Raw genomic sequence first — 71,183 nt, forward strand, 5'->3', positions numbered from 1 at the left:
AGTATTAAATGAAGGCCTAATCTCATATATTTTCTCAGACTATAATTGAGTCTAATGTCGCGTTTTAACAAAACTGTTTTCATAAACTGAAAAAATAACATAAGGAATCTTTGGAAAAATACTAACAATATTGGTAGAACAAAAGACAAACAATCTGTTTGAAGTAATAATAGTACATCAAACAAAACGAGAAGTGGAAAGCTACTTGCTTAAGTTGGAAAACAACGAAGAACTAATTTGTTGGTAGGTTAATTAGACAGGAAAAACCCGAAAATGCTACGTCTTTATAGTAATTCATTTACTATCAGTGAAACATGTTTATTTAATGTTCTAAACTTCCTAGGAGGGTTGTCTAGGAGTTTTGACAACCACTTTGAAATCTCAGTAAACAAAGATCACAAAACTAAAACCGTGATTGCAGCGACTGTACATCGAAAACTTTGTACCTGGCGTTGAAAACACGTCGGTGCTTATCGCCGCCACCGCCTAATCACCGCTCGTAATCTTTGTTTTATTTAGCATTTCGCCTGTCACCGACTCAAGTAATCTAAATCAGGCCTGTTAAACGATTATATACATTTTACTGGTGAAACGAACAGACTTTTCAACGACGTAGAGAAAACAGGCGTCTAAGCTACAGCAGTATGCATTATAAACAAAATTAATTTATTCTTCTCGTTTTTTTATAAACCAAACAAGACACCCTTTTTCAGTTTAACATATTACCGTAAAGAAACAGCTAATTACTTTGTGCTTATTTTGTTTTAACTGCTTTTGTCATTATTGCTATAAGCTGTATGTGAGTGAGGATATGATGTTCAGTGGCCAGATATGTGGTTGTGGTGTCGGTTCGCATAAAAGCATACTTACAAAACAATCAATTGCATCTGCGTAAACGGCGGATGTATACACTGTGTTGAGTTGGTTAATATTGTCACACGGTCGAGTGAAATGGACGTTGTATGACACTTTGAATCTTATAGTTGTTAGTTGGAAGCTATTTTACACTTCAGTGTTTTAGTGCGCCAGTAAAATAGAAAGCAGTTCGAATACAGCTGCTTATCGAGTTTCGACGATAAGCGCTTTTTAAATTTTAACGTTCAGAAGCAGTTTGGTTAGAATATTCACTATGTGTCCCAGTAAAAGAAACTTTTAATTTAAAATCTTAACCTAAGGGCAAGTTATCAGCTCAACTGTGCTAAATATTGTTTATACAAACGTTTCGAACTATAAGCTGTATGTGAGTGCGGATAACATGTTTAATGGCTAAAATTGTTGTGTGGTGTCCGTTCGCAGTAATGCATGCCAAACGCAATAAGTGACCAGACTAAGTGATTACTACACAGCAAGCAGTTTTTAACAATTTGGCCTGATCAAGTTTACTCTAGTCTTGGTTAAGTTTCGTGTAAATTACTTTTTCTCTTTTTATCTCGTTTTGTGCGGTTAATTTATTTGACTGAACAACGGACAAATTTTTGTTTTTTATGCTGTGCGTTGAACGGAAAATGCGAGAAAGCTTTCCAGATGATAACACCACATGGAAGCTTAATGGTTACCTCTTCGACATGCATCCGTCCTAATAGACATATATAAACAAAAACATCTGCTCTGTTTTTATATAATGGCATGCAATCGCTGATATGCCATAAAAATATAGTGCTACTTTCAATAATTGCTTTTCTAGGATAATTAATTAATAATAAAATAATTATTGTTTAACAAACACAAACAAAATGGTGAAATCACAAGTTTACTACAAAACTAAGGAGTTTGAAGGAATGCCCAAGTTGAGCGACTTTAAGATCGTGGAAGAAGAAGTCAGCGAAGATTTGGAGAAAGGAGGTAGGGCCATTTTTTTCAATTTGAAATTAAGTTTTATTACAATTCACCGAAAATACAAACATTATACCCTACTTGTGAATAGTTAGGTTTGTTTATAAATTTTTTTTCATGATGCACCATCTTTATTCAAGGAAAATTGTATTAAACGCATTTTTTTATTGAAACCATATTTATCTTTTTGATTTTACGAATAAATTATATACGTGAATCTTCTGCAGAAATTCTTACCGAGGCAGTTGCTATCAGCGTGGATCCTTTCATTAGGTTTGTTCATCCAAAGTTTTCTGTTGTTGTGCATATATTTTCACTTTAAGAGTATCATTTTCTGGTATTGATTTTAAGCTTTTAAAATCTAATTTTCTTTATATTGATTTTTGATTGCCAACACATAGAAATGACCTAACTTTACTACACAGACTTTTCAAATTTCCGTTAAGCGACCCCGTGATCGGATTTCAAACAGCCAAGTAAGTAAAGTTTGCAATTTGCAGTCAAATTAAAAATAAAACCATTATGTGGAGCGCAGGAGCGGATCTAGGATTTTCTTCGGGGGTTTGCTTTTTTAGGTTACGTCATAACAGGGCCTTTTTGTGATGTAATCCTATGAAGCGTGTTGTTGTTTAACGAACTGCTGTGAAATTAGTTAACGCTAGACTTAGGGTTAAACGAATTGCGTTTATTTCGTTTTAGTTGACAAAACTTTTACTTAGTAGGAATCTTTGACGAAGCTATATTGACAAATTGCGTTTTGTAAAGAAATAGCATTTTTAAGTGTAATAAGTGTTGTAAAGACTTCAGGCAAATACATAATTTTAGTCATTGTTTCCAAATACCTTGACTTGACTAAAATCTTTCGGACAAATGACTTGGGTTGAAATGAATTTTTTCATTAAGCATTTTGTTTGGTAAAATTACGTTATTTATTGTAATTTCTGAACATAAAACAATTTTATTGCTACGTGTACGTTTTCGTTATTTTTTAGTTAAGTTATTGCCTATAATCGGGCGAGTTTACCAGTTTTAACACAGTAATTTAACGTTTAATTTTTTGACAAGAGCTTGATTTGGATTTGACTCGGCCTAATTATGACTTTGACTGGAACTTGGTATTTATTTAGTTAAAAAAGGCTTAAATAGGTCTTCAGTTATTTTACAAATGACTTGATTAGGACTTAAGTCCAAAATGACATGTTTATAACAATAAATAACATGTTTATAACGTAAAAATATCGCACTATGCGCCTAATAGAATGACGAGACTAAATATTGTCAAAAAAACAAAAGAAATGTTCTTCATATAGATTTAGTAAAAGTTAGCATAGAATATAGTCTGAAGATTCCGTAGCCTCGTGCCACAAAACTTTAATCGTTTTGTATGTTAGGCGTATAGATGGATGGAGACCGGCAGGGGTTTTGACATTTCATTTCAATTTTACAGGTCGGATTTATTTACAAGCTTGTTATATTTTGCAGAGTTATAAAAAGCGCAAACGAGAAATATCCGGTGGGCTGTCACGTCTTACAAAGCGCAGGGTGGCGAAGCATTAGCAAGACGAAGGGCGACACCATTTGGTACATTGTAGACACTTTACTGAAACCTGATCACCCTAAAAGCTACAGCCTTGGAGCCCTTGGAATGCCTGGGTAGGTTCCACGTTTCTGAAAATAAAGGACTATTCGTTATTGGTGTCTTTGAAACTGCTATACAACCATAACGCGATATAATTACCTATATACTCGTGGTAATGGATTTATGATGAGGATCTGTGACTAAGAAGCGTGTTGCAAAAAGTAGTTATACCTGTTCCAAAGAGTGGCTATAAATACTATATAAATTTGTGATAGTTACAGAAAAACTCATGGTTTATTGATCTTCTTTATAAAATAATATGTCTTGCGTGAAGAATTACTGCCTATGTTGGATTGCTTTGGATCTGCAAACCAAAAGCTGGTGAAACGGTGATGGTGAATGGCTGCGCTGGAGCGGTGGGCAGCTTGGTTGGACAAATCGCAAAGTTGAAGGTAATTAGATGCCAATTATATGTCGGTTTAAAATATTACAAATTAGGCAGTTTGGATAAATAAACCAGTGTTGTAATGACTTAAGTGACTTGACGTATGTTCACTTCAGTGATTGTCATCAATTGACTTGATTGACTTAAGTAATTTGGATAAACTGGTTTAAAATTAATCTTGGTTTAAAATTACTTTTGTCGTCATTTTTTCTAATAAAAAGTTTTCTTTAAATATATATTTTTTAACTGTGTCGTTTGTCACAATTTTGCACTTTTTACTTGCTGTATATTGCGTTTTTCTTATTTACGGTTCAGTTTTTGCTCAAATATTCCAACGAGTTTACCAATTTCAATAGTTTAACATGGTATTTTTTATTACATGACTTGATTTGTTATGTTGTCCTCAAATTGAATTAACTGAGACTTGACTTAGACAACGGTTAACTTGGACTGGAACTTGATATGTTCTTTTTTCAAAAGACTTGACATAGATAAAAATTAATATTTTTCAAACGACTGAACTTGGACTTCAATTCAATTCAAAATGACTTGTTTACAAAACAAATAGAATCATAGAATGGTGGTTGCCATCTTTTGGCCACTGTATTAACTTTTGGTAAACTTTTTCTTCCATTTAAAGTTATAATAAAAAGAATAACGTAAATTATTTACAATTGCTTGTTTTATGCTTACACGCTATTGTTTCGTTTTAAAATAACAATTAAAATTTAACCCCTTTTTTTCGATAGTCAATACAAGCGTATGTTGACTTTACAGAACACATACATGGCATATAGATAAAGAGTAACTTTTTATGGATAAACTAACATAACTTAAACGTAACGGTAAGGCTGTAAAATCCATGTATTTACAGGGCTGCACTGTGATCGGATGCTGCGGATCAGAGGCCAAATGCAAGTGGGCAAAGTCAATTGGTTTCGACGCCGTTTTCAATTACAAGACCGACAACTGTAAAGAAGCAATCGCCAAACTTGCCCCACAAGGGATCGACTGTTTCTTTGATAACGTAAGGAGTTTTAAAAACTTGACCTTGTCTTAATTGCATTATTACATGGTATTATATACCATAGTGCAGAGAGGGCGAACCACTGACCCGCTTCGTGACCCGCCACATATTTTTAATGACCCATTTGTCTCTCTGGTTAGATATACCGAAATGTTATCCATCTTTTTCAGGAATATATGAATCTAAAAAAACAATTTTTCGTTAGATAAATCAGAGCGCTATCCAATCTGTGGGTCGTGCAAAGTGTTTGAAGACCATGTTAAACCATGCTAAAAAGCTTTCTGCTAACTCCTGTAATCCCATAAAAATGCTGTTTAGGTTCTTAATATTTGGCTTTTCATCAAAGTTTCGCATAAAATTAGCATACCATAATTAAATATATGACCCATACTTAAGCTTTTTGTAAGGAATAAGGTCTCGTTTGTGACCCTCGCTGTAAAAAAGTTCGCCATCCCTGCTATAGTGTGTCCAACCCTCTTTGCCTAGGTTTACTTCAAATATATTAATCTCGGTGTAACTCGAAATCCATGTGGTGCGTTACATTTCAGGTTGGAGGACAAATGGCCAGCGACATTATTAATTCGATGAATCTTAAAGGACGAGTAGCCGTTTGTGGCTTCATCAGCTCTTACAACGACTCGACCACTCCTAAAGGTATACAATGCACTGAACAAAGCATGTGCTGCCCTTTTCAGTATATGTGGCCGAGAGGGTTTGTAAATCAATATGTCCTGTTGTACTATGGCAGTGGTTCCCAAACTGTGGGCCACGGCCCGGTAGTTAGCCACGAGGCCATTTTCAGTGAGCCATATATAGAGCTATTTAAAAGATTGCAATTATGCATGTTTTGTTTTACTGAACTAATTGCTAGCATTATTTCTAAGAATCTTGTGACTTTGAAACATTAATTCTACGCCTTTACCCTTCATTTATCCCTGTCTGACCAAACAAAAGTCACTGTTTAAAAAGTGTGGGACTACGTTTTGTTAGATTTTAACAGTTATGAGTGACCCATGAAACACCATTGTTTCTACAGAGCGTTTTAGTATCATTGTAGTGCAAGAGTCCCGGTGTGGTTGAAGTTTGACACATAAGTCGGAAACTTACTGAAGCTTCTTTTTTGTTTGTCAAATGATATTTCAAGGTAGAAAAATACGAAAAACTGTTGTTAATCAATGTTCACTAGCTATCGCTAGAGGAGAAAAACATAGCAAAAACCTGAAAAGGATTTCTTCATAAATACAGATTAAATAGAATAAATTCATTAATGCCTTAATGAGTCTGTTTATAGTCTCCAGATGAATGGTTTTATTCAAAACGGCAGTTCAAGTGCAGATTGGCAATTTTGCCATAGGCCTATGTATAATATCGGCCAGGCTGCTATCTAATTTGGACGATGCGCTAAAGACCGTACACAAAATGTTTTACGCACACAGTGGGCCACGAACTGTTTTATAAAAATATTGGGCCACGGAATAAAAAAGTTTTCGAACTACTGTACTATGATATAAAGCGCAGTAGTTTGAATCGACTTCGGCGTACCTTATCTTGGTGTTTGTTAAATATTAGCTTCTCTCTGTAATTTTTTATTCTTGTCTAATGGCATGTTTGAAGATAAATAAGGTCTTAAGTGGAAGGCAGATAACTATATTTATAATGTACCAACAAATCCTTATTTTGCAATGGTGCATTATGCATAAATCAAAATTCACAGCTCTTCTCGCCAAAATTTGTCTAAATTTTTTTTATTTGTTCTAAGAAAGTCATAAGGGATGCAAAGCTTATACATGCCCCAGCAAACCATGTGTGTTCGGTAGCAAATACAAAAATTATGGAAACTAAAACCGTCAGCTTAAAGTATTAAAAAGAATCATTTTAACCTAGCTTGTAGCCATTGGAATTTGTCACATCATATAACTTGTGTAAAGTAATTCAAAACCTCACAGGTGTGGTCAATTTTCCATACAATTTAGTCATCCACCTAAATAAGCCTGATAACATATTTACGTTTAATTGCAGCGGATATTCTCCAGCCAGCTCTCATTAGCCGTCAATTGAAGATAGAAGGATTCCACAATGAACAATTCAGGGACAGATTTGATGAGGCTCTAAAGGACCTCGCACCATGGGTCGCTGAGGTATGCAGATATACACACACAATATTACGGAAACGAAAATTGTTGGCAAATGACTTGACTTTAATTTAACTGGTTCCACTATATATATTTTTTATGAGGTTTGGCTAGTTATCTTAATATTTGCATAAAAACAGTTTTCTTAATATTTCCCAAAATGAAATACTTCTCGGCATGGGAAGTGCACATTGTACAGCCACTTGACTTGAAGATGACTTGCTACAGCAAGGCATGGGGTTTGACCTTATGTAGAGAAGGTATTTGCCGAATAACCTGATGTACTAAGTTATAGTTAAACATTACTGGGTTACAACACTTGAATATTGTGTATTCAGCAAAGTCAATTCACGGCGGTGAACGCTCAAAGATAACATATTGTTGCAGGGTAAGCTTAAAATTCAGGAAAGGGTGACCGAAGGTTTCAAGAACATTCCCAAGGCCTTCATTGATTTGCTGAGCGGGGGAAGTACCGGAAAAGCAGTTGTTCGTATATAGCACCGTCGACATAATCGCTGAACAAGGATTGGGAGTTTTTGTCTTTCACCCTGCATGTTTTGTAACCTTGCATAAAAGTCTGTCAAGCGATTTAAACTTTCTTTAAGCATATTCGACTTACTTTTGTTGAAATAAGGATGGTCTATATTTAGTAACGCAATCTTTATTGTTTTGCAAAACAAAAATGTAATCTTTCTGTAAAAATACGATATTATAGTAGCGATTCTGTAGGAAGTTACTTTTAAAATGAATAAGACATTGAAAATATCAGGGCAAAATCTGTTTCACAATTGCTGTCAGGTAGATGTTTAGAACTGTGGTTCAATTGTACTGGTGGACTGTTAAATGCCTTCGCCTAAACAAGCTGTAAATAAAATGATATGTATATATATATATACTGTTATCAGAAAGCCAACGAAGCTTACTATATCTTCTAAAAACGATACTCCAAGTCAAAAACAAAGAACAATATCCAGAAGCGTAATATCTCTAACAGACCAGATGCAGTTTAATGGCACCAATACTGTAATAACCCTCAGGCACCGGTTTGTGCTTGCAGTCAGTCTAAAAAAGTATTGCTCAGCAACTTTAAACATGTAGGCCTACAAAATTCGTTGATCATCCATACGATCTACATTTTTTAAAGTATTATTTTGGGTTAACCTTTCACTATTTAATGTAAAAAATGCCGCCTGTTTTTTTTTTATAAAATGCGCTGCATATATTCGGAAAGCCGGTGCCGGTAATTTCGATTAAAATGTAAGTTGGCCCTATAGTGTTGTGTCGGTTTCCTGCTATATTTCTACAGCAAAATGTGTAGGATAGGCAGCGACCTATATTTTAGTTGTTCAGCGTTGTCAAGCCTCAACTTTATAGGATAACTTGAATTCGAAGCTTAATTTAATTTTCAAGTTGCAATAAAAATAAGTTTTTTTGACGTAAACATCACTAAATGTATAAAAAGCCGCTTAGTATAACTTTAATTTAAGCAATAGTAGCTTTTACCAGCCTTGTACAACATGAGACCTAAATAGAGTTAATCTAAACTACAAAATTTTAGCAAAAATATTATAAATATCCAACAAGAACAAATCTATCAAGCACACAAAATCTCAACAATAGCCAGTCGGTAGGTAAATGTTTAACTTGCTAAGTGATGGGGTTTGCACGATGTTTGAATAGCGCTTTACTATGTATTGTCAAAAATATTGCCGACCAAGAATATTTGGAGAGCCTGAATACTGGAGACCAGGGTTTTCTTACAATGACTGTTCTGTTTTCTCAATTTCAAATGTGACCGTATAAAGAGAGGTTGTTCATCAATGCTGGTTATGACGTTAAGTTAATATTACTCGAACGATTATATCAATTAATATATATCACAATGCTTTGCTGACAAAATATATAAATATATATTTATATTGTTTTCTCATATCGGCATAAAATGTCTGACTTTTATATCAAGCATTAATAAAAATGTCTGACTTTTATATCAAGCATTAAAGACTACTGCTGTCAGTTATCAGTAGGGCGAATATTTTTTCACTTTGTCAATTTTGTCAAAATTTACACGTTAGGTCAAAATTTGTCAATATTTTTGTAAGTTAAAATAGAATAAAATTAGACATAAATCGCTTACAAAATTAAAAAAAAATAAAGTCAGCTTATTTTGAAATTTATCTTTCATTTTATCCAAAAAAAATTAGATATAAGTTCAAAGTCATTTTAACCGTATTATATCTTTATTAGAGCAATATACAGTATAAAAAGTGCGTAATTAACGACGCCTAGGTAATTTAAATCAATGCATTTCTAACAGGTTAAAATTTTGTCAAAATAAATTATTTTCAGGTCAAAATTTGTCAACATTTTAATTTTTCAGGTCAAAATTTCCTATTTTTTTGGTCAAAAAATACTCGCCCTAGTTATCAGGTGTTGAACATTTGTTGGGAAGAATCAAGGCAGTTTTAAATATCTCACATTATACGTGCAACGTAATTAAACTGATAAGAATTAAGAATACATATAGTTGTGTGTATTTTGTTTAACTGCTTTTGTCATTAATCAGAATGCGAGTTACAGTTAATGATGAATAATGTGTTCAGTTGCGCGCACGGCGTGTTGGTCGTGTTGGTTCAATAAACCATGTTATCACGACTATTAAACTATTTAAACGGCGGATGTAGCACTATACTTTGTATTTAATTGATTGTTGTATTTGCTACTTAAAAATTGGCGTTTCTGACAATGTAAATTAAATATAGCCGTAAAATCTACACAAAATGCGATGTTAAAATGCTCATGACTTTCCAAAACAAAGTTGAATGACCGGCGGTAGTGCATACACCGTATAGCACTATAAGACGCTTGAGCTTTAGGTATCCTTCTCAAGTTTGATTAACCTAACACAGGGGACGGGGGAAATCTTTTTAGCTAAGGGAGCCATAAAAGCCAAATTTTCTTGGTTGTATTTCCATGGGAGCCATATAATACTTTTTTATTATTTCGATACAGGTTGACAAAAAATAGTAAATATAGAAGGGCTGTTTTATTTTCCAAAAAAAATTAATTATAGCTAAGTTCGCACAACTTTGATTACGGAGTTCCACTAAGAAGAACATGGCCATTTGGAAATTAAGAGATTACTTCAATAAGTTTAAACCGATAACAGACTAAAAAACAATAGGATTCGATAGCTTAGATTTTTCTGCAAGATTTACCATTTCAAAAACATATGGCGTCACAAAAGAGCCATATGTGGCACGCGAGGTTCCCGACCCCTGACCTAACACAACTGTATCAGCAAAGGTCCTGATTGAGGCTCGTGTAAATAAATATTTCCGTTTTGGTTTCTCTCTGTTAATTTTGTTGGACAGCGAAAATAACATTACATATGAAACCGAAATTATGTTATGTAGCTATTTACAAGCTTTGCATAACCGCTCCATACTATATTTTGTTTACATGATGAATGTTCTACGTAAAATGGTTTAGAAGTGTACCAATTTCAAAAATACCATCTTTTTTTTCAGGGGTACAACAGTTAGGAATGTTATATATCGGATTTCGGTAGAACCCTGTCACTTTCTTGCAAAGTTTTTTAACAGGAAGGATGAGAAATATCCGGTTGGCTGCAACGTCTTGCAAAAACGCTATGTCAGTAAAACAAAAGGCGACATGATTTAGTAAATGTAGACACTTTACTAAGAATAATCACCCTAAAAGTTACAGCCTTGGAGCAGTTGGAATGCCAGGGTAACGATCACAAATACACGACGGTATTAGTTTAAACCAGTTGTCCCCAAGGCGGTCTCTTGTAAAAATTGTCTTTTAAAATGACTGAAAGTCCAAGTCAAGTCCATGACAAAAAAGTTCCTGTCCAAGATATTTTGATGCAGGTAAATTGCAAGTCAAGTCATTCAAATAAACATAAAAATAAAAGTTAAACTTTTTAAATATTCCAATTATGAGCAATAACTCAACTAAAAAATAATAAAAACGCATCACATAGCGAGCAATATTTTTGGATTGCAAACATTTAGACAAATTCTTTGATTTTGAAAAAAATGTTTAATGGAAACAAACCAAGTCATTGGACTCAATGAATAAGTCCCAGTCAAGTCATTAGTTAAAATTAATTAGGCCAAATTAGCAAGATTTAGGTCATGCCAAGTAATTCAAATACGGTAACTCATATACGCTTAAGTCGAGTCATTCACTCATAACAACACTATCGTGAGATTTGTATGCACAAGATTAATGCAAAATATTAAAATAATCTACATACCGGTAGATGGCTTTTCGCAAAATACATCCATTTAGAGCAGGGGCGGGCAACATACGGCCCGCGGGCCGGACGAGATTTTGAGCGGCCCGCAGACAGTTTCTGGTGTTACATGATAATGTGGCAAGCGGCCACATTCTGCCACAATCCCCCACTACTTGCTTACTACGTCAATTTATAGAGATTGTTTTGTTTTCTTTGTATTTTTAGATTCTTTGTTTTGGGTTGAAATTATATTTAGAATTTACAAGAAATATTTTTCTATGGATTTGCCCAGAAACGTAGATTTGAGAAGGAGTGTCTCGAATTTAACAAGGATTGAATGCCCAAGTACTTTTTCACTAAAATCGGCAAGAATAAGTTATTTTTTCGGTTTTATGCAAAATTATTGAAATCCTTATTGATATTTTTTTCATTTCAGAAAGTCAAATAACTATAAATTGCCGAAGAAAACAAAGACGCTGGTTATTTTAGAAAATGTTGTCAAGAGAAAAAAGACAGAAAATACTGTTCAATACATTTGTCCGAATCAGAAATAAACAACTGTATATAATGCAAAAACGAAGCTGAGCCTAATATGATAAACTTGGACAGGGTGCAAACTTCTGGAAGCTCGCGTATATATAACACAGTTAAAATATCGTTGAATATAACTCAAAAAAAAGGATTGTCATGTTATAATTCAACTTGTCGCCGATCAGTGCCACTACATTGTTATATCTTTCTAGTTACTCCACAAATACGATCAAAATTGAAACTTATATCAATGTCAGAATAAACACCTTTAAACCGTATAGTAGTTGCGCTTTAATCAGGTAGGCATCACATCTTTACGGTTTACAACTTCCTGCAACACTTCACCCTTGTGCACATCAATCATTGCAACATTTACTTACGAAGCTTAGGGAAATGCCAACATGTTTCAACACACTAGTTAACATCATGGGGCGCCGATTAAAAGCTGGACAAACAAACAGTCGGGTTGGCTAGATTTAGATAGGTTAAAAACTTTCAACTTTAATGAAAGAATCCACCTCGTCCGTTTAAACTTAAAGTCACGGTAGGTTTAACCAGTATGTATTTGACCAACTACAATTCATCACGCTTCACCCTCGAGCGCTTGTTTGTTTCTTTTCAACAGGAAACGGTTTGAAAAACGAGACGCGGTAGTGAACAATGCAAGGCAATTGTACAGGGCAAGTCTGTTCATTTTGAGTTGGCAGAGCCTTGGTTGAGCGCATTGTTCGCGTCGGGCTGACTTTGCGTTTTTTTACTTGAAGCTGCAACCCGTGTCGGCGGCCTTGGCTGACACAAGTGACCTGCTATGTTGTAGAAATGTAGACTGTTTGTGTTATTGAGTGTTGAACTCTGTTTTGAGTTAGTGAATAGTTGAAATCTGTTTTACCCTTTGGTGCTTTAGTGCGCCATTAAAACAGAAAGCAGTTTGATTATAGCTGCTTTTCGAGTTCGGATGGCGAGCGTGCGTTCGAACGTTAAGAAGCATTAATACTACTCACAATGTGTCCAAATAAAAGCAGCTTTTTATTTAAAATCATATAACCTAATTGGAATCACTTAAGGTCAGCCAACTAACAATTGTTTAGTATCTTTTTAACAAACGTATCGATCTAGTTTTTACACAAGTCGTATCTTGTAACTTGAGGTTTTAAACGTTTAGCTTGAGGAATCGCTTAGTTGCCTTCTAGGAAATGTTCAAGTCCTGTGCTTAACCAGGTTGTGCTTATAATTCAACTGGGTTTAGCCCCACTTTAATTTGTTGTCTTCTGAAGAAGGTAAATTTTAAAATGGGATGAGTCATTAAAAAGTTTAGGGCAAAGTCTGCTTCGCAGTTGCTGTCAGACAGTCTGCCTTTTTTCAAAAACGTGATTTCCCATCGGGTCGTGGTGATTGTGCATTTTTTGAAAGACTTCGCCCGCTTAAACAAACTGAAAGTAAAAAGATAAAAGCAACTAAGTTAAGTAAATGTTCGTGCAAAAGAAATTTTAAGGTAATGACGTTTAATATATTGACAGCAGCGTAATACATTTAACCGACAGAATGCTGTGTAGTGGCACCAATACTGTGATAGCTTTTCACGCAACGGTTTGAGTGCGCGCTTGATCAACAGTATTACTCAGCAATTGTAAATACGTGCAGGTGTTAGTATGTTGTATTAGGAAGTAGACTTGCATTATGTTAGTAATGCTTCTTTGCTGTATTTTTGTTACGAACATAAGGCATATTATGCGTTCAGACATATTTAGGTCTACACCAGGGTTTCTCAACCGTGGCCCATCCCCCCCCCCCCCCCCTGTCGCTGTGGCGAAGCAATTACTGTTCTGCTTCATAGGTAGACGTGCAGTGAGTGCGGCTTCAGCGTTTTTTCGGGCGGCTTTTTTTTATTACTTGCCAATACCCTTGCGTAATCATTAAGTGTCCGACAAATGCTGTTAAGCGAGCAACTAGTGTACAATGCTAGGTAAAACAGTTTTCATTGTAAAAAAATTGTCAAGTAGGCTAATAGTAATGCATTAATAAAGCGAAAATCGAGAAAGCATCTCGACGAATGTAGTGATATCGCTTGGCTCAGTACAGAACAGAGCCGAATATAAAAAATACCCTGGCGGCGTCAAAAAACACGCTTTGCAATGACTAACTAAGTTAATTTAAATTAAAATGACTTATTTTTTAATTTTCAAAAGTAAGTGCATTTGTTCTTTGATTATTACCTGTATTTGTTATTAACGTGAAGAAGTAAAACAAGTAAAATACGTTAAACACAATGCTTGGTATTTTTATAAGCAGGTGGGCACGAGGGTCGAGAACCTTTCAAAGGGGGCCACGAAGCATAAAAGGTTGAGAACCACTGGTCTACACGCTAATCTACCTTTTTAACAGTAGAGCAGACTTTCGGCTTTAATCTGTTTTTACTGAAATCGGAGAAAGCAAGCTACCGGTAAATTTGGTTTAAAATATTATGTTGAGTCAGTTTGTTGCTAATCCTGCAAACAAGATAACGATTTTTGATATGTATGCAGGGTAGGCAGCGACCTATGTTTTGTTGTTTAAAAATAGGCTTGTTGTTTTGACGGAAAAACTCCACGTCATACAATCTCAGTTTGCAGCAAAATTACTTTTTTACATCTCGGTTCTTGTGCAAGTTACTAAAGATAATGGAAATATCTACCTTTTGTCAAACCAAACAAATACCGACGAGACGGCACTGTTTACTTTAGTACAGATTTGACCGATTTTATAGTACAAGATTGACCGACTTAAACCAAACAAACGCTTTTTTCGCGCTTCGCGTGTTGCTAGTTTTTTAGTAAAACTGGACTTATTTTCAATTAAGTAAAACATTAAGGTCCAACCCTGATTAAGAGTGCTACGAACCACACATTTCTATAACAAAATTGTTTGTGGAAATTTATTACGGCCTTCCGAGAGCTTGCTATGTTTGGTTTAGCCCGCGACTAGCAAAGGTTGCCGCCCCCTGCTTTAGTACAGGGGTTATTAAACTTTTTTTACCGCGGACCCCTAAATTGTTTTTTTGCTTCGCGTGGACCACGCACTGTAAGCAAGAAATAAAAAAAATGACGTCATAAATTGACGTCGTTATACAAATAGACTGTAGAAATCTGCAGTTTTCAGTCCACAAAATGTAAAAAGGAGAATAGAAATAGTACCAATATTTCAATTTTGCCTTCACGGACCCCCTAAAACCAGTTCACGGACCCCAAAGGGGTCCATGGACCGCAGTTTAAGAACCCCTGCTTTAGTATGTCCATGTTTAACGTGCCAAATAATGGCATTTAGACAACCTTTGAACAGTGCTTTACTCTATTGAAACATTCTTGTTTTTAGGTTCAAGGACATTTCCATAAAGACTGTGTGCCTTTCATGTTCAAAATACTGCCGTAAAGAAATAGATAATTACTTTGTGCACCTTTTAACTGCTTTTGTCATTATTGCTATAGGCTATACGGAAGTTGCGGATAATGTGTTCGGTGGCCAGCACTGTTATGCTGTGTTGGTTCTCAGTAAAGCACTCTTGCAAGGCAATTAATTGCATCTGCCCAAACGGCGGATGTAGCAGTATACACCGTGATGAGTTGGTTAATATTGTCACATGGTCGAGTGAAATAGACGTTGTTTTAAACTTTGAATGTTAGTTAATAGTTGAAAGCTATTTCATACCTCAGAGCTTTAGTGCGCCATTAAAACAGAAAGCAGTTTGAATTCTCCTTAGCACCATGCAATAACCTATATCAGACATACCCAACGTTACGGGACACTTGAAACATTCACTATGTGTCCGTATGAAAGCAACGTTCAATTTAAAATCGTAACCTAAGTGCAATTATCAGCCCAACCGTACTAACAATTGTTTAACACCTTTTTCACAAACGTATTAAACTAATTTCTCACAGTGTAACTTAAAATTCTATAGCTTTATACTATAAAGAATCTGGGCCGCTATATGTTTAGCAGCCTACTGAGGGATGTGAAGTCCTGTGTCGCCTTAGGTTGCGTTATTGATTCAATTGGGTTTAACCCCTCTTCAATTTGCTGTCTTCTGAATTAAATTTTATAATGAGATGAATCATCAAAAAATTTAGGGCAATGTCGGTGACGTAATTGTTGTTTGTTATGAACATAAAGCTAATTATACGTTGAGTGATCAGATCATTTTAGGTCTGATATAATTTTTTAACAGGAAACTTTGCCTGTTCTAAAATAAATCGAAAAAAGGGAGCTACTAGTAAACTTGGTTTAGATTTTAGAAGAACAAATTGTGTCAGTTTGTGGTTAGTCCTTCAAACAAGATGCGCTTTTCAAGTTAACCATATTTCGGTTGTTTAATGCGCCAAATAATAGTATTTAGACAACGTTTGAACAGTCCTTTACTCTATTAAAACAGTCTTGTTTTTTAGGTACAAGGACTTCATAATGACTATGTGTCTTTTCAGTTTAAAATACTAGGCCTACCGTAAAGAAACGTATACTTACTTTGTGCACATTTTGTTTTAACTGCTTTTGTCATTATTGCTATAAGGCAGCTCTATGTGACTTGCTGATAATGTGTTCAGTCGCCAGCACTGTTGTGTGTCGGTTCTCAATAACGCATATTATCAAGACAACTAATTGCATCTGCTTAAACGGCGCATGTAGCAGTATACCGTATTTCAGTACTCCGCAACCTTTTTTGATCGCGACACACCAACAGGGCTAAAACAATTCGACTTCACAGCTACGAAATAATTGTCGAGGGACAACACAAGTAAATATTCTAGACAACCCGGAGAAAACGAAAAGATCTGATACGCCGAAGGCGTCGAAAATTGAACGAATTACATTCTTTTACCTTATGATTTTGCGATTTAACGGTCTTCCTAAAATATCTTAAGCCGGCCACTCAAGTCCTAAAAATTGGACCCTTTTGCAATAGCGGCAAACATTAGGTTTTTTTAATAGCATATTCAAAAATTAATTCTGACAATTTTGGCTTTGTATTGGTTTCTTCGTAAAAAGCAGCCTTTTTTTAATTGTACAATCAAATTTACAAGATATTTTATGGGTTTCGAGCATATGAATCATATGCCTTTTAACTTTGGTGTAATGTTCCAAATCAATTGTTAACGTTTATTTGCCTACTCCGAGTATAGTTCATTAAGGTAAAACACGCGTTTAGAATTTGACTTCCGGCGATAAAAGGTAACATAGGTTTTAAAAAGGTTGTAAATATTAAGGAAATTCTTAAAGTTGCACTTGGAATATTGCATGAGGTCAAGATGTCTGCCTTAATATACCATTTTCGTGAATATACTGTTGGCATTGTCTTAATAATAAAGGTGGTTCTTCTGAAAAATATGTATTCAGTGCCGACGTTTTCGATTAAAAGTTTTCTGTAAAGCTACAAGTTTATTGCCCTGAAGAAGATTACCCGTATAGGTAATCGAAACGTCGGCACTGATCACATACTTTGTCAGAAAAACCACCTTTATAATTGGTACCATTTTCGTGTTAATTTTTATTCTTAAAACCTAACCTTAATTAACTCAAGTAACACACCCCCGGGTATGTCGCGGCACACCGGTTGCGGAGCACTGACCTATGTCACTTTGAATCAAATATCGACGTTAATTTGATACAAAACGCGATGAAAATTCAGTGTGGCCAGACTTAGTGCTCACTTCGTTGCTGTAAGACGTTTTAACAATTTGCCCTGATCAAAGTTTAATCTGGTCTTGGTTGAAGTTTATGTAATTCACTTTTTCTCTTTTTATTTCTCTCAGTTTAGTATGCGGTTAATTTGACTGGTCAACGAACGAATCTTTTTTGTCTGTGCGTTGAACGGAAAATTTCAGAAAGCTTTGCAGATAGCAACAACATATGGAACCTTAATGGTTACCTTTTTGACATGCATCAGCCCTAGTGACATATAAACAACAACATCTGCATTCTGTTTTTATATAATGGCATGCAATCGCTGATATGCCACAAAAATATAGTCCTCCTTTTATTAATTGCATTTCTAGGATTAGCTGTTAATAATAATTTGTTTTCGGACACAAGCAAAATGGTGAAGTCACAAGTTTACTACAAAGCTAAGGAGTTTGAAGGAATGCCCAAGTTGAGCGACTTTAAGATTGTGGAAGAAGAAATTTGCGAAGATTTGGAGAAAGGAGGTATGTACAGTACAGTGTTGTAATGACTTAAGTCATTGACTTGACTTAAGTGCACTTAAGTCACTGTTTTCAAATGACTTGACTTGACTTAAGTCCTTTGTCCAAAATGACTTGACTTGACTTAAGTCTTTTGGACAAATGACTTGACTTGGACTTAAGTCATTTTGTCAAATAACTTGGGAGTAAATTAAGTGTTTTTCATTTAAATCTATCTCAAGTTTTGCACATTAAACACTCTTATTGCTGTATATTGCGTTTGTGTGTTTTTTAGTTAAATTGTTGCTTGTAATCGGACCAATTTTAATAGTTTAACAATTTACTTTTATGTCAATGACATGACTTGAAATTGACTTGCTCTCATTATGACCTGACTGGGACTTGACTTGGGCAACCGATGACTTAGACTGGGACTTGACTTGTTATTTTTTGCAAAAGACTTGACTTGGACTTAAGTTATTTCAAAAAGACTTGTTCACAACACTGGTACAGTACTTACTCTACTGTACTTGTGAATAGTTAGGTTTGTTTAACCAACTCTTTTTTCAAAAAGATGCACTATCTATTTTCAAGCAAGGTCGTTTCAATTTAATATTTTATTCAAACTATTTACTTTTTTATATTGCCCAGACGATTACATTATTCCCGTTTGTTTTTTGCAGAAATTCTTACCGAGGCAGTTGCTATCAGCGTGGATCCTTTTATCAGGTTTGTTCATCCATAGTTTTTTGTTGTTGTGCATATATTTACACTTCGAGTATTATTTTCTGGTATTGATCTTTAAGCTTTTAATTTCGATCTAATTTTCTTCATATTGCTTCTTGATTGCCAACACATCTAAATGATCTAACTCTACTTTACTTTGCAGAGCGTACAACGTTTCGATAACCGACCCTGTGATAGGATTTCAAGCAGCCAAGTAAGTTTAGTTTGCAATATGCAGTTCAATTTGAAACAAAACCATCATGTGGAGCATAGGCGTAGCCAGGGGGGGCTGAGGGGCCATGCCCCCCAAATTTATAAATAATTTACTCTTAATAATTTGTTTTGTAGCATTTATGAGCAGTACCACAACAGTCGATCACAGGCATGCCACACCTTTAATTGCCATGTACTGTTACGTCACAAACGATGTAGTCAATATTACGTTTGCTATACAATTACGTAGTTTTACTACTTTTAGACAGTTTTTGCTCTTCGACTGTTTTTTTAGTATTGCGTTAACACTCAGTCAGTTGCTGCTCGAAACGGTTTACTAGCTTTGATATTTCTGTTCGCTACGGCAGTTAATACAATGAGAAATACTAAACAAAAAATTCCAAATTTTGGTTCCCCAAAAATTCTCGGCTGGCTACGCCACTGATGTGGAAGGCAGGGGGGGATCTAGGATTTTCGTCGATGGTAAGCGTTCAAGTTACGTCATTACGGGGCCTTTTGTTATGTAATCTTATGATACGTATTGTTTGTTAACGAACTGGTGTGAAATTAGTTAATGTTAGAAAAAATGTATAAAAAATTGCGTTTATTTGGTTTCAGTTGGCAAACTTTAACCTTGGTAGGATTCTTTGACGACGTTATAGATTTGCTTGAACAGCAAACATTTGCATTTACGCAGGATATTTAGACAAATTACGTTTTGTAAAGAAAATGCTTTATTGAGTGTGAGCTGCTACAGCGCTAGGTTGTGGACACATATGTAAGTAAAAATACTCCAGTGTACGCGTGATAGGCTGAAGAGACAAAATATTGTATAAAAACGAAGAAAATGTTTTTTTATTCAGGTTTAGCTAAACTTAGCATGGAATATAGTTTGGAGATTCCAGAGAGTGGTGCAAAGTGTTTGTGCATGTAGCGGACATTTCATTTGAATTTAACGTTTTATATTTGCAGAGTTATAAAAAGCGAAAACGAGAAATATCCGGTGGGCTGTCACGTCTTACAAACCGCAGGATGGCGAAGCATTAGCAAGACGAAGGGCGACACCATTTGGTACAACGTGGACACTTTACTGAGACCTGATCACCCTAAAAGCTACAGCGTTGGAGCGCTTGGAATGCCTGGGTAAGTGCAACACATTTCTGAACATTAAGGACTATTCTTTCAATTTGTGACATGGAAATTACAAAATGCTGTGACGAACTAAACACAGCTGACTTGCTGTAATATATAAATATATTTACTTCACAGAACATTGCTGTACCCAGTCAAACTGTTTTTGCGAAAACTATAGCTATAAATACTATGCACATCTGTGATAATTGTTTTCATTGAGTAAGCATTGCTTACAGCAAAACTCATGGTTTCTTAAAATTTTTTCATTAAATATTATGTTCTGCGTAAAGAATCACAGCCTATGCTGGATTGCTTTGGATCTGCGAGCCAAAAGCTGGTGAAACAGTAATGGTAAATGGCTGCGCTGGAGCGGTGGGCAGTTTGGTTGGACAAATCGCAAAGTTGAAGGTATATGCCAATTGTTTTTCGGTTTAAAGTATCACAAATTAAACAGTTGTTAAATAAACCAGTTTTTAATGAATTAAGTAAATGACTGGCCTTAACTTAAATAAATCGTATAAATTACTTGTTTTTAAGTCATTTTTTTCAAATAAACAAGTTTTCTTTAAATACATTCAATAAATCTTTTAAAAGGTTGTTAGTCACAATTTTTGCACGTAAAGCAATTTGTTGGCTGTATGTCAATTTGCTTACTGTCGACTTGAAATTGTCTTGTCCTCAAAATGACTTGGACTGGGTCTTGACATGTTAGTTTTCAACAAACTTGACTTAAAAAAATATTTTTTAAACGACTGGAGTAACTGGAGTAACTATCCTAAATATATTTTAAACGCTTTGAATTTCTTTTAAATTAATGTTTGTGCGAAAGGAAGTGCAAAATTATGTTTTTGTTCACGTGATGTATAAATAAGAGACTATAAATAAGTGTTTTTAAAACATACCTGCAAATAGGTAAGGGCCAAACTGTCACCACCTGCAATATAAAAAACAACGCAAAATGGTGTTTTGTTTTTCTTTCTATCTTATACTGAATAAGTGCTTAATGGCACGAAGTCCTCTTGAGGTAGCGCATCGTTGAAATTGTGCTTAAATTTTATTGTAATAGTGGTTGCCATCTAGTGGCCACTATTTTAACTTTTAATAAACTTTTCTTTCATTACGAGTAATAATTTAACATAATACCGTATTTTTTTTACAATTGCCTGTATCATGCTTACAGGCTATTGTTTCCTTATGAATTAGATATTTAAAGTTCTACCCCTTCTTTTTCGGGTAGTCAATTCAAAGCGAATACATTGATTTTACGGAACCACATTGAATATATGGGATAGACAGTAACGTTTTATGGATAAACTACAGGGCTGTACCGTGATCGGGTGCTGCGGAACAGAGGACAAATGCAATTGGGCAAAGTCAATCGGATTCGACGGCGTTTTCAATTACAAGACCGACAACTGTAAAGAAGCAATCGCCAAACTTGCCCCAAAAGGGATCGACTGCTTTTTTGATAACGTAAGAAAGTTTAAAACGATTTGTCCGAATTGCATTATTACACATAATATTACGTTGTCCGAATTGCATCGTCGTCAAGTGGTGAAGAGTTTCATTGTTTCCACAAAAACATTGTGTGCTTAACGCATTACGTGTTTGCGACCTTCGTTTGGTTGTTTTATTTAACTGTATAAAACAGTATAGTGTGTCAGAACCTCGTGGCCTTGGTAAACTTTAAATATTAATCTTGGTGTAACTCAAAATCAATGTGGTGTGTTGCATTTCAGGTTGGAGGACAAATGTCCAGCGACATTATCAATTCGATGAACATTAAAGGACGAGTAGCCGTTTGTGGCTCCATCAGCTCTTACAACGACCCAAACCCTCCTAAAGGTATACGATAACAAAAAAAATTAACAAAATTTTGAACATACGCTGCCCTTTTTAGTATATATGGTCGAGAGGGTTTCTGAAATCAATATGTCTGTTACGTCACACTCAATGCGATTTGTTACGTCACCATACGATTTACAACATTTTGCAGTGTGATTTTATCACTTACCAACATTGTGATTAAGCATGTTTCCCAGCGTTAATTATTTTACTAAAAGTATATTTAGAAGTTTTTGTGGACCCCCTGAAAACGTTTTGCGGACCCCGGTTGAGAACCACTGGTATAAAGCTTTACGGTAGTTTGAATCGACTTTGTCCGTGTCTTATCTTGGGAATTGTAAAATTTCAGCTTATCTCTGTTTAATGGGATGTTTGGAGTACAATTTCTTAACCCAGTAAATACCACCGTGCCAAAAAGCGGCTGGTAAAAAGAACTAAAGGCAGATAACTGTATCTGTTATATATTAACGGAACCTTATTCTGCAATAACGCATTATGCACAAATCAAAATTCACAGTTTTTCTCGCCCAATTTAGCTAAAAGTATTTTGTCGTTTAGTTTTTGAATTATTGTGAAAAGTCATGAGGGATGCAATGCATATACATGCCCCAAACAAACCATGTATGTTCGGTAGCAAATACAAACCATGTAAACTAAAACAGTTGGTTTAAAGTTCTAAAACGGAACATTTTAACCTAGCTTAATCGTAGCCATTTGTCACATCGGGCAATCCCCTTGTGTAATGTAAGTAAAACTCACAGGTGTGGTCATTTTCCCATACAATTTAGTCATGCACCTGAAATAAACCCGATAACATATTTCTGTTTAATTGCAGCGGATATTCTCCAGCCAGCTCTCGTTAGCCGTCAATTGAAAATAGAAGGATTCAACGTTGTACAATTCAGGGACAGATTTGCCGAGGCTCTGAAGGACCTCGCACCATGGGTCGCAGAGGTATGCAGATTTACTCACACAATTTACAGGAACGAAAATTTAAACTTACTAATTGAATTTAATCCAAACATTTTCACTAAATAATTATTTTTGATTAAGTTTGGTTAGTTATCATGATCTATGTATAAAAAACAATTCGCTTGATACGTTCCAAACTGAAATATTGCTCGTCGTCAGAAGTGCACAATGGAAAGCCGTTTAATTTGAAGATGACTTGCTATAGCAAAGAATGGTGTTTGACTTTTCTTAGACAAGTATTTACCGAATAACCTGCTCTAAGTTAGTTAACAATCTTCTGGTTAACGAAGCTTAAACATAGTTTATTCAGTAAAGTCAATTCACGGCGGTAAAAGCTCAAAGATAACATTTTATTTCAGGGTAAGCTAAAAATCCGAGAAACGGTGACCGAAGGTTTCGAGAACATTCCAAAGGCCTTCATTGATATGCTGAGCGGGGGAAACACCGGGAAGGCGGTTGTTCGTATATCGAACAGCACCAAGTTTTGACGTTTTTGCTTAGCGTAAAGGATATTCATGCAACATACACTATTTTCGTGGTCTCGCATTTACACAGCTTGTTCGTGCAGCACCCAATACCTAAAAGCAAAGGATTGGGAGTTTTTGTCTTTCACCCTTCTATTTTGTAATCTAGCATTAAATTCTGTCAACCGATTTGAACTCTCGCTAAGCATACTCGTTTAACTATTTTGTTTGCATACTACTCATCAATTTGAAATATTTACAGACGTTAGTATTATATGTAGTAAGCAATATACTTGCATTATGTTAGAAATGCTACGTTTTCTGACTTTTTGTATTTTTTGTGGCAAGCATATAGTATATTATTCGTTGAGTAACCATACGATTATTTTTAGGTTTAACCTTCAACTAGTGAATGTTACAAATGCCGCCTGTTTTTCGCTATAAACTGCGCCGTATATAATTGGAAAAAGCCGGTGCCGGTTATTATATGAGCCGGAAATTTTTTTTCGGGACATATTTTGTTTTTGCTCAACTTCTTTTAGGTTTTTTCTTATTAGTTTCAGACCGTTTTTTGTCCAGAGTTTTACAGTAAAACTATAGTTTATATGTAGATTACGTTTTAAGGGTTTAGAAGTCTATCTACCTAGGAGATTTAGCTGGTGGTAGAAATTACAAACAAAATATGACGTCATCGTAAAATCGATTTCAGCTTTCTACTCCTGTCTAGCGGTAGCAATATTTCCTAAAAAGGATATGGTTAAAACGACACCGGTTATACAGACAGTCTCGCGTTATACGCGACAAAGGGGCACTGTTAAAGCAGCGTAACAGATTCCGGCTCCGCCAAAGGAGTACATTCTACACACACACAAGGATCGATTAGGAAGAATTCAATTGTTAAAACTTTTCGCTTGCAGTGGTGGAATATATTGGGCAATTATAAAACAAATTCAGTCTTTGAATATAATGCCACAAATCTTTTGTGGTCTCGAAAATTTTTTTAGAGCACCAACAGGTTTAACGACGAAACCCATGTAATAAACAAGTCCTAACGAAACATAACTTATATAATGGGTTAAGCCTGTGTTCTTGTTTTAAAAGAACTAAACGAGTTTGCCGCAATCTTACAAGTGGAACATGCACTAAATTTTTATAAATGTATAGAGCAAAATATTTTCACTTTTAGCCAAATCATATACTTCAAAGAAACATTACAATTTCCATACATTTAAAACGCAAGGTTTGGCATAGGTTATGTCAAAAGTCGAACAATGGACAAGATCAAATTATAAGTGTATTGTACAACATTAACATTGTGTACAGCTTTTTGAACTATAACTTCGATAGCCATAATAGGTTAAAAGGAAAAAGTTTTGGGGACTGTCTCGCGCTAATAAGTGAGAAAGGGGCACTGTGATTTCAGCGAAACATATTACGTCAAAGCGTTGTATTTTGCTTTTAAACGCCAGAAAGGCGCGAAAATGCTTTTTAAATTGTTTTTACCATGTTCATTGTTCGTATATAAAAAACGGATTTTGTTAATTGCGCCTTAAATAGTTTTCAGGGTCTATAATCTGGTACTCATAAAGTTAAACTTTAAAACTTAACATATTCGGCTTTCATCTTTAAAATTTATGTTTATATGTTAATTGGGTTTAAAGGTTCAAAATTATGAGTGGGTCCTATTTTTGCTCTATAAAATAGTGTGACGTTAAGTTATTTAAAGCTCTCTACGCCTACCTAGCGACAGTAATATCTAGCAATATATCTCCCTTTTGTAGTGTTCGCCAATATGCTATTTATGTAAATCAAACCGCTTGTAAACCATAAAAATGATACTATGAATTCCTTGTTTGTTTTTCAGGGGTGAACGACCCAACAATCGGGTGGTTTTCTGGCAAAGTAATACAAAAAGATGATTTATAAGAAATCTGTTGGTTGTACTTTGAATTTAGAAAACAAAATAATTAATAAAGTTGTAGATTTTTGTGGTTTGAGCCCTAGTGTTTTGGGTGTATATTTTTGAAGTAGGTTGGAAAAAACATAAATTTTAAAAGTATTGTTAATGAAATATTTGAAGAATATTTCGGGTGGAGAATGTTTTTTTGTTTATCATTTATCTATGGTTTCAAAGGCATCAAACATATTTTTTTTAATTTATGCGTTTTTTTGTGAAAAAAATATTTGCATCCATGTCAGAAGTGAAGACAGAAACATTTTGGCCTATATCTGTTTGCTTGCTTGTAGAAACAAGTCAAGGAGACGTTTTGGGATGTGTATATGTCCAACAACAGTTCATTTGCATCGGTAACGTTATTGGTGAACAGGGCTGCGGAGTCGGAGTCGGACTCGGGACTCGGGACTCGACGGAGTCGGTTTGTTTTGCCGGAGTCGGACTCGGGACTCGGGTAAGACCACGTAAAACTACCCGAGTCCCGAGTCCGACGTGCGCATGCGCAGTATCAAATTTTTAAACTGTTAAGGCGGCAAAATGTAAGTTGTAAAAGTGTAATAGCAAATGGTGAAATATTTTTTAACCATGTAATGCGGGTGGATCAATTACGACATCAATAGAAGTGGATTGCAAAAAATCCACCTTAATTCAGTTGCGTAAATGGGTAAAATACAGGCTGTAGAGTAGGGCTACCATATTTTCAGCACCTTAAAAGAGGACATTTTCTTGCCTGCAAGTAAAACAACTGTAGAATTGTTACGTTTGAGAAAAACGTGCCATATCCAAGTATTGCATTCAGCTTCGAAATTAACACGTCCTTTTCTGAAACACGGATAGTAGCTCATCAGTAAACAGAGTTTTCCTTTTCAGCATTATAATGTATAGCTTATATTTTGCTTTATTGTTGTCTAAATTTAAAGAAAGCGTTTGCTGAGAACCACCTGATGCCATAGACAGGTGGTTCTTAATCTTTTTCAGCCGTGCCCCCCTTGGTAATTTTCCCATGCCTTGCGAGATGATTTTGACAAACGTGTCGTGAGGGCATTTACTCCACAGTTGTAAGGCTGCGATGTCAGCGCAAATAAAAATGTAAGCGCAAAAATTAAACTTTGCGTTATCGTGTTTCAAAAGATGTGATAACACATAACAACAGCAGCAATATTGCAATAACATTATCGATTCGCGCGAAAAGGTGTGAGTCCCCTGTTGCTAGCCTGTTATCCAATTAAATAAAACATGGATAAAAAATAGTTCGAACGGTGGATGAATTTTATCGGTTATCTATAAGTTAACAAAATTTTAAATAGTGCCGTTATACCTTCAATGATATGAAAACATGCAATGGCACTCAAAGAGACTTTGTGCTAAAAAAAAGTTGATATCTAAGTAGATCTATAGTTTTTGCCGTTTTATTGTTAAAGTTGGCAAAAACAGAGTTTGTACAGCGCTGTAGGAGTGGTGTATTACACAGCGAAACCATTGGAATCATTGCAAAAATTAAATATTAACTTAGAGCTAGCGCAAAAAATTTTTTAGCAACTACGGTAACTGAAAATGCGAAAAAAGCGGACTTTTGGACATTTTTGAGCGTCCTCAGAGGACCATTCAGTTTTCTTGAGAAAAAAGGACAAATCCTCCTAAAAGAGGACATATGGTAGGCCTACTGTAGAGTCAGAGCTGGACTCGGGACTCGACAAAATCTTACATTTGGCTGGAGTCGGACTCGGGACTCGGGAGTCGGACTCGGGTTTATTTTTTTGGCCGGAGTCGGACTCGTTTTTTTTTAACCGACTCCGCAGCCCTGTTGGTGAAGGCAAGAAAATTGTCGGCCCATATCTGTTTTTGCTTGCAGAAACAAGTAAAAAGAAAGTACAACTTAATATAAACAGTAAAACGAATAAACCAAAGTGTAATATATAGCCTAATATTACAAAAATTAACCTGGTAAATAACACTATTTATAATGGCCGAATTATTGAACCAGCCAAAAAAAGAAGACCCATATTGAAAATGTAAGTTACCCAAGTGTTGTGCCAGTTTCCTGCTATATTCCTACAACAAAATGTAGCTTGGATGTGCGTGTAGAATAGGCAGGGACCTATATTTTAGTAGTTTAGCGTTGTCAAGACTGATTTATATAGGATAACTTAAATTCGAAGCTTCATTTAAATTTCACGCTGCGATGAAAATAAGTTTTTTTTTTTGACGAAAGCATCACTGAATATTAAAAACGCCACTTAATATGATTTAGATTTGTAGCAAGGGTAAATGTTTTACCACGATTTTGTACAACATGAGACCTAAATAGAGTTAATCTAAACTGCAAAATGATAGCTAAAGATGTTACGAATGTCAAACAAAAAACAAATCTATCAAGCACACAAAATCCCAACTAGTCAGCCGGTAGGACAATGTTTAACTTGCTTAAGTGATGTGGTTTGGACAATATTTGAACAGCGCTTTACTATGTATTGTAACATTCCTGTATATGGGAGACTAGTGCTTTTTTGCAATGACTGTGCTGTTTTTTCAGTTTTAAATGTTTTTTCACAATGACTGAGCTGTTTTCTTTTTTTTTAAACCCTGAAGAATAAGCAGTTGTCCAGCAGTGCTGGTTATAAGGATCAGATATTGTATGAAGACGTTCAGTTGAAAGATATAGCTCAAATGATTTTTTGAATAAATATATACCATCATGCTTTGCAGACAAAATATATATATAGTTTTTTTTCATATCGGCATAAAATATCTCATCATTATATTTAGCATTGATGAACTACTGCTGTCATTTATCAGGTATTGAGTTCGATATTGTTTGCAAGGGTCAAGGCAGTTTCAAATATCTCACATTATGTGCAACGTCATTAAACAGATCCCTAGGCCTACATAGTTTGTGTATAACTGCGTTTGCCATTAATTATTATAATTAGCATTAGCTGCGTTGTGTATACCTTTGCTGTGGACAATGCGAGTTACGGTTAAGGATAAATAATGTGTTCAATGGCGAGCACTGAGTTGGTCGTGTTGATTTAGTAAAGAATATTATCACGACTATTATTTTTTAAATGGCAGATGTAGCACTATACTCTGTATTTGGTTGTTGTATTTGATACAAAATTGAATGATCGGAAGTACACACTTCGTAGCACTATAAGAAGTTTGAACTTTACTTATCCTTGTTCGCTTTGATCAACCTCAAATAACTATATCAGGAAATGTCCTGATTGAGGATTATATAACTTATTTGTTTTTATTTCTCTCTGTTAATTATGATGGACCGCCAAGGTAACATCACGTCGCTATATTTACAAGCTTTGCATAACCGCTCCGTACTATATTATGTTCACATGAGGATTGCTTTACGTAGAATGGCTTTAGAATCTAGTTTACCAAACATAACAATACCCATCTTATTTTCTCCCGTCGCCTTTTACAAGCATTGGTGGTAAATAACATACAACCTACATACAACCCAACATAAGGTTGCCGTTTTAAAATAAATCAAAATCAGTTTGTTGTGTGCAACAAATATATTACTCTATTTTATTAATGGTCGTTTCTAGGAGTATTAAGTAATATTGATTGTCATTAAAACACAAGCAAAATGGTGAAATCACAAGTTTACTACAAAACTAAAGAGTTCGAAGGAATGCCCACGTTAAGTGACTTTAAGATTGTGGAAGAAGAAGTCAGCGAAGATTTGGAAAAAGGAGGTATGGACTTATCTTATCAATCGGAAGTTAACCATTAGTAAACAAACAAAAAATTACACAAGACTAAGCCAATTGTCATATTACGTGAATTGGGGATAACGCTTCACTAAGGAGTTATGGGAACCCCCCAAAATCTGTTCAAGTAAACGGATATTGTAAATAAACGGATAAATAAGCTCCGGCATGAAAAAACTTTAGCTTTTACCTGGCTATCACTTATTGTGTTAACGACCAGCAATATTTTTTTATTGAAAAAACATGTGCATCAAAACATTATTTTAGGTTTGTTCGATTTGCACAACTTACGTTTTCTGTAAGTGTAGGATGAGCCGACGTTTTTGTCAAAAAAAACTCTTATTGGTTTATTTTTTAATTCTATTTTATTCTGGTCTGACGATGAAGTTATTTACACGTGTCTTTTGTAGAAATTCTGACCGAAGCAGTTGCTATAAGCGTGGATCCTTTTATCAGGTTTGTTCCATATGCTCTTTTTATTTTTGTTTATTCGCGTTTTATTTCTTTATTTTAGAGTGTTAGTGCACACATAAGTTTATGAAACATAAATGTGCAAATTATTGTTAATCTATTTGTGGTATGTTTATACTTGGAATATATATTTTTTTATTTCTTTTTGATCACAAACACATCCAAACGACCTAACTTTAATTCGCAGAGCGTACAAAGTTCCAGTAACTGACCCCGTGATCGGATTTCAAACAGCCAAGTAAGTAGATTGTTTGCAATGCTACATTCGAAACTTCTACAATAACCTAAAAAGTAAAGAGGTTAAGTGCTTCATTACACTTTTGTACTGTTTAATAAATTGCATAACCGCTCCGTATATATGATAGGTTTACATGAGGAATGTTTACTCTAGCTATAGGTAAAATGTCTTACGAAACTCTTTTAAAGTGTCGCATAAAAATACCTTTTCTCCCACAGCTGAACAGGGAAAAACTGAGGGTTAAATGCCATACAGACATATATTATCACAAGTTTATTATGTTGAGGTTGTGTAGGTTTAATTTTAACGCACTTCGTTGCTCATGCAACCTATATATGATTTCATTTTAAGGTGTTGTGTGCAAATCGAGTATAGGTTTGCCTTATATGGAATAGGTTGGAGGCCAAAGAGGGATTTTTTGCAACCCTTTCAATTTCTTGCAGAGTTATCAAAAGTAACAATGAGAAATACCCTGTTGGCTGCCACGTCTTGCAAAATTCCGGCTGGCGCTCTGTCTGTAAGACAAAAGGCGACACCATTTGGTACAACGTAGACACTTTACTGAGACCTGATCACCCTAAAAGCTACAGCATTGGAGTGCTCGGAATGCCTGGGTAAGTGCAACAAATTCCTAAAATAAAGAATGATACTTGGTTTCTGTTATTAGAACGGCTAAACCAGTGGTCGGCAAACTGTGGGCTGCGGCCCAAACGTGGGCTGCGAGCTATGTTTTAATAGTTTAGTTTTATCATGTAGTTGTGGGCCGCGTGAATGCTGTACATATTTTGTATTGTATTTTAAAAGTTATTGTAGCAAGAATTTTTAAATTGTTTTAGCGTGGTTAAATCCCCACTGTGAGTGCCTGTCAAAGCCAACTTTAGATACGTAAACGCAAACCTTTTAGCGCCTCGCGCGTATATTCTTCGTTTTATAGATGTTTTACATTATGAAATAGCAGTGTTTCGGCATCAAGACGTGTAATATTTCAGCCTAACGCTGTCTGGACTGCGACTCCCTACAAAATAAAATTTCTACGAACATATATATAGTTAATGTAATTTTTTATTCAACATGGTGATATTGCTATTGTATTGTGGGTAACCTATATCAAAATGTTACTTCAAGGTTAACGAAATATGTAACGTGCGGTCTTTTTACGTTATTGCGGGTGCCGATATTAAGCTGTGCAGATGATAGATTCATTTATGCATTAAGTGTACGTCTAAAAAAAGTTAAACGTTTCGCCAACTGGATTTTAGCTTAATATTTGCGCACGAGTTCGTTTGAGAACAACAGGTGTTTCTAAGAACAATTGTTTGAAGACGTAACTTCTGACGTCATTCTAATCTAATGCCTCCAACTCAAAACAAATATCCTGGATATCCATGCTTTCATGGTTTTACGCAGTGGGCCTTCAATAGCTCTAAAAAAATTTATTTGGGCCGCGACAAAAAAGTTTGTCTACCACTGGGCTAAACAATAGTAGCGCGAAATAATTTAACACAGTTGCAGTGATAGATTTATAATTAAGAACGCATTTTCTACTCGACGTCATCAATATTACGATATAACATAACGTCATACAAGAGCTGATGTACAGAAATCTCTAGAAAAAAAGGCACAGAACCGTCCAATGCCCACTCAAGCTGATTTGCAAAAAGGAAACCTTGTATACCAATTACATTCGTGAAAACTGTTTTAATTGAGCAAAGAATCGTTTAGCGAAATTCCAGTTTGTTGAATTGCTCCACTAATAACTTTGTTTTGCGTGAAGGTTGACCGCCTACGCCGGATTGCTTTGGATCTGCGAACCAAAGGCTGGTGAAACAGTGATGGTGAATGGCTGTGCTGGAGCGGTGGGCAGCTTGGTGGGACAAATCGCAAAGTTAAAGGTATATAGAGATCAAAAATAAAACAGTTTGTTAGAAAGGTAGTGCAAAATTGCAATATTTTTGTTCGCATAAGGTTGAAATGATGGCCGATCACGTGTTAGTTTTAAGTTATAGGTGCCAAAAAAACTATTTTGTTGTTTAAATGTCACAAAACGATTGAAAACGTACACATAACCCCATGACAACTTGTTAAATGTGTTGCATTTAGAATATATTAACATTTTGGTGATCTCTCAAGACGTAAACGAAAGGGTTTTGCTTTAAAACTTAATTAATCACAGGGCTGCATCGTGATCGGTTGTTGTGGAACGAACGCGAAATGCGATTGGGCAAAATCAATCGGTTTCGACGGCGTTTTCAACTACAAGACCTGCAACTGGAAGGACGAAATCGCCAAACTCGCTCCAAATGGAATCGACTGTTTCTTTGATAACGTGAGAAGATGTAAAAAGATTTAATGATTCTAGGCCTACATTGTGTGAATTTCGTTATGATATATATCATGTTAAAATGTCGATAATGTTGCATTGTCTATTAAAAACTTTCAATATTTAGCAGATCATGTTCTCGCCGACTTCGTTTTTTCGGGCGTTTTTAAAACAGCCATTTGTTAAAAACTGCTGACTAAGTTGAAAGACGGAATTCACGTTGTGTTGTTTCAGGTTGGAGGACAAATGTCCAGCGACATTATTAATTCGATGAACATTGGAGGGCGAATTGCCGTTTGTGGCTCCATAAGTTCTTACAATGCCCAAAACCCTCCGAAAGGTATACAAGGCACAACAAAAATGTTGGACATATTTTCTTTAATATTTATACCGATTTGGATTTCAGAGAGTTTTTTAATGTGCCTTGTTATGCTATCGATTTGATTAGTAGTTTGTTTATATTTTTTATGTTTACATATACAACAGCGAAGTTTTAAAGTAATTACAATTCTTTATACAAGTCAATAGGATTATACTGTCTAAGAATGGAATGGAATATATTGTATTACCAAAACTTCATTTTCGCATTTTGATTTTGCCCTTTTTAGCCAGTCTTAGCTGAAAATAGTTTAATAGTAATGAGTTATTCACAAATAGTCCTAAAGGGTGCAAATCCTAGACATGCTTTATAGCAAGCCATTTTTCTTTGCGGTAGTAAACTCGAACCACGTTAGGAATCACTTTGCCAAATCGACAAATTCGGATGGCTTCAAGTCGCGTTTAAATCTTTATTCTTCGGTCTGAAAACCGACCAGTAAAAATTGGTAGCCTACTGCTCTCATGACCTGTGATTATCAAATGCTTACGTCATATATAAACGCAAAATTGGAGTAAGATAGTTTAATAATATTAATTCTGACACCACGTGAATCGAAACGACAACCCCAACCATACCCATAAAATAAAAGATGTTTTAAGAATTCTATTAACGCTGGACTATAAAACAAAACTAATGCCAATCAAAAAAACAGAGCTTGATTGAACAGAGTTCTAAACATGTATGAAAAACATCACTGTAATACGTGCCTCACGGATTGGCAAAGTTTACTTGCCCTTTTCAGTATAGAATAACGTGATCGTAGTAAGCAATATAGGCCTCCTATCATCTAACATTAAATCAGCAACTATTTGTTATTCGGCTTTAAGGCCAAAGAAGCAACCCTCCGAGTAAAGCTGGTTATAGAATATTGTTTAATTGCAGCGGATATCATTCAGCCAGCCCTTGTAGGCCGTCGATTGAAGATGCAGGGATTCCTCGTTCACCAATTTAGTCACAGATTTCCTGAGGCCCTAAAGGACTTAGCAGCGTGGGTCGCTGAGGTAGGCAGCTTCAAATAGATTGAAGTATGGTCAAACTCTAAATTAGGTGGATCAAAACGGTACCGTGTTGCAGTCATATTTTATTAAACATTTATTTCAAAGCAAAATAACATAACTTTAATTTTAAGTGTTTTCATCAAATAACACTGTTTTGTAGTAAAAATGACTTAAGTTTGATACACTTAAGCAAACAGTTTTAAATGGAATTTGTTCCAAGGCAAGATGACTTAACCTAAACCTTTAGTGTTTTCATTAAATATATATTTTTTATTAGCCTAATTGGGTACCGTACCTTTATATTAGAATGGAAAACAATGTGCTTTCTATGTTTCCTAACTGGAATACTGCTCGGCACCGAATGTCTTTACCAATTTTATTTTATATTTTTCAATACCTTACTTGGACTTGACATGCTACAGCAGTGACATAAACTTGGGCTTGACATTGTCAACAGATGACATGGACAACTAATTTTTTGTCTTAAATAAGTTTAAAACCACCAAGATGTAACACTTGAACATTTTATAGCCAGCCAAATCAATTCACAGTGGTAACCGCTGAAAAATGCATTATTTTGCAGGGTAAGCTTCAAATTCAGGAAAGAGTGACCGAAGGTTTCGAGAACGTTCCAAAGGCCTTCATTGATATGCTGAGCGGGGGAAACACCGGGAAGGCAGTTGTTCGTATATCGCAGAGCACCGAGTTTTGATATTTTACCCAGTATAAAGGATATTCGTGCAACATACATTTAATTTTGCTGTATCTGTTTTTGACAATATGTTGGTGTAGCATCCAATTCATAATCGCCAAACAAATTTTGTAATATTTTATCTTTTAACCTACATGTTTTATCATCGGACGGTAAATGCTATCAACCGATTTTCACTCTCGACCTACAAATTTGTTCGCATTTGGTTGGTATTTATTTAGTAGTGTACCTTTTACTTTGTTGGCAAACAAATATTTAGAAAAAATACAAAGATGGAGAACACCGAAAAGCCATTGCAGACTCACCGAATCTGTCAATCAATGATGCAAGCAGAGCAGACTAGAAAAACAACTAGCCTGCAGTGAGGTTCGAACTCACGACCTCCGGTCAAGCCGGGACCGTCGCTCTACCAACTGAGCTATGCAGGCTCAGAAGGGAACGAGTCGAGAAACAACCATACGCCAATGCTTGCTCAATCTGTTAGTACAAGCAACTTCATAATGAAGGGGATCGCCAGTATCATATCATAATACAATGAAAGATAGAGAAATGCGAAATAATTGTAGGCATATAACGAGTACATACGAAAAGGCTATTACCGAAATATAATATATATAGTTTGACGAACCCAATGTTTTGTAGTGCATGTATGGTGGCTAGATTTTAGGGTTATGGCTAGATTTTAGGGTTGCTATGTTTTAAAACGCGAAAAAGCTAGGCCACCCTTAGGAATTACGAGTGACATTCTTTGTTTTTGACTGTTCAAAGCACCTGCACCATTTCTCAAGTCATGTTGGTGCAGTAAATCCTTATATAACATACGCAAGAAGATTCCAGAAATTGAAAATTGATCAAAAAACTTTGAATTGGCAACATTTGCTCCTTTACTAATAAAATATTATTACCAAATTTGAACCACATTCTTAAACAAGCAAACTCTTCTAATCTAAATAAAGGTTTCGTCCACTTGTTTAAATATTCCAAATATATTTCATAAAATTTGAAACTTCGGAGAGGAAGCTTTTTACTTTAAATTCTGCATTATTCTGTGCATTGTTGAGAAAGAAACCCCATAAAATTTTGATTCTTTTTTCTTTAAGTTTTCTTAGCACTTCTACAATAGAGTTGCTTGCTTCGAAACAGTTTGAATAGGTGTGTGAAAGACAGACATTATGGTCTGCAAATTTTAGGTGTATATTTCACTGATTTCGTATTTTCACTGAAAATGGTTCATTATTGTAGGTGATTGTTCTTGCGACAAAAAAGATTTAACATTTTTGCGAATCTTTTGATTCCGGAAGTTAAGAAAGCCTTTGAGTCTAGCTAAAAGAAATTTTTTTTTGGTTTATGGAACTACAAATCACAGTATCCTTTCAGTTGTTCAGTTATTTTGTAAATGGAAAAATATTGATATAGTTTGTTGATTGTTTCAATATGGTAGCCGTAGACACAAATGATGTTTACCTGCCATTCCATATATTTGGTAAGAAAGACTGTACAATAATCCTTCTTTAGGTTTTGCCATCATTTAACTTGTAATATAAAAATAAAAAAAAACATGCTGATTAAACGTCTCTAACCAAGCTTGCTCAACTTGTAAGAGTTGAGCAAAAATCAGATTCTTAAAGATTCTCAAATATTGAGCATTAGAAATGGCCCTCCAGAGTTCCGCGCGGTACCACGGTTGAGAACCACTGCTCTATAGTCGTTGTGACGTAACAATGATAAACATATTTGCACTCAAGAGTTACTGCCTGTGAATTCCAAACTATTTAAAAGTACTAAACAGTACAAAATTAAAAAAGTGTTGGAAATGTCGTTTAGAATCACTACTCAGCTCAAACACGCAAAGGTAATGCATGAATGTTTTTTATTTTAGGCGATTAGGAAAGTTTGCCCCAGAGTAGAGATTCTTAACCGTGTTGGAATCCCCACTATAGGGTAGAATTATGAAGTTCCAATTTGAAATTGTGTAAGAAATCTTATTTTTGTGTTTTTGTCTTTTATGATGCATAAACAGTTGGATCATTGAGGCCACTCTTTTTTGCCCAATAGAAAAATCAGTAAAGCGTAATTGCGACGAAACCGCACAATGTAACTAGGAAATACTGGTTTCTTGTGCTTTCCAGAGGAAGTACAAGTAATGTTAAAAGCATCAATTTGTAGGCATAACTAGATTATGTTCAATAATACCAATTAAGCAAATAACAAACTTTTTAGTTTGGGAAAAATTCGTGTCAATATCGATATTCGAGCGAGTTAAGTGTAGAGCCCACTTCAAAGTCTGAACCAGTGTTTTACAACCGTTTGATGTATTGCCGCCTCTTTGGCTTAACATGTTCTTTAAACCCCACCCCTCCGTGTTACAACAAACCCAGGGATGGATTTAAGGTGGTTGATTGGGGCAGCATAACAACTTTAAAATATGGCGTTAGTCAAGTTTAAATGAATTCAGCGAATTTAAGTCGAAGGCTTAACAAATGTTGCGCGTAGAAAGCTATAGTTCAAAATAGACAAACATCTTGTGAAGCGAAAACACGATGAAACACATTTAACAATTAATGCGAACCAAAACATATGCTAACAAAAAACATTTACACGAGGCGAAAGTTATTGCGATTTAGTCTAAATTATCAAAAACAGACTTTTTAAGGAAGCATGGTTTGGAAATTTATAATAAGAACAAGTTTATGAAAAATTATGAGCCACTTTAGTATAGTTTGTTTAAATCATTAAACGGTTAAACATTATTTGCAACCAATTGCTTAAATGCAATGAATTTTGATAAAAAAAAGTTCCCCTTTTTTATGTAATTTCAACTTAAAAATAGCTGTAAGAGCATTGACACCCACTCTGTATTAACAGACCAGTACGATCAATACAACAAATTTCGGTAAAATATAGGGTACAAAGCTGCCCGTTTCTCTTTCTTTTACCCTTAGATATAAATATATGCTACAATAAACAATTTTTCACGTTCGTGAGGCGCGACCCTCGGCAGTTAACAAAGTGGGCTATGTTAAAAGGGAAATGGCACACTTGGTTGATTCCTAGTTGTCAAACCCGAAATTCAAGCTTAAATAATACATTATACATTAATATTTTTAGGCTAACAGGATTTTTTTTAGTTGCAGCGTGTTTCACATAGTATAATTCGTGATACGATCAATTTTTATAAACGTATAGTGGACTTGGCGCCCCACAATCAAGAAAAGAATGACAAAGCCTCTTCACAACTTTTTAACGCCCATTGGGGGCAGTACCGCCCAGTCTTTTCGCAAGCGAAACGAAACTTGTAAATGAAGGGCACAGTTTCTTATTATTAGAACCAAATCGTGCACCCGATTCGATTTGTTTTTAACGCTTGTAGCGTTCGTATTAGGATAATTCGGGGCTTTGAAGCGTCTGTGTTTAAACATGTGTTAGAAATTAGACGCTTTAAGCGTAGTGTTTTAGAACAGGATACAGGCGAACGGCGAATGCGCAGACTAATCATGCATAACGAAACGTTGCCAAGCGATGCAGACTAATTGTTAATGCGATGTTTATAATTTTACCCAGTAAATAGCAGGTTAAAAGCTTTTATTGTTGCTGAAGCCTACCTTAGCGAACATTATTTGGGTTAGGGTGCGGGTTAGCGTTTCGGTTTGGGTATAGGTTAAGCAATACTATTAAAAATAATACTTACCACCCTTACCCCAGCCTGGAAAGTATAATAGAACACGCGGGTGCACTGCCGAAAAAATTCGGGTGACTATAGGTGCAGGGGCGTATCCAGAAATTCAAAAAGGGGGGTTACGAATTTTCAACTTAGGGAATTCCCCGTTGTTTTTTCGTCTGACGTTAATGACGTCATAAAATAGTGACGGATAGGACGTCACAAGATAGCGATGGTAATGACGTCATAAACAAGAAAAAAAATCATCCGAAACGAACATTTAGACGGAAAGCGAACACGTGCGTTATCGACAATCCTACCAGGCGCCAGCTGCCAAACCGCTTAGTGTGCAATCGTTAACTTCAGGAGAAAAACTAAACGAATACCGTAAAATATGTGTGATTGATTATGGTAGATCCATGTACGAGACTAGGCTATATTACAAGCACGTCTTTCGCCATCTGTAATACTAAACGGAGATCGTTTTTCCCGGGTGTTTTTTCGATTAGCGCGACATATAAAACCATTTCGAAAAAACGGTCTAACTTTAATAGTTAGTTAATTTAGTTTAGCGTTTGATAACCGTTTTAAGTTTGGGCGCACCTGGCGAGCGAAGCGAGCGCGATTATTTTTTTGGTATAACGGCGTTTCTTTTAAATTTCTTGCAAGTTTTTATTACATTGCCGAAAATGAAAAATTTTAAAAAACATATGTCAAATATTTTTGAATACGTTTTCGGTTTGTCCGCGACGCAATTGGCAGCTTTCCACGGCGCAACGGTAAAAAAGCGCTGATCTAGTTCAAAATACAGCATCAAAACGCTAACAAATAGGACCTAATAATCGTAATAAAGTATAAACGGAATATGTCCTAAATACGTCGGAATAAGACTTAACTTGCAAGAACCAAGCCTATACAAAATTTCACCTCACCCCGCCCGTAGGTACATCACAACCTCTTCTAATAATTTCAACTCTAAAAACAATTTTCTAACCCTAAACAGGGCCTAAAATCGATGCCGAAACAGCGGAGCCTTGACGGCGCCATTCCATCTAGGGTGCCCAAGCGTCGATACCAAAACAGCCGATGGCCCCTGATCGTCCGATACCTCTCCCTACAGTTTCGGACGTTATTTTGGCCATTAAACGCCCTGTTTCGATGAATTTAGGACTTTCCGGTGGGTATTTGTCCTATTCAGGCGATTTAGATCTTATTCTGTCGTGGGAATTAGGCCTACTGCGTATTTGGCTTTATTATGTCTTTGGTCTTCATACTATGGTATTATAGATTTTTGTGCTTAATGTATTTTTGCCTTGTAATTATTATTGTATGTTCCCATCTGATTCCTATAAAACTGTCTTAAATGGTACCAAGGTGTAATGACTGCTAGCGATGGATACAATCGTGTTTATACTTTTAATAGCTTACGTTACAACATGTTGGTCACCTCGGACAAACTTCCGACGTCAACCTGTTTTTAAAACGGCCATATGTCTGAAAAAATCCTTCTCTTTAGGTTTCAATACTGTTAGCACAGCTGTATTGAGGCATTGTTTTAACTACGTGTGACGAAACCAAACTAAACAATTATGGTTTGTTCAATGAGAACATATTATTGACTAGCGTCTACAAGTTGTTCACAATATTTGTCAAAAGTTAAAAAGCTTAGTATTGTGGTGGCAGTGGCCATTTTTACATGTTTAATTAATCGTTTTAAGTAATTAACGAATAACAAAAACATGCCCCCCTTTATTATTTCTTGTCTAATTATCAAAATTGTCATAACGCATCCTTACCAAAAACATCCTGTTGTATATTTATCAAAATTGTAATAATATATCTATTTATCAAAGAGCTTTATGTGTCTAAACTCGAAAATGTAATGTTGACAATTGCTACTGTGTGCGTTTTTAGTGAAAACTTCCGGTAAATTGCCAGTGCCTTGCGAAACAGTTCGGCCACTTGTTCACAGATGACAAATAGCAAAAATTGACACATATCCTTCCTCATATTGTACTAGAATGTTCGACCTTAAAATCGCCGCTTTGAGAATTGGCACATTAGCCGCATCTCAAAACAATGATTGAAATTGTGTTTACAATCAGAGAAGCCGCTTTTTTTATGGACAGATTCTAACTTCCTTGTAGGAGATAAGTTGAGAAAGAAAGGCGATAAGCCAACACCCGTGTGACGAAATTACTATTAGATAATGTAACAATTTGCCGTGTCATTGCTGCGTCATAATCTTTTTCTCGCACAAAAAATTTCTCTTCTAAGTTTTGTGTATAAAAAGGATTGCTTACAAAAATAAAATGTCCAGTAATCAGGATCAATTTACAAGTTGTTCGGCTGTTAAATCTGGTTCAGGTTACAGTCCACAAAGTTCAGTAGAAAACAAACAGTTAGACGAATGGGACGCTGTTAGCCCTTCGTCAGAAGATTCATCAGCGCATTCAGCAAAAAGGACTCTCAACCCATTTGTAGATTTGGGTAGTGATTGGCCATCAAGCTCGACATTTGGACGAGAGAAAAGACCAACGCCCATACCACGTGCTCAAGCTAAGTCTAGGGAAAGTTCACCAGAATACAGAAGAACCCAATCAGATTTAGATTATTATCCTGATAGTCTAGAATCTTATAGTCGACGCCAAAGAAGAAGAACCAGAGAAACTTCAAGACAAAGAACATTTTACAACCGACAAACTGATTCCAGGCAAATTCATCCATTCATTGATCTCTATGCACGAATCCGTGCACCAAGCATTCAACAAATACGACTGCAAAACAGATCGTTTGAAGCACGCGTTGTAAGAACAACTTTCGATTACTTCGAGACCGCAAGAGCAGAAGAATTTCGTCATATCAGTTCAATAGACAATTTGTGTATATCAACTCGCCACACTTTGAGGCTCAACAACTCTGAAGGAGACATTTTTGCAAGACAGACGTCTCACCTTCCGTCTATGCTCGGAGACAAGAACCACGTTGAAGAATATATCGCCTTGAGATTGTACTTAGGAGTCCCGTCCCATCTTATACGTGATCTCGTACTCACAGTATTAATGCACATTTCAACATACTAAACCATGCCTATGAAATATTTTCATCCTGGCAGCTGCACAGCTGACAATTGTCTGCGAGAGCCAGCCTATGTCTGTTTTAATTCTCATATACACGTCTTGAGTATACCAGTACCCAAAGTGTACTTCGGTTAAAAATGAGTAACTTTTACAATTGTAGAAGATATAAACACAATGATACTTGTGCAAAAACTGTTTGTTTACATTTCGTACTTTGTTCGTAATTTTAATTTTGCGCTGACTGTTGCAAAGCTAACTTTCCCACGGTTGTACCTTTTAAATGCATTTGATCCGCGCTAAGTACAGAAAAGTTTTACAAGTTGGAAAATTAAAACTAACACATTTGTGGGAGACATATAAACTGAGATGTTTGGTAAAACAACAGTTAGTTTAACTCTTTTCATTTGACAGTAATTTGACTGCGCGTTAAAGTTCGCAAAGCTGACTTTTCGCACAGGGTCGTGCCTTATAAATGCTTATGAAGCGCGCTTAGTACAGAAGCATTTTTCAAGTTGGAAAATTAAAAATTCCCCATTTCTAAAAGACAAATAAACTGAGATGTTTCATAAAACAACTGTTCGTTTAAGTCTTTTCGTTTGGCAGTAATTTGATTGCGCGTTAAAGGTCGCAAAGCTGACTTTTCGCACATAGTGCATTATAAATGCTTATGATGCGCGCTTAGTACAGAAGCATTTTTCAAGTTGGAAAATTAAAAATTACACTTTTGTAAAAGACATATAAACTGAGATGTTTCGTAAAACAACTGTTCGTTTAACTCTTTTCGTTTGGCAGTCATTTGATTGTGCGTTAAAGTTCGCAAAGCTGACTTTTCGCACAGGGTCGTGCCTTATAAATGCTTATGAAGCGCACTTAGTAAAGAAGCATTTTTCAAGTTGAAAAATTAAAAATTATACTTTTGTAAAAGACATATAAACTGAGATGTTTCATAAAACAACTGTTCGTTTAACTCTTTTCGTTTTGCAGTATTTTGAATGCGCTTTAAACGTCGTAAAGCTGACTTTTCGCACATAGTAGTGCATTATAAATGCTTATGATGCGCGATTAGTACAGAAGCATTTTTCAAGTTGGAAAATTAAAAATTACACATTTGTAAAAGACATATAAACTGAGATGTTTCGTAAAACAACTGTTCGTTTAACTCTTTTCGTTTGGCAGTAATTTGATTGCGCGTTAAAGGACGCAAAGCTGACTTTTCGCACATAGTGCATTATAAATGCTTATGATGCGCGCTTAGTACAGGAGAATTTTTCAAGTTGGAATATTAAAACTTACACATTTGTGGGAGACATATCAACTGAGATGTTTGGTAAAACAACTGTTCGTTTAACTCTTTTCGTTTGGCAGTAATTTGATTGCGTGTTAAAGTTCGCTAAGCTGACTTTTCGCACAGGATCGTGCATTATAAATGCTTATGATGCGCGCTTAGTACAGAATAATTTTTCAAGTTGGAAAATTAAAACTTACACATTTGTGAAAGACGTATAAACTGAGATGTTTGGTAAAACAACCGATCGTGTAACTCTTTTCGTTTAGCAGTAATTGGACTGTGCGTTAAAGGGCGCAAAGCTGACTTTTCACACAACCGTTGCATTAAAATACCGATTCGTACAGAAGTGTTTCTGAATTTAATCTTGTAATAAAAAGTGCTTATGTTCGGTTTAACTAGACGTATGAATTTTCTCCCATAAATGGGTAAGATTTAGATTTCCAGCTTAAAAGCACTGCGGTATAAGAGCGCATTATACGCATTCCTAAGTCACTTTATACTGCAGTGCTTTTAAGCTGGAAATCTAGAACTTACACATTTATTGGAGAAAATTCATACGTCTAGTTAAACAGAAGATAAACACCTTTTATTACGAGGTTAAATGTTTGACGAAAAAGTCAACTTTGCGACCTTTAACGCTTAGTTAAATTACTGACAAATGAAAAGAGTGAAACGAACTGTTTTTTTGCCAAACATCTCAGTTTATATGTCTGTCACAAATGTGTAATTTTTAATTTTCCAACTTGAAAAATGCTTCTGTACTAAGCGCGCTTCATAAGCATTTATAAGGCACAACCCTGTGCGAAAAGTCAGCTTTGCGTCCTTTAACGCGCAATCAAATTACTGCCAAACGAAAAGAGTTAAACGAACTGTTGTTTTACCAAACATCTCAGTTTATATGTCTCCCACAAATGTGTTAGTTTAAATTTTCCAATTTGAAAAATTCTTCTGTACTTAACGCGAATCAAATGCATTTAAAAGGTACAACCGTGGGAAAGTCAGCTTTGCAACAGTCAGCGCAAAATTAAAATTACGGATAAGTACGAAATGTAAACAAACAGTTTTTGCACAAGTATCATTGTGTTTATATCTTCTACAAATGTAAAAGTTACTCATTTTTAACCGAAGTACACTTTGGGTACTGGTATACTTAAAACGTGTATATGAGAATTAAAACAGACAGGCTCTCGCAGACAATTGTCGGCTGTGCAGCTGCCAGGATAAAAATCGTTAATAGGCATGGTTCAGTATGTTGAAATGTGCATTAATACTAAGCTTTTCACCTTTTGACAAATATTGTGAACAACAATATTTTTAGACGCAAGTCAATAATATGTTCTCATTGAACATAATTGTTTAGTTTTGTTTCGTCACACGTAGTTAAAACAATGCCTCAATACAGCTGTGCTAACAGTATTAAAACCTTAACTTAAGAGATGGATTTTTTCAGAAATATGGCCATTTCAAAACCAGGTTGACGTCGGAAGTTTGTCCGAGGTAACCAACATGTTGTAACGTAAGCTATTAAGAGTATAAACACGATTGTATCCATCGCTAACAGTCATTACACCTTGGCACCATTTAAGACAGTTTTATAGGAATCAGATGGGAACATACAATAATAACTACAAAGCAAAACCAACGACATAATAAAGCCAAATACGCAGTAGGCCTAATACTCACGACAGAATAAGATCTAAATCGCCTGAATAAGACACATACCCGCCGGAAAGTCCTAAATTCATGGCCAAAATAACGTCTGAAATTGTAAGGAGAGTGCATGGGACGATCAGGGGCCATCGGCTGTTTTGGTGTCGAAGCTCGGGCACCCTAAATGGAACGGCGCCGTTAAGGCTCCGCTGTTGCGGCATCGATTTTAGGCCCTGTTTAGGGTTAGAAAATTATTTTTAGAGTTGAAATTATTAGAAGGGTTTGTGATGTACTTCAGGGCGGGGTTAGGTGAAATTTTGTATAGGCTTGGTTCTTTCTTGCAAGTTAAGTCTTATTCCGACGTATTTAGGACATATTCCGTTTATACGTTATTATTACGAGTATTAGGTCCTAGTCCGATTTTTGTTTTATTCCGAAATATATATTTCGATCTTGTGGCTGGACCATTGGAGTCCTACAAGATACAACGAAGTCATAGGGGCAAATATAGGTCGAATCAATAAATATCACGATAAACCACTACAAAAATGTGTGCTCAATTCACGTGTTGATTTACTGCGTTGTGCGGTGGATATATTGCTTGACTTTTAATCGACAATCACAGAACAAGGAACGACCCAACACGGACATAATTTGAATGTAGTAATTAATAAAATTGTTGATAATACACTGTTCGGCCTCGTTTTTTAATACTAAGGACGAAACGCAAAATGCGTAAAAATCAGCTAACAAAAATACTGTTATTTGTGAGTGGACTTAGATTTTGTAGTCAACCAACACTGGAACACATAACCGTTGTTTTTTTATTTTATTAAACTCACTTTAAAGCACTGATAGATTTAAAGCACTGATAGCTAAAAACAAGGCACAAAAACATATTCAGAGTGTACTAAAGCAGGAAACTATTTATATCTTTTTCCAAAATTGCACAATGTGGTGCGTAATATATGTAGCATACGTAGTCCATAAAATCGTTCAATAAACTGTCGCATTTCGGGTATTTTAAACGGCCTGTTAGGAACTATAACTCAATCAATGGGCCATTTTGGATACCGTGTGCAGTTTTAAGCGGCAAACACGAACGATTGTGTGAAATGATGCGGGGTAAATATACAGTAACCACCGGTCTAGAATAATTACACGTATTTAATTGTTTGTCCTCTTCTTCATCACTGTATGATTTTTTGCACATAGGCGCCACGAGTTCATTGCTAGTTTTTTCTCCTTGTTAGATGATTGGACTCCCTTGTCGACACTAGACAATACTAAAAATGTTAGATATACATATATTTCCCCTGAACTATACTTGTATGTTTTTATTAAATAGGCCTTGTATATTGGTTACATATTTTAATAACTGTGGACTAAATTAGCCAAGTCGTTATAAACGATTATTGAAAAACATTTTGTAGTTTGGTACCTGGAAACCATCGGCCACGGGTTGGGAAGTGCTGGTAAACATTAAAGTTTTGGAATGTACAACACACAAAATGGAAATTACCTTTTCTCTAACTTCCGTGCACAAAGGTTTGTTAGTGTGGATGGAAACTGAAGCTGTTTCTTTGTCAAATGGGTGTAGACTTAATGCAGAGAGCTTTTTCAATGATTTAAAGGTTAATTAACACTTTCAGAGACATCTTTTTACTTGCACTTTCACCTTACAAAGTCCTTAATTTTGGGGGTTGACTGAAATATACATCTAGGAATTATATAAAATGCTATTTCGGGAAATAAAAACATTTTTAATAATGAAAAACAAAAATATAAATTAATTTGACCAGGCATGATAATATTTAATTAAATTCTGTAATATTAAACTTAAAGCAGCTTATAGATAATAAACAACTCAAGTTCAAAATTTATTTAAAATCATGACTTGTACATGACCTTAATGGAAAAAGTTAAGAATGCAAAAATGTTAAAAAGTTAGTTCAATTAAGGTAGTGAAACATGAAATTTAAATTTAACGGGCACTATTCCGCTACAACTTCGCAACCTTATGCAGCAGCTATTTTTTATCAACTTGAGATCACAACAACACTTTTACAACTAATGATATTCATGAGTTTTTATTAGTTTGGTTGTATGCCTTCAGACCACCGTGGGGGCCACTGTGAAAAGTAAGGCAAGTGCACACAGAAAAAAATCTGAACTGCACCTTATTTATATGTTTGCAGTGCAATGTATGCAATACAGATGGCATGAGAAAATCATAACGTAGAAGTCTGAAAATTTGAAAGCAGACCAGAGATGCACTTTTCTCGTGCTGGTCAAAAGTCCTACCTCAACGCACATTATTTTGGTTTTGGTTAAAAATAAATATAATAATACTTGACCCACCCACACCCAAACACTAACTCTCGCCGCCCCTAACCCTAATAATGTGCGTTGATTTAATAATGTGGTAGGATTCTAGACCAGCGCCCTTTTTTAACTTTGTTGCACCTAGTCACCCGATTTTTTTCGGCAGTGCACCCGTATGTTCTGTTATACTTTCCAGGCTGGGGTAAGGGTGGTAAGTATTATTATTAATGATATTGCTTAACCTATACCCAAACCGAAACGCTAACCCGCACCCTAACCCAAATAATGTTCGCTAAGGTAGGCTTCAGCAACAATAAAAGCTTTTAACCTGCTATTTACTGGGTAAAATTATAAACATCGCATTAACAGTTATAGACATTTCTGCATTTCTAATATCCAAAACTGTACAAGATAAAAAATCTGTAGTCTGCATCGCTTGGCAACGTTTCGTTATGCATGATTAGTCTGCGCATTCGCCGTTCGCCTGTATCCTGTTCTAAAACACTACGCTTAAAGTGTCTAATTTCTAACACATAATAACACAGACGCTTCAAAGCCCGGAATTATCCTAATACGAACGCTATAAGCGTTGAAAACAAATCGAGTCGGGTGAATCGTTTTGTGTGCTTTTTGCTTTTTACTGCGACATAATAAAGTGATTTCAGTTTAATGTTGTTCAGCAAAGTAGATTACTAGTAAGTTGGTACTAATATATACGGCTCAAAAGCTTGCACTTTAAAAAAGAAAAAGAAAAAAAGGTTATACTCTCTTTTGCATTGATAACTATGTTTGAGCAGGTTTTCTTTGGATTAGGTTTAAATTCGGGTAAAAGGGTCCACGTGATGAAAAAGGTTGAGAACCACTTCTCTAGATGATCAAAAAGTTTTGTTAACTCCATGGTAGATTTACTATTTACTATTTACGTTCCAATAATTAGAAAACACTGCGTTGCATTTTGAAACTATAACTAGGGTTGCCAACCGTCCTTTATTACAAAGGACAGTCCTTTATTTTCCTTTTTTGTCCTTGTCCTTTTAGACATTTATAAAGGACGCCAAATGTCCTTTATTTTGATCTTTTGTACTAGATTTCACTCAAAAACGTTATTATTTAGAATATCTATTAAAAATCAAGAGCATGTATCATGTATGTGAAAATGCCTTACTAGCTACCGAAGCAAATGAAATCGTTACTAAAGCATAAAGATCCGATTCAGTTGACAGGTAGCAGCTGTGGTGTGTGGTTTGTCGCGTTGTGCGGCAGTGCCATTGGAATCTAATTTCGAGGTTTTGTTTAGAGCGTTTCTTTATCGCTGCCAAACAGTATAGTCAAATTTGAGTTGCGCTTAAGACAATAAGACTTCTTCCCGTCCTTTATTATGTTACTGAGAGTAAACAGCTACAAGATAATGCCATCATAAAAGACTAGAAGTGCTTAGTTAAGCCTTTAAAAGTACCGTATGGTCCCGTTTGGGCAAAATTTTGATTCTAAATAAAGAAGGGAATTCAAGGGATGTGCATTGTTCAAGCTTACGATAGCATCCAGCCTCATCTGCATGGGCATCGAAATGAATTCTGTCGCTAAGGCTACTTCTGCACTATGCAGCTAAACGCTGCCGCTGCCTGAGTTTTGGTCATACGCACTAGCCGCTGCAGTGACAAACTTAGGCAGTGACAACGAAAAACAGTGGCAGCGTTTTGCTGCCTAATGCGGACGTAGCCTAAAGGGTTAAGAAGTCTTCATTTAGCGCAGCACTCACATCAAAGTTTATGTATTATAATGATTATTTTAACTGCTTTACCAGGTTTTTATGTTTCAAATAAGCATGCAATGATATTGCTACTCTTTACTATTTGATATAGTTAATAGTATCGTATCATTTTTTTTGAGAATACTAGTAGGTTAAGGAAGGAGGCTCATTAGCAACTCATATTTTGTAATTAATTGATTATGATATAGGTAGTATGCATCATGGAGCCCTCAATGAAAAAAAAGAAACGTACTGTGTTCATTTAACAAGGATTGGAAAAAGGAATACGCAACCATAATGGTTATGTTTAAATATTTTGTTAAAAAGGATATATATTATATATAAAACATATGCATATTATTTTTTGTCCTTTATTTTCAATTGACAAAATTGGCAACCCTATCTATAACAGAAAGTAACAGCTATGTCAGTTTGTGTAACATAGGATTGCCACCGATAACAACAAAGCAGGCTACTGCTGGGTAGCGACTCTGTATAATGTAATATTTAGACGTGCAATAACCAAAGTACCAATCTTTATGATCAATGCTAAATAGGGAATCTAATCGTGCCCAGTACGACTATTGTGTACATAAACCGAAAATGCAAATGTTTTCTTGCCAACGCACATTTAACATGAAACGTGATGTTTGTACTTCTAAAGATTTGTGCAATTAAGTTGCGAGCCATTTACAAAATATTCATGGCTGCGCAACAAACTCTGTGTTTGTGACGAAGCAAAATAGCACATAGTGCGTTTATCTTGTTAAACATAAATCAGATAAGTTATTGCAATACGTTTTATTTTCGCGCAAAGCGCACAAAAGTTGTTTTATCTGGATAAAATAAGCAGAATTCCCTGTTTTAAGGGACGGGTTTACAATGTTAGCCCTTGATAAAATAGGAAATGTCAGATAAAAAATGGAAATGAGATAACTTTAATCGTTTATGTAGATTACTAGTCAGCAAACAACTGTGAATTAAACTATAGGCCTTTATATCGAGACGCGCAAAGTGCGAAAAACAATTTCGTTCTTAAATTGAAAAAATATATTAGAAAGTGACGTGTTAAAGTCATTGCCACAGAGTAACTAAAAACGCCCATATAACCACCGCAATATTCAGTATACTTGATCAACAAAATGGTAAAGTCAAAAGTTTATTACAAAGCCAAGGAGTTCGAAGGAATGCCAAAGTTGTGCGACTTCAAGATTGTAGAAGAAGAAATAAGCGAAGATTTGGAAAAAGGAGGTTAATCGACATTTTTTCACCAAATATCTTTTAATAGAAGGAAATTGTTAAAGTAAAGACATTTTGTAAAAAAACATTGTTGGAACTTAAATTGGAAAAACTTACATCACTTTCCTCAAACAATTGTCTGATTACCTATATAACATCGCGCAACCCTGCGAATAAATTGTTTAAGTTTATAATGTGTGTAGCTAAGCGTTATTAATACACTGTTTTGAATAGTCGATAAAACCATTAACCGGAATATGGAGTAAAATCTGATAGTTGATTGTTTGTCAGTTTTTTGTAGCAGAATTTAACTTAAATCCTTTGTTTTCTGTTTTAGAAATTTTAACTAAAGCGATCGTGATAAGCCCAGATCCATTTATAAGGTAATTCTGAAAATTGTCGTTTATACAAATTAGTTATGTTGAAAGAATATGTTTGTTTTTAATAAATTAATAACATTTTGCAGATACTTTAAGGTGGCAATTGATGAACCCGTGATAGGATATCAAACAGCTAAGTAAGGAAAAAAATAACTTGTTTTTTAAACATAATTTTTCTAAAAAATTATTGTCTGAAATTCTAAGCTAACTTTTTCAATTTAGGGTTATAAAAAGCAACAACGAGAAATACCCTGTAGGTTGTCATGTCATGCAAACATCAGGCTGGCGAACCTTCAGTAAAACAAAAGGCGACACAATTTGGTACAACGTTGACACTGTACTAAGACCTGATCAACCGAGAAGCTACAGCGTGGGAGCACTTGGAATGCCTGGGTATGTCCCATATCATGAATGTCTTTTCTAAAACCGTATTTTGTTACTTATACGGATATATAGTTACAATATGTGTGTTAAATGTGTCTTGCCTAAGGTTGTCTGCCTACTTTGGGTTCATTGCCCTCTGTGAACCAAAGGCTGGAGAAACGGTGATGGTGAATGGCTGCGCTGGAGCGGTGGGCAGCTTGGTTGGACAAATCGCAAAGTTGAAGGTATTTATTGAAATCTACAGTCAAGCAATGTTTGTCTTCTCGTAAAATCATGTAAAACGATGTTTTTTGTCGTTATGAACGCCAAAATATTTTTTACAGAATTGCATATCTTGGGTAATAATAAACGAAAAGTAAGATATTTTGGTATATTCTTAAAAACATAAATAATTTTTTTAGGGGTAAAAATACCTATTTGTCGCATTACAAATACCCATTGAGTTAGAATTACTTTGTGATTAGGACTTCATCATAAAAAATAGGTTGTAATAGAAATGAACATCCATACCAGGGGAGGAAAATTATTTTGACCGCGGCCGCAAAGAAACATAAAATGTTGTGGCGTGCCTGGTCAAACATAAGATCTCATATACACTCAAAATAACGCCACACTGTGAGGCTATAAAACAAATCAAAAACCTGGTATAGCATTGGGAGTTTTGTGCCACAGAATCGAATTTTAAGAAAAAAAAGTCACATGATGCGCGAAAAATTTGCGGCTATTTGGTCTAAAGTGCAAATTTTCATTTAAATTTAGATAAGGCGTGACTTATTAAGCACAGATAAAATAGATACACATTGCTCGATATTTTGGCATTATAAAGTTGTGTGACCGTTAATTTCAGGGCTGAGGAGTCGGTTAAAAATAACCCAAATCCGACTCCCGAGTCCGACTCCGGCCAAAAAAATAAATCCGAGTCCCGAGTCCGACTCCGGTCAAACGTGTGATTTTGTCGAGTCCAGAGTCCGGCCCTTACTCTACAGCCTGTGTTCCGTCAAATTACGTAACTAAAATAACGTGGATATTCAGCAATTCACTTATAGGGTTATCAAATAACTTATCCACTCACAATACATGGTTGGAAAATATTCCACCATATGCTATTACACCTTTACAATTTCCAGTTGGCGGCCATGTCAGTTTAAAAGTGTGATACTGCGGATGCGCATGTCGGACTCGGGACTCGGGTAGTTTTGCGTGGTCTTACTCGAGTCCCGAGTCCGACTTGAGCAAAACAAAGAGGGTTAAAATGAACGCAAATTGGGATGTTTCGGAGATGCGAAAACCGCTATATATTACCTTTGTCAAAACTAATATATAGCGCTTTTCCAATCTCAAAGACATTATTTTATTATATAGTTTATTTTTATCAATATTATAAAACGGTATAAAAGCGTAATAATGCTTACAAATATTAGGCTACTTTTCACAAAATTTTGTTTAAAAGAGTGACACAGTACTGACTGAATCCGTCCATAGAAAGTGTTGTATATATACAGTATATGCTACAACCAAGCATAGAATGTGGAGCTTGCTTTTACTTAAGTATTTTACGAACAATAAGCCGCGTATGGGCCTTATTTTTCTTCGGTCTGCCCTATACAGTTACACTTTTTTTGACAAGAATTATCATTTGAACTTGGCGAATGTAATCACAGGGTTGCACTGTGATCGGCTGTTGCGGTACGGACGCCAAATGCGACTGGGCAAAGTCAATCGGATTCGACGGCGTTTTCAACTACAAAACCTCCAACTGTAAAGAAGAAATCGCCAAACTCGCCCCAAAAGGAATCGACTGTTTTTTCGACAACGTAAGTGTCATGTTTTAAATAACTGAGCAAAAATAGTGATATCCTTTTTGTCAAAGGATTTTCGAAAAATAGAAGAGCAGGTAAGGACTGATTCAATACATATAATGAACAGGTCGCTGTCATTCTGTGCCATCAGTCCATATTTTGAAAAAAGAAACTTGTAAAATGGCTTGACTTTACGTACCGTATGTCTGTTGGACAAACGAGTTGAATGCGACTTAAGTCAGTGTGTAAAATTGTTTTTGTAAGTTGAGATATTTGCTCATATACAGAAGATTTAAACCATTTTATCTCAATGACTTGACTTGAAATTGACTCGCTCTAGCAATGGTTTTACTTGACGTAGGCAATTGTCAACTTGGAGGGGACTTTACTGTTTAACTTCCATTGTATTCAGCGCGATTTTTTCTGTTTATTGCGCCACATCTTTATCTAAACTAAACGCTTTGCAAATTTAAGCTAAATAAACGCAAATAAAACTCCTGTCTGCTGGAGGAATCTCCTGTCTACTGGAGGCTTACACGGTAGCGGTAATTTTAATCATATTAATTTCAAGTATTGCATTTCCAAGTTTTTGTATTTAAGTTAACTTTGACTCACTACATTAAGTAATTTGTTAAAATGGCTGATATTCCAATGCGTTAAGTGTAAAGTGCCCTAATTACAACAGTGTCATACACAGGTTGGAGGGCAAATGGCGAGCGACATCATTAGCCAACTGAACAAACATGGGCGCATCGCGGCGTGTGGCTCAATCAGCTCTTACAATGCTTCGAATCCTCCAAAAGGTTTGCACATTTCTGCAGAAGTTAAGTTATCTTTAAATTGCTTTTTTTAGCTTATTATTATGTGACTTTTATTTGTATTAAAACGTAACAGTTGGCCAATATTTATTTAGCGGACATTCTTCAGCCATACTTTTCCGGTCGTCAGTTAAAGATGCAGGGTTTAAACGTTTTTGCATACAAGGAAATGTATCCTGAAGCCTTGAAAGATCTTGCTCAGTGGATAAACATGGTTAGAGAAGTTATAGTCTCTCATATGAGCATAGGTCCCTTTTCAAGTGTTTGTAGTTTTTAAATGGTGTAAGTTGCAAGAATAAAACAAATTAAACATAACAAATTACCAATAGGGTAAATAAATATGCCTTTAAAAAGCGTAATTGTTGTAATTTCTTTCAGTTTTGTTTTTAACTTAATTCACAAGCTTTCATTTTTTACTAAAAATATCCATTTAATGTAAAAGTTGAATTGTCGTTATATTCCTATACTGTGTTTCTTGGTTGTTTACCTGTCTTCAAAATAGATAGTCTGTATGTTCCTTAGCTATTTACATGCATGGGATAAAGCTAGTTTGACAGGTTGTACATAATACTTAATTTAGACTGACTATACAATACATCAACGTTTAATTGTGCGGCAAGTGTTTTTATAATGATAAATCGAATCTTTTATGGCAGGGTAAAATCAAAGTTCAAGAAACCGTAGCCGAAGGTTTCGAGAATGTTCCAAAGGCCTTTATTGACATGATAAGTGGGAAAAACATAGGAAAGGCGGTTGTCCGTTTATGCGAATGAGCAGAGAACTTATAAAAAATAAAGAATTGCTTGCACGTAGTTTACAAACTCAATAAATATCTTGCTTACACTCCATTTACTTCTGACCTTCTGCAACGAATTTAAGTTTTATTATTAATCATAATAACAGGAAGGACCTCCTGTTATTATTGTTTTTGCGTCAGTCGCATATGCCTTTGCTATCATGTGCCTGTACCCTGTGAATATGTTAGACTTCGCCATTCTTATAGCCTTTTACTTGCGCTTGTGCTTCTATACTTCGTGTATATTAATTGCTTTCATTTCTAATTCAATACACTTCGTCTTTATATAGTGCCACCTGTGCGCGACAAGCCGCGACATTGCTCTGTCTATCCCTTGCTGTGCACATGTAAGCAGCTGCAAGTCGAATAGTAGACAGGGGTCGGCAACATAAGGCCCACGGGCCGGATCGGTTCCGCCATTGTAAATTATCTGTCCAACTACCTCTTTTGCTGATTGGGGAGATCGATTCCAATATTTTTTTTCTGTTTTAACTTCACGTGAATGAAAAAAATCTGCGCCGTATACATAACCTGAAACAAATTTTTGCAAACCTATGTATCTGACGGCATTTATTGTGCAGTGCACTAGTTCTTCCGTCTTTTAAATTTAAGCATAATTCTTAGAGTTTAAAGGTCCTATTCAAATGAGGCTACACCATAAACTAGAATACTAGATTAACGATTAATTTTATCGCGCTTTCCATAAGTGGTTTAATACACCAATTCATTGTGATTGTTATGAATGACGCTGTTCTGACTCGAACTTTAAACCAAACAAAAAAAACGCTGTTTTTTGTTTTCTTTAAATGTAGGCTAATTGAGACCCATTTTGAAATGTAAAACATCCTAGGTCCGCCCTTGATTAACAGTTATTACAACAAAATGCTTGCAAATACACGTTTTAACAAAAGTATTAGGTCTACTTTAAAATTTATTACGGCCCATCAAGATCTTTTTGAGTTTCGGCCAGACCCGCGACTGTGAAAAGGTTGCCGGCCCCTGATATGCAAAATAAGAGATTTTGCAAAATAAGAGATATTTATTTTGCAAAATCAAATCCAAGTCAGGCCGCAGTGAACAGTGTTTAAATAAAATGTCTAAATGTCTAAAACTTCGGCGTTTTTACATTAACCGGTTTAACATTATGTCGGCGATATAAAGTCATTTACCGAAATAGTTATAGGCTACCATTGCAATAACGCGGTAAGTGTTAATATGCAAAAAGTTTGTGTTGCCTACATGACGCCTTGTAAACCAAAGAACAGTACTCCCAGGACGCTATTTTTTAATATTTCTAAAGTTTATCCAGACATTGAACATAATATAACTTCCATTTTAAAATGCTAAAATCATAAGCGGTTCAAAACAATTTGCCTTACCATAGTTACGAGTACTGTCGGTAAGACAAACACCAAAAATTATTTTGTCGGTTTGACGAACTTCCTTTCACGAGATTCTATTTCGTATATTGGATCTGAAAAATGATGCGTTTCAAATGCTGTATTTATGCAAGGGCCCTCAATTTTTTTAGCTGGGTATACCTTATCGATTAATCCAACGGCGTAGCCAATGACAGTAACTACTTGTATGGCGAACTTTTAAAACAGTGAATTGAAAAGCGAAATCCTGTATTTTTAGGGTTGGGAGACATAAGGGATATTTACAAGAAAAGTATAAACGTTTGTCAAAAATATTTTTTCATTCCGTTGGCTCGTGCAGAATTTTTCGAAACAGTGGAACTGAAATGCACTACCTTAACTGACATTGCTTAGTAAGTGGCGTCGCAAAGCAATGTCAAAGCTTGTTTGTTACGAAACAGACAGTAAAATGACTCCTAAGGGAGAAATAGGAACAAACACAAAGCTGGTTGCGATGTAAAAAAATAACAGTTCAGTATAGGCCAACGCAGTGGTTCTCAAAGGGAGCCACTTGGCTCACTTTGGGGGGAATTTTAAATTTGGGGAAGGAAATTTGTTCCGGGGAGGAATTGGGGAGGAAAATTGTATGAAATTTGCCCAATTTTTTATTTGAAATTTAAGCATATAGCTAACTGCACAATGTTTAAATGGGAACGTTACTTGGACTACTTAGAGTAGCCTATCTATGTGAAAACAATTATGCTGCTTTAACTGTGTTAACTTACGTCATAATGGACTCTGCTTGGCTTACAATATCAATTGTTTCGTCACAGTGAGTAAAGTTCACTAGCACCAGCACGCCGCAATTAGTAAGCTTTAACTATTAACTGATACCGACGAAACAGTTCCAGATTCAAACGTATTTAACAATACGTCGTAAAAAAGCTGCGTTTCGCCGCGACCATATTATCTAGAATGGGTCAATTATAGCTCAGCCATTCTCGAAACCTATCTTTTGTTTTATTTTCTGTGGAGGACGGAGCTTTCATAAGCGTTAAAATTTTAGTTTGACTGTTGTAAAATTTAAGTTGTTTTGGAAATAAGTAAAACTTCTTTGAAGAAAGCCGTAGTAGACCTGGATTTATTGGGTAACCAAATAAGAAACATCAGATCCCAAAGCCACATTTTTTACAACTACTGGACCAACAGTGAAAGAACACAAACCGCACCAACAGTGAAGTACTATTCATGTTTTAAACCAAGGGTCTCAAACTCAAATTGCTCTGAGGGCCAAATGAGGACGTGTAAAATGCCCAAGGGCCGCAATTTACAATAAATAAGAACACAATAAAATATAAACACGTGTAGGCTGATTTTAGGCTATAGTTATTTGTTCTGGCTACTTTACTGGCAGCGTTTATCAAGGACAAGGATCTCGATATTGGGCTTCAAATTGTCAGCAGAAACAAATCTTAGAGTTGGCAAAGAAAATTCTTTGTTTGCAAAATGCTGGTTTAACTTTCAATTTTTTTACTTTGTCCTGGTAAGCATATTATTTATCGCGGTGCATTGTTTCGAAGTGCAAACCCTTGTTATACTTCTTCATAACAGCGATCTTCTGCCGGCAAATAAGGCAATAACTAGTACCTCTTACCGCGCTGACAAAATATAACTCCTCCCACTTATCTTGAAAAACTTTTCCTTCGTCTGTGATTTTTCTCATTTTTGAAGCAAAAGACAAGTGTAATTTAGCTTTTTAAGCTATAGAAATTTATTTCAATACTAGGCTAGAACAATCAAAGCCTACAACTCGACAATGAACAACTGTACGGAGTTGAATAGGCAATGTGACGTAATAGTAGATCTTTTACCGCATAAATGGTAGCGTTTGAAAGTAATATGACAGTGAAGTTTGGTGAGTATAGTTTCAGTTTTTTGAAGCAATTTTAGAGTGAATTTTAACTTTTAAATCTGATAAAAAAAGATATGTGGCACTTAAATATTGTTAAATACTTGGAAATCCAAAATTTTTACACGGGCCGCACAAAATGTTCTCGCGGGCCGCATGCGGCCCGCGGGCCGCGTGTTTGAGACCCTTGTTTTAAACCTTATCTAGCAGGGCTGCGAAGTCGAAGTCGGACTCGGCACTCAACCGAATCGGTTTGTTTTGCTGGAGTCTTACTCAGGACTGGAGTAAGACCACGTAAGATTGCCCGAGTCCGACATGCTCGGTCCAAAATTCCCAAACTGATAGTGCTACTTTGGAGCATAATGGTTGGAGGTTGTAGTAAGACGTAATAAGAATATCAAAGCCCATACAGAAGTAGGTATCATTTTGGACATTTCGAATAACTCTTTATTCATTTTCAACATAGAGAGAAGTCACTGATGGAAGTGTATATATAGTGCAAAGGCAGACATCAGAAAGAAGGAAACGTGGATAGACACATAATCTAAACCGGATGTGCGGCGATTTCTTTATCGTTTACACAAGAATGATAAACTGGAAGATGATGTGTACGCCAGAATTAGACCAACCGCTGCCCGTACCCCTACATTGTATGGCGTTCCTAAAGTGCATAAGGTCAACGCACCACTTCGACCAATTCTAGACTCGCGTGGATGTTTCTGCTATGACTGTGCCGAATGGCTGTGTGAAGTTCTACAACCACTGCGCGCACATCCCACCAATATAAAAGATACCTTTGATTTTGTGAACCGTCTCAACAACATATACAAGGAAGGTGTTAAGCTGTTTCATGGACTCAAGAAATCTGAGTTCAAGAAAATGTTAAATTGGACCTGCAATGACATCACTTTTCAATTTAGGCAAAAATTTTACACACAGATCGACGGCGTCGCAATGGGTTCCCCGATCGCCCCTCTGCTTGCTGATGTTTTCATGAACTGGTTAATTGATCAAACCGTGGAAAACCCAGCACAACCCCATCTTTTATGCCGCTATGTAGATGACATTTTTGCCGTATTCTACAACAGTGATAAAATTGAGGCTTTTCTCTGCACTCTAAATGGCATCCATCCAAATATCCAGTTTACCTGTGAGTGGGAAAAGGAAAATAATCTGCCCTTTCTGGATGTACTGGTTAAGAAAATGCCTAATGGACACAACACTCACGTATATCGCAAGCCTACCCATACAGGCCTCCTAACAAGATGGTCAAGTTTTGTGCCATTTAAATACAAGCGCAACGTGATAAATAGCCTATTACACCGGGCTTACAGAATTTGTAACACTTACATGGGGATGCACCACGAATTTCGCAATATTTCAAAAATGTTGATGATGAATGGTTACCCCAAGCAGTTTATTGATACTGCCATTTACAGGTTTCTTGACAAAAACACAAGGACGTGCAAAACAAAATGGTAGAGCATGAAGAAAACAAAACGTTGTATACCATCACAATGAAGCTCCCGTTTATTGGTAAAACATCAATGAACATATGCAAAGAACTTACTACCTTCGTAGCGCGCAACACCGAAAATAAAGTCAAATTTATTTTCAGCCACGAAACCACACCTATCAGTTCGTTTTTTATACACAAGGACCACCAGCATGTGTTACGTCGTTCAGGAGTTATATACAAAGTGCAATGTTCGTGCGGATCTACTTATATTGGACAAACCAAGCGTAACCTACAAGTGCGTATGGACAACCACGACCCTTCATCACGGTCCACGCAGGACACAGACGTGGCAAGGCATTTGCATCAAAATCCTGGTCACAAAATCGATTTTAAAAACCCCAAGATTCTTGCGACAAGTCGGTGTTGGCGTCGTCTTTTGATTAAGGAAACCGTTGAAATAACACGGCACAACCCGGAAATTAACGCAGACCAAGCTTCTATACCACTCTATCTTTTCAACATCTGATCACGTGGATGGCCTTATCTGCTATCGGCGACCTACCTTCTAATCGCCGCACATCCGGTTTAGATTATGTGTCTATCCACGTTTCCTTCTTTCTGATAGTCCTACAATCTGTAAATTGTAAAGGTGGAATAAAATAAATGGTTAAATATTTTTTAACCATGAATTGTGCGTGGATGAATTTTATGACAACCCTATGGGTGAATTGCTGTATTATCCACCTTAACGAAGTTATGCAAATGGGTAAAGTACAGGACAAAATCGCACATTTGGCCGGATTCGGACTGGGGTTGTTTTTAACCGACACCACAGCCATGGGATCTAGGCAACGTACGTACTGTAACCACAGGGCTGCATTTTGATCTGCTATTGTGCAACTAACGCGAAATACGATTAAGCAAAGTTGACCGGTTTCGACGCGGTTTTCAGCTACAAGACCGCCACCTCGTGGAAGGATGAAATCGCCAAACTCGCTCGAAAGGAATTAACTGATTTTTCGACAACGTAAGCGTACATGGCGGTATACCGCACATTTCTGACGATTAGGGCAAAAAAATATTAAAACAGTCACCTACGCTTGGTACAACTTGAAAGCATTACCAAAACCCGACTTAGACAACTAATTCTAGTTTTTTAATTCAATGAATTGGAGCAAAATACGGCTAATTCCAACTTTGCTTTGCTTTACTATGAGGTCTGCTGAACATATAAAAAAAGTTAACATAAAGGTTGTTAAAAAACAAGTGTGGAATTACGTTATTGATGAGATGTAATTTATAACTGTCACCACAAATCTCATTAAAGACAATCCCAGAATGGCGGCCTTCATGTTTAGTGCTGACAGAAGGGAAACATAAGCCAAATTTTCTAATAAAAAAATTCTAAATCACAACGGCATTATATTACATTCAAGAAAATTCAGTCATTAGTCTTTTAGACATTTAGGCTTTTCATTCTTTCAAGATTTGCTAAAGGTTCTAATACTAAATCCAGTTAGGGTAGTAGGTAGTAGCAAAGATACGTTACGTGGCGGATTGACCAGTGGGTCGCTATAATCAGGTATTCTCAGTTAATCCGTGATCGAACGCGACAATTAAAGTCATCGAACTGTTTTTGCCAGTTAAACCAAACAAATACATTTTTAAAACATTTATATTTCTAAGTTAAGGTTTATAACTTAGAAATATCTTGACATATAATCCACATAACCAAACAAGAGTTTTAGTGCTTTTGTAGAGTTCCATGATTTTTTTACGTGTTTTAAAGTACAAACTAAAAGTCGTCGACAATTCAAGCTAGTATAACTGCCAGGGTACAAAAATTAAATAAAACAGTTGGCTGCAATAAAACAATGCAGTAATAAAAGCACGCAGTGACCGTTGTCAAGGCTGCGGAGTCGGACTCGCGACTCGGGGCTCGACGGAGTCGGTTTGTTTTGCCGGAGTCGGATTCGGGACTCGAGTTAGACGTGCGCATGCGCAGTATCAAATTTTAAAACTGTTAAGGCGGCAAACTGTAAGTTGTAAAAGTGTAATAGCAAATGGTGAAATATTTTTAAGCCATGTAATGCGGGTGGATCAATTATGACACCAATATGAGTGGATTGCAGAAAATCCACCTTAATTTGCTGCGTAATTGGGTAAAATACAGGCTGTAGAGTCAGAGCTGGACTCGGGACTCGACAAAATCTTACATTTGGCCGGAGTCGGAGTCGGGTGTATTTTTTTGGCCGGAGTCGGACTCGGGAGTCGGACTCGAGTTGTTTTTAACCGACTCCGCAGCCCTTACCGTTGTACGTCAGTATGGCAACGCGAAATTCAAAGCTCATAAATACGAAGCAAGTGCAGTCTTATTTTTTGTCTTACATAAAGCTCTCGCGCCAAAAATAAACACAGAGTGAAACATGAGAAACGTAACGAAATATTACAAACAAAATAAAATTGCATTGCAAGCATTAAAGTTGAACGGCACAACAAAACACTTATACGTTCTGCTAGACTAGACGGCAGACGACTAGACGTACAGATAATTGTGTATGTCAAGTCTTCATTTTAGGTGAAGGACAAATGCCCAGAGAGATTATCAAAGCAATAAATAAAGAATACAGAATTGCAGTCTGCGGATCTATCATCAATTTTTAACGAATAGACGCCTCTGAAAGGATGTTTAAGCGCGGTTATGATGCCATATTGGTCAAGTCATGACGAAATAGACAGAACTTATAAGCAGTACAAAGAATATTTGATGTATAGACATTAATCTTGTCGGATTGGTTGTAATTACGAAAATTCATGGTGCCTTCCATGTATTTAACTAATGTTGCTTTTCAATATTTAACTATTTTTAAATACTTGGCAACTTGACGTTTCAAATCTTTGCCGGATTAAAGATAAGGATGTTAATCAGAATCCCGCCTTTAAAACCAAGGTTTAAAGGAAAAACACGTTGGGTAAAAGTAAAAAAACAAGGGTCGTCAAATACTAGTTGCACCAAATTGTGGCATCCCCTCGGCCTATAGCTTATCTTTGCAAAAAAATCAGAGAAATGCCCACATTCGAGCTATTTGAGTTCTGGGGAAATTTTCAGGATAGTGTTACTGCCATCGCAACACGGCACAGGTAATGCAGATGTAATGCCGTAAAATGTAAAAAAAATGGTCGGTGAAAAAACACACAAAGGGTCTAAATATAGAATGTTGAAAGTCTAGTAACAGTTAATACCTGCAAACTAATATTTTGTATTTACTGAATGTGAGTGTTATGTGACGAAAGCCTAATATTACATTTTGGGGGTTTTCGACAACGCATACCAAAGCAAAGTAATTTTTTTTATATTATAAGCGGTCTGTTTACATTGTCTAGACATGATTTTTTTTAACTTACCGAGTAATAGCACAACAAACCCAAACGAAACAGATATGAGTCAATAACCATTGGTCGGAATTTTTAAGAGTTCAAATAATTGCAGCCCCAGGGCTTAAAAATAGCAACTCTGTGGGCTTATTACAGACAAATCTAAATGAAATTACGCTATATATTTTTGTTTTACTTTACGAGTTAAATAGGTCTCCATGCTGCTATAGCGAAAAGTAGTACATAACAACATTTATCCAGTGGCGTGAATTAAAAAAAGTTTTGCAAACGATTTTTTAACGCCGCCTATACATGGCCCCTACGTCAGCTTAATAAACGTTCGTATTTGCTGAATTTGCCTGTACGATTTTCTTTTGCAAAGCACACGCGAATTACATGAAACGATGATGGAAAGTTTCCAGAACGATCTCCAGACTTTCGTGTATAAGCTGAATAGGGTAAACACCGAAAAGGCGGTCGATTGGTTATGCAAAAAAGGATAACACAAATTTGTATCTAGTTTATTAACTTTTTATAAGGTCATACTTTGAATTATTTTACCGATAGTCTATATCTTCGCCTATATTTAAAACAAGAAATTACTCAAAACATTGAAGGAAACTCACAAATAGAAAAGCATTCCACCAATTCTAACTTTAAAGAATATGTATTAATCGCTGTAAACAAGCTTGTATGTTAGCAAGTGCTTAGCACATGACGTCACACTTTTTGCAATCACTTGGAATATAACTCTTGTTGGTCGGCTAACGTACCAGTCCAGCATAAAAGTACGTGAAAACATAAATAAATATTTAGTGTCGGATTTCCGACATATAATTGTACAACGGTGATTTTTATCAGTATTATACAGCTATCTAAAATTTTCGGAGGAAATAAATAACAAAACAATGCCTAATGGTGGCTGATTACAGGGCTACAACTTTCCCTTACAAGGCATGGTCTGCAGCCATGATTAAACCTTTAGCCCATAATTGCTAGACAGAATGAACTTGGTGGCCTAATTTTGACTCAGAGTTGCTTTCAGGCGGTACGGCCGCTTTGTAAGTTCCCTTGTAAGTTCCTTTGAACGTGTTGAGCGTGCTCCTCTTGTTGTAGTTCGACCCGCTTTGCACACTGTACTTCTTCCTACGAATAAACCTCTTCGAGAGATCCTTGACAGCCGTGCGGAACTTGACGTCGACTGCGCTGTAGACGAGCACGTTCACTAGGCTGAAATCACAACTTGTAAGGTATATTTTTGGCCTGTGTTGAATTAGTAAAAAAAATATTTTGTTTTACCGTTTGCGAAATCTAACAACTCATGAAATGCAAGACCCACAACACGCCGTTTAACGTGACTTTAGAAAATATTTACTCAACTATAAAAGGATCGATATTTTCTGAAGTTGAAAAACTTAAATTGGCCGTTTAGGTTTCATGTATACTGACTTAGGTCAGCAGATGACGCTTTCGTTTTGAAAACCACATGATCAAGGCCCGAGGCTATTTGAAAATGACGTCACATTCATTGTGGCTGACCAGCGGTGTGATTTGATCATATTACAATGCCTATACGATTTTAACAACTGCGTTGATTTACCCCTATGAAAAACGAAACCTTTCATATAAAATGCAGTGCATTAATATACAGCAATATGTAAGAACGGTTGTTCGTAAAAAGGAACTAACCACATAACCGCGTGTTAAATGTATACGTGATTCTGAAACACAGTCGTATGTGGACGAACGGTGGCTTGACATGAGTGGCGTTTAAAGGAAACGCCACTTTATTTTAAAAAGCTGTCTGTCTAACCAACATCTTAGGTGTAACCGCTATTAGATTTTGGCGTGATGGTACCGGTTAGTTTTTAACAGTATCTTAAGAAATCGCCTAACATATTAACGCGCTTGATCTCAAGCCACGTCTATACTTTTATTGTAATTTTATTGTAAATCAAAACAAGATTTGGTAGGAAAAACACGCATAAAATCAAGCATAAAAGCTTGGTACAAACAACTATACCGTTAATAAAATTGGTATGTTTAATTCGGTTGTAGACCATGGGTCACCAAAATACGGCACGTTAGGTTAATTTCGTCAGCCCGCAGAATGTTTCCCTTATAAAAAAAACTTTTGAAATGTTGTCGGATGCAATTGAACACTAAAGTTTGATTATAGAAATGAAATTGAAGAAAAAAATCAAAAAGCTCACTGTCAATTTTAAACAACAATAGATTTTCCCTTTAACGATAAATAAGTTCTAAGTTTAACATATTTTTTATTCGGTCCTCCATCGTCATTTTTACAGTAATCCGGCCCTTTATGACAAAAGTTTGATGACCCATCATTTAGAACAAATATTGTTAATTCAACTCGAAAGAGCCTTTTAAATTAGGCAAAAAGTATAAGCCAAACTTCTGTGTCAATAACACAAACCTGTTAGACGTGGAAAGATAAAAAAAGACAAGGTAAGGAGTAGAAATTGTGGATTCGGTAAACACCCCACAGTAGGAGAGAACAGTTATCACCAGAAGCGGAACTAAAAATAATCAAAAAATACATTATTTTCTAACTTGCACATTTCTCGACCGATAGTATACGCTCGACGGTTGCGCATTTAAACTGTGATGTAAATCATGTAAGACATGCAGCGAGGGTAAATGGAGATTCATAGTTGACGGATGCTTTAGCATGTTTTATTTCGGGTATATAGTATACATTTAATTCTTTCTATTAAAACAATTTTCTCACAAAACGGTTAATGTTATTATAATTTTTATTATTAATAAGTCATTGTGGAAAATATTCAATTTTGTATAAAATGTTTTTGTAATTTTTGTTTGAAAATTACAACAATTTGTACTTTTGGTGGCAATTTAACTTTATAGCAAGACTGTAGATTCCGTTTAATGGGTCAATGGTAAAACAAGGCCCAGGATTATCCTTATCTGAGTCCTATCACGAGTTGCGCAATACCGACTATTCAACTATTTAGTGTCCCCGTAAAATTATAAACTGGCGCAGGCATCTATATGTAAGGAAGCGTTAGATCCCAAAGAAATATTATTTCGGAAATTAGACTTTTCTAGGAAAATGTTTTTTTGTAGCTTCATTTAACTGCATCGATATATTATTTTTTCTTATTGGTAAATTTTAATTAGATTTATAAAAGACACTTGAAGTTAAAAAAAATCAAACGTCTAACCTTATGTTAAAATCGGGAAAACAATTAAATAAATTAAAAACAAATTAATTTACTCGACATTGAAGACATTTGCTATTTAACAAACTTTCAAAAAAACATAACAAAGTGGTAACAAATAGTGCTTTTCCCAAGAGAAAAAATAATGTACAAAAATAAAGGAAACGTATAACAAAGGCGAGCTGAAAGACTGAGTATTGTATTGTCGAGCACGACAAAACAAGTTTTCCTACATTATGACGTTAGGGTTTATTTTGGACCGTAGGTTGTATGTGAAATAGACGAGATCTACTATGTATACATCTTGATCGAGAATTATATATATACGCGTCTGCAGTCTCGTACGCACAAGCACACCAAGTTACCTAAATTTATAAATATACAGTCTGAAGAAAGGGTGCAATCGGTAGATCGTATATACGTCAACTTACTGATTGAACTCGTAAAACCCATCTGCATCGTGGCCATTGTGGTGAAAATCAGGACTTCGTTTTTCTCGCGAACCTTTTTACGTTTTTTCCCGAGCGTCGCTTTCTTAAAGTACTTAGACGACTTTTCCACGTACTTGCGAATGGAAACGCCAGTCATCACTGTCAAAGAGGTCTGCAGACACAACAACGCGTGCGTTACTCTGAAGGTAAGAACGTTTACTGACTTGCTGGCGAGAGAGGACTAAAGGGCAAAACTGCCCATTAATACCACAACAGTGGGGGGGGGGGGAGAAAAACACTTTCAGGTTAACAATTTGATCCGAGTTAAACTCTACAAAAATGTTTAGCTGTGACTAAAGTTAAACTAACTTGAAGCCAACACGACCTATGAAGTCAATACCCAAGACCCCCTGCCCCCAACCCATATTCAGTAAAACTAAATAAAAAAGGTGGATACATTCTAGTGCAGTGGTTCTTAACCAGGGTTCGATCGAACCCTTAGGGTTCGACGCAGCTTTTTTAGAGGTTCGGCGAGAACGTCCTCTAAAACATAAATGCTGTTATTTCAAGATAAATTCGAATCTTTTTTTATGTGCCAATGTGTCATGGAACGTTGTTAATTGAAAATTTGGCCAATTTAACCAATATAAATGCAAGTTTATAATTTTGATATGCCCAGTTTCAGCTGCTAGGAGGAAGAAACGAATACAGAGCGAAAATTTGGGGTTCGACGAACGCTTGTAGAACAGCATAGGGGTTCGACAGGTTACCAAAGGTTAAAAACCACTGTTCTAGTGTATGGGCAATGTTAATACTACAAGAGTGGCGAATTAGGAATTTGTCAAATCAGGTTTTAAAAGTTTAACGATATACTGCACCATATATTAAGCTCTGTCTTTGCTTACGATTTAAGCCCACTAAATGGCTTTCCATTGCTTCTGTGACGTCACACTTTTCGCGCGAAGTTCCAAAGGGTTTTAATACTTAACGAACTTCATTTTACCGTTTCGGTCAAAACCTACCATTATAGTGTAGGGCACAATGTAAACGATGACGATCATTACGATGAGAGGTGTAACGTCGGCGTCTTTAGATGGATTGGACAAGTTGATGTTGTACAAGAACACCACGTGCTGATATCCGAAGGCAAAGGTGCTCGGAAACCAAACTAAAAAAATATTTTACAAATCAACTAAAAACTATAAACGGTTGCTGCCAGACATCATATCTGATGCTGTTGTTCATAATAAAACGTGTTTTTTTTTATAGCGCTTGATTAGTGCCGGGAGTAGAATTAGTTTAGCTCTAAGCAAGTAACATAAAAGATGGCCGAATGGGCAACATTTAAATAATTTTATTACTTTGTATAATATACCATTTTTCGAATTTGGAATGTAGGCTACCAATCCGAAGAGAAAAATGTCCTATTTTACAGTGAAGAGCAAACGTTAATGTCATTGTCAGCAAACACGGTCGACGCTAGTGAATAAATATTTCATAAGGGATTCTGTGACCAGGAAAACAAATACTTGCGTAGTATTGTGCGGCCTTCGACAGACGCCTAATCAAAACAAATTCTCACCTCGAACAAAACTTTAAAAAAGGGTGAGGCCTTTATCTTTACAGACACTCGCCAGGCTATGTTATTTGCAAGAATGAATACAAAAGCAATTCAATATTATTATTGATTGTGTAAATACCCCAACCCATATCTGGCACTTCTATTCGTTAAAATCTAGTTTTTTCCTGTAGCTATAGCAATAGTTGCAACATAGAAATATGCACGACACTCATTATATGGGAAACATACTGTGACATATTTACCTATATATGTATTATTTCTACTGGAGCGAAGGTGATAAAACAAGTCAGGGAGAATGAATGTTATGGGAAAAGACACGTTTGGCACGATATAATTTTTTGCGGCAACCATACATATTCATCAAATCGTAGGAGGTCCCTAAATAGCTTCCCTGAATTGTAAATTTAGAAATAGGTGTTGACGTCAAAGTGTTCGGCAGCACATAATAATATCTCTTAATACGGCGGAACAATCTAAAACTCTATATTTGTAGCTCGACTTCCGCATGTCTGCGTCTATATAAAGTTTTAGCTTGTTCCTAATTCGTACACTAAACCATTTCGTGTTATAAAAAACGCAACGCGGCGAAACGAAAAAGGAATTTTGTGGTAGCCCGTGCTTGTGAACATGACAATGTTATCGACAAAAAATCTGAAATAATTTACCACCCTTTAAGGTTTTACAAGAAGCAGAATGTTTGGATACAATAGAAATATAAAGCCCATATAGAATAGAAATGTCAACGCCCATAAACTATTGACCCAAAACGCAATATAATGCTTCATTTATGGGCTTTATCATTCCAACTACGTGTAACTAAAACCTCCGAACATTATGGTCAAAAGTATGATTTAAGTGTCAGTGTTTCCCGCCAGTGTTTCCAAAACTAAGCCGAAAAACACCGAAGTGGAAAATGGAATTCCTAAGTAAGGCGAGAGCGTTCAAACTACACAACAAACCTATACTCACGCGGCGCTAGTGAAGTAAGAAGAGCCAGAAGCCACACCAGGGCTATGCTGGCGTACACGCAGTTGTTGTTCTGCGTGCGGTAGCACAGCGGCCAGCGGACCGCGTAGAGCCGTTGCTGGGAGAGCAGCACCAGGTGGTAAAGGGATGAGGTGTAGTTGAAGAGGTGGAAGACCCCGCCCACGCTGGCTCCAGGCGTTCCGAGGAGAGCGAAGGAGCTGATACGGACTTGCTTCGCGGTGGAGTTCAACGTCCGACCGAAGTTGGGAAGGACGATTAGAAGCAGGAGAATTCCTTTGAAACGGAAAACGAAATGTGTAATTTCGATCGGCTTTGCGAAGTCTATTAATGCGATTAATTTAAATGCGTAAGGTGAAAATACCTTGAAAGTGTTTTTACCTAAATCTTTTCTTTGCGCTAATATACTAGAAAATAGTAGTTTGGTTTTTCGAGGAAAAGGTTGTGAGGAGTTTTTGATTTTTTGGCGGGTGTTAATTGCAAATTAATTCGGATATAAAATACAGTGTATCTTAACGTTTTTGACGTCAGGGCGAACCGGTATAGGTCTGGCGAGTATACCGGTATAAAGTTGCTTGCACGTTTTTATTATTATAGGATGTTCAAAGTAGAATCCCAAGCTATTGTAGAATAATAGGTTTCGAATGTAGAATAATGAATCTAGAATCTCGAATCCTAAAGTATATTTAAATCATTTACCTCCTTGTTTTTGGGTGGAGTAACCATATACCCTTTTAAGTGGAGTAACCATATACCCTTTTAAGTGTCAAAACAGCAATTAAACGTAAATTATTTGCTATTATATCTATATTGTAAAGGCAATTAAATTAGTAATTGAAATTGTGACAAAACGAAAACATAACATGACAAAAAGACCAGTTTGTTGCTAAAATCTGCCATATGTATTGAGTAACAAACTCTTATTCAATCCGTTTTGTAAGACATTTTTTTGTTTTAAGTTTACGTGACTGCAAATGTGATGTGTTAATTCAAAAGTAAAATAATTTGCTGCAAATAATATCAAATTAATATTGCCAGTAATGCGTTACTATTACTTGACAATCACGCTGTGGAGTAACCTCGCTAAATATTGGCCTCAAGTTGACCTTGATTAACCCCGTAGTGTACTTTGCGAGTTTTACGATGGAATGTTATGAATGTAACTCAACGCCTTTAATAAAATTCCCAAAGCTATGTTCCATGCATTAACCGTTATGCTCCCGTAATAACATGTAATTGACACTTAATGATGAAGGCGTTACGCAAAGGTTACGGGCATTACTTGGTCGCCGAAAAAACGCTGACGCCGCATTACATGCTGGCTACATTGAAAGCAAGAACAGCAACTGTTTGACATTGCTTCAGACCGTAAAAACAAACTTGCCACTCGCGTATAACACAGCTTAGTACCAGTAAGCTACATTTAAAGACAACGTAAAAATGTGGTAAAAACAGATGTTAATATTTTAGAAAAATTTTCCGTTTGCCGTTGCAACCTTCTATGACGCACCATACAAAGCGCTAAAATAGACAAACATAAATTAGAAAATTAGAGTCGACGTTTGTAAATGTCTTTAATATAGCTTGTTGAATCTCCAAATTTTGTAATAATTTTAAATCAGATAGCAAATATAAGCTGAGGACAGCATTTCGACACTAATTAAATCGTTAATGAGGCTGTGTTTCTCACGGCATTTAACAAATGCTTGCACGCTCACCTGTAAGCAAATCAGCACACGCCAGCGACGCCTTGATTTTTCCGTAGGTCCCGGTAAACATCGACTGTCCTTTGGCGAACAGATAGATCACCACGGAATTGGCGACGAGGATGGCCAGGCCGAGCAGTGTCACCACGAAGCCGAATATACCTGCCCCGGTTGGGCTACATTCGCTGCAGTTCAGTAAGGTGATGTTGGCGCAGTCTTGGACGGCCGTATAGCTGCAGAAGGCTGGAAAGCCGTAGAGCGCCTCCGTCGAAAAATTGAAGTACGCATTGGACGGTCCTTGATGCGGGAACATTACGCCGCTTTTTGGCAAATCGATTTGAGTAATTCCCGACAACTCTTCCGGAATTGGGAGTCAGATTTAATCTCGTCTTTCTGGATGTAGTTTTTATCAACTGCTACATTTCAAATGTCCTTTACGTTGCTTTTAACCTGTAAAAATAATCGTCTGGTCTATTTTACAACTTCTCATACCGGAGGATGTTGCGGGCCATTGATATTAATAACTTATCAAATATAACAAGTGAGATCAGCACAGAACTTTTTATGGCAATCTTAAAATACTTTCCTAAACAAAATCTGTAGTTTCTAGAACTCAAATTCTGTAATTTTCTAAAAACTTAAATATGAAAAAAACAGTTTGTAGAGATTAAAAATAATGAAACGATTAAGCTTGCTAATTTAGAGCCATGTAAAACATGTATTGTTCCTTTAACATCTAGATCTACAACAGCAATTCCTAACTTGTCCGACAGAGAACGTACAGTAGGCTATATTTAGTTGGTGTTGTAAAAATATAAAATAACCAAACAAGGCCACAGGCTGAACAACATCATATTATTTAGCTACATGCCTGCCAATACATAATTTTATAACTTTCAAAAACTCCTACAAAAAGAAAAATCGCTGCCTAGGTATGGCGAATTTCAACCAAATACATTTTTAAATAGCGCAGCTGAATACCAAAGCATTTTAAGAGTTCGTATAACTAACAAAGTCATTCGAACTGTATCAACTGTAACAGTTTACCAATAAACGTTTTTGTCCCGTTTCGCTTCGTCTTCTCATGCCTAATTAACAAGTTAGAACCTTTCCCGAACTGCTGTAGCCATAAGACTTACAGCTAAATCGTGGCGTTATTCACTCTTTTAAAGCTATGTGTATAGGGACTACCAACAAGCACTTTTTGCCAGAAGCGCAACTAGTTTTGATAGTGGTGCATTAAGCGGAACGACCACGCGCCTCTCAAGTGTTTCGTCATAGATTGTCCTGTAACGCTGTCGCCTGTCGGGCAATTACTGAAACCATTTTGCTAACATTCAGCGTATTTCAATCAGGGCCGGATTAATCGTCAGGCTACTAAGGATACAGCCTTAGGCCCTGAAAAAATTCCACTTCAATTTTTTTAAGGTTAAATTTTTGATAGCCTGATTGCTACAGATCCAGTACCAGTACAATACAGTACAGTACAGTTTTTGCTTAAAAACGAATGACTGAGTCGAGTCAATATGTTCCTTTTATGTATATATTTTTATTACTTTTTGTAGCTTGATTTGCAAAATTAAGCCCTTCTCTAGTAAACAGCCTTAGGCCTCCACTACCCTTAATCCGGCCCTGATTTCAAATTGCTCAGATGCAGTTGCTCTTTGCGCTTTGGCAACAACTTTTAGACTAGAATAGAGTTAGGCCGGCTATCTATTTGAAGTAGCAGTAGAATTATTCAAGTGCGCTTCAAAATGAAAGCACATCACCTGAGCTGTTGCGTAATACCGGCAACAAATGAATCGACGATATTAGCCTATGGCGATAACCTTAAAACATTCGTAAACGCTGACCTGGGATTTCAACAAAGGCAACTGCCCACTAGTCGCGCT

At 36.0% G+C, this 71,183-nt stretch overlaps 6 protein-coding genes and 1 non-coding gene across 7 annotated transcripts; 5 read left to right on the forward strand and 2 right to left on the reverse strand.

Annotated features, from left to right (window-relative positions):
- The first annotated feature begins 1,733 nt into the window (after nt 1-1,733).
- LOC146167483 (prostaglandin reductase 1-like) lies at nt 1,734-7,514 on the forward strand. The gene is made up of 9 exons (XM_083390919.1): nt 1,734-1,842; nt 2,061-2,106; nt 2,259-2,309; nt 3,316-3,486; nt 3,747-3,864; nt 4,732-4,884; nt 5,433-5,538; nt 6,904-7,022; nt 7,404-7,514. The coding sequence occupies exons 1-9, from the start codon at nt 1,734-1,736 to the stop codon at nt 7,512-7,514; spliced, it is 984 nt and encodes a 327-aa protein (XP_083247045.1).
- A 10,327-nt stretch (nt 7,515-17,841) lies between these two features.
- On the forward strand, nt 17,842-23,815 carry LOC146167484 (prostaglandin reductase 1-like). Its single transcript, XM_083390918.1, has 9 exons — nt 17,842-17,987; nt 18,647-18,692; nt 18,853-18,903; nt 19,875-20,045; nt 20,327-20,444; nt 21,357-21,509; nt 21,776-21,881; nt 22,717-22,835; nt 23,213-23,815. Exons 1-9 carry the CDS (start codon nt 17,879-17,881, stop codon nt 23,339-23,341), a joined length of 1,002 nt encoding a protein of 333 aa, XP_083247044.1. The 5' UTR covers nt 17,842-17,878; the 3' UTR covers nt 23,342-23,815.
- Nucleotides 23,816-28,875: 5,060 nt separating this feature from the next.
- Nucleotides 28,876-34,117, forward strand: LOC146167485 (prostaglandin reductase 1-like). The gene is made up of 9 exons (XM_083385789.1): nt 28,876-28,984; nt 29,410-29,455; nt 29,658-29,708; nt 30,152-30,322; nt 31,483-31,600; nt 31,882-32,034; nt 32,263-32,368; nt 33,290-33,408; nt 33,989-34,117. The coding sequence occupies exons 1-9, from the start codon at nt 28,876-28,878 to the stop codon at nt 34,115-34,117; spliced, it is 1,002 nt and encodes a 333-aa protein (XP_083241915.1).
- Nucleotides 34,118-34,470: 353 nt separating this feature from the next.
- Trnaa-ggc (transfer RNA alanine (anticodon GGC)) lies at nt 34,471-34,545 on the reverse strand. Its single transcript has one exon. It is a non-coding gene; the product is annotated as a tRNA-Ala (tRNA).
- Nucleotides 34,546-49,010: 14,465 nt separating this feature from the next.
- Nucleotides 49,011-53,261, forward strand: LOC146167487 (prostaglandin reductase 1-like). The gene is made up of 9 exons (XM_083385798.1): nt 49,011-49,119; nt 49,445-49,490; nt 49,574-49,624; nt 49,710-49,880; nt 49,978-50,095; nt 51,533-51,685; nt 52,368-52,473; nt 52,584-52,702; nt 53,145-53,261. Exons 1-9 carry the CDS (start codon nt 49,011-49,013, stop codon nt 53,259-53,261), a joined length of 990 nt encoding a protein of 329 aa, XP_083241924.1.
- Nucleotides 53,262-57,505: 4,244 nt separating this feature from the next.
- On the forward strand, nt 57,506-59,041 carry LOC146167488 (uncharacterized). Its single transcript, XM_083385807.1, has 3 exons — nt 57,506-57,778; nt 58,210-58,426; nt 58,932-59,041. Exons 1-3 carry the CDS (start codon nt 57,506-57,508, stop codon nt 59,039-59,041), a joined length of 600 nt encoding a protein of 199 aa, XP_083241933.1.
- A 735-nt stretch (nt 59,042-59,776) lies between these two features.
- LOC146167489 (uncharacterized) lies at nt 59,777-69,753 on the reverse strand. The gene is made up of 6 exons (XM_083384066.1): nt 69,304-69,753; nt 67,571-67,861; nt 66,042-66,187; nt 65,020-65,191; nt 63,823-63,925; nt 59,777-62,615 (listed from the first exon to the last, which is right to left on the reverse strand). The coding sequence occupies exons 1-6, from the start codon at nt 69,602-69,604 to the stop codon at nt 62,381-62,383; spliced, it is 1,248 nt and encodes a 415-aa protein (XP_083240192.1). The 5' UTR covers nt 69,605-69,753; the 3' UTR covers nt 59,777-62,380.
- Between the last annotated feature and the right edge of the window lie 1,430 nt (nt 69,754-71,183).

This window comes from Ascidiella aspersa, chromosome 1, assembly GCF_963924565.1.
Source record: "Ascidiella aspersa chromosome 1, kaAscAspe10.2, whole genome shotgun sequence".
Lineage (NCBI taxonomy): Eukaryota > Metazoa > Chordata > Ascidiacea > Phlebobranchia > Ascidiidae > Ascidiella > Ascidiella aspersa.

Coding starts and splice junctions, on each gene's coding strand:
- LOC146167483 (XM_083390919.1), top strand. CDS start 1,734: ATGGTGAAATCACAAGTTTACTACAAAACTAAGGAGTTTGAAGGAATG. Junction 1,843..2,060: donor CGAAGATTTGGAGAAAGGAG/GTAGGGCCATTT, acceptor AATCTTCTGCAG/AAATTCTTACCGAGGCAGTT. Junction 2,107..2,258: donor AGCGTGGATCCTTTCATTAG/GTTTGTTCATCC, acceptor TTTACTACACAG/ACTTTTCAAATTTCCGTTAA.
- LOC146167484 (XM_083390918.1), top strand. CDS start 17,879: ATGGTGAAGTCACAAGTTTACTACAAAGCTAAGGAGTTTGAAGGAATG. Junction 20,046..20,326: donor GGAGCGCTTGGAATGCCTGG/GTAAGTGCAACA, acceptor TTCTGCGTAAAG/AATCACAGCCTATGCTGGAT. Junction 20,445..21,356: donor GACAAATCGCAAAGTTGAAG/GTATATGCCAAT, acceptor GATAAACTACAG/GGCTGTACCGTGATCGGGTG.
- LOC146167485 (XM_083385789.1), top strand. CDS start 28,876: ATGGTGAAATCACAAGTTTACTACAAAACTAAAGAGTTCGAAGGAATG. Junction 29,456..29,657: donor AGCGTGGATCCTTTTATCAG/GTTTGTTCCATA, acceptor TTTAATTCGCAG/AGCGTACAAAGTTCCAGTAA. Junction 32,035..32,262: donor TCGACTGTTTCTTTGATAAC/GTGAGAAGATGT, acceptor GTGTTGTTTCAG/GTTGGAGGACAAATGTCCAG.
- LOC146167487 (XM_083385798.1), top strand. CDS start 49,011: ATGGTAAAGTCAAAAGTTTATTACAAAGCCAAGGAGTTCGAAGGAATG. Junction 49,625..49,709: donor ATAGGATATCAAACAGCTAA/GTAAGGAAAAAA, acceptor TTTTCAATTTAG/GGTTATAAAAAGCAACAACG. Junction 50,096..51,532: donor GACAAATCGCAAAGTTGAAG/GTATTTATTGAA, acceptor ATGTAATCACAG/GGTTGCACTGTGATCGGCTG.
- LOC146167488 (XM_083385807.1), top strand. CDS start 57,506: ATGGGTTCCCCGATCGCCCCTCTGCTTGCTGATGTTTTCATGAACTGG. Junction 57,779..58,209: donor CTAATGGACACAACACTCAC/GTATATCGCAAG, acceptor TTTATACACAAG/GACCACCAGCATGTGTTACG. Junction 58,427..58,931: donor CCCCAAGATTCTTGCGACAA/GTCGGTGTTGGC, acceptor AATACGATTAAG/CAAAGTTGACCGGTTTCGAC.
- LOC146167489 (XM_083384066.1), bottom strand. CDS start 69,604: ATGTTCCCGCATCAAGGACCGTCCAATGCGTACTTCAATTTTTCGACG. Junction 66,188..67,570: donor TCTTACTTCACTAGCGCCGC/GTGAGTATAGGT, acceptor ATATTTTTTTAG/TTTGGTTTCCGAGCACCTTT. Junction 62,616..63,822: donor TATCTTTCCACGTCTAACAG/GTTTGTGTTATT, acceptor TTGTGATTTCAG/CCTAGTGAACGTGCTCGTCT.